The sequence below is a fragment of the Scomber japonicus genome, chromosome 16 (genome assembly GCF_027409825.1).
Source record: "Scomber japonicus isolate fScoJap1 chromosome 16, fScoJap1.pri, whole genome shotgun sequence".
Taxonomy (NCBI): Eukaryota; Metazoa; Chordata; class Actinopteri; order Scombriformes; family Scombridae; genus Scomber; species Scomber japonicus.
The window spans coordinates 7,641,587-7,712,148 of NC_070593.1; the positions used below are offsets into that span (position 1 = coordinate 7,641,587).

Consider the following 70,562-nt stretch of genomic DNA (forward strand, 5'->3'; position numbering starts at 1 on the left):
GTTTTATAGGAAAAATGCCGTTATCAGCATCAGAGGTGCAGGGAATATAACCAGAATCCCATTCTTATAGATGTTTATAGATGATGGAGGTTTTTATAATCAATTATCTTCTCAGATCAGGCAGTAAAACACAGAGTTGCTGTTTCAAAGCTAACCTGAGAAGCAGTTGTGGTAAGTGCTGCCCTGCTCCACGTGTTGGCTCATCTTGATCCCACTGTGAACATCATACATGGAGTCCAACACCTTGCTGTAAGAGGACCAGAGACAATTAGAAAGAGATATAAATATAATGACGGGTGGAACAGGATGAGGTTTAACTTGTACGTAAGAGAGGGTTTCTTTACCTCAGATTGAAGTTGTGTAACTCGGACCCAGCCGGCTCTTCTTGGCTTTCCACCTTCCCACCTGTCTGCAGTTTCTCCACTGCTGCAGTGATGTCAGCTGCCCAATCATCTCGCTCCTCCCGCGAACAAGCCTCCAGGAAATGTTCCACCAAATTCTTTGTCTGAAGCTTGAAGACCAACTGAGAAGACAAAACAGAGACGGGAACGGATGTTACAGAATCAGCAGAAAACAACTGATGGGTGATAAATCGCACATAGGTGTTGGCAGGTAACGGAGATCAGGTCCAAACAAAACAGTAACCTGAGGCAATGACTGTGAAAGGATCAAAGTGTGTCTGCTGGTGAAAACACACCTGCAGTCTGGTTTCTACCAATACAAACATAAACAAAGGAAAACACTGAATGGAAACTGTAGCACATTCATGTTATAGACAGAGCCGGCTGTGTTATTTTATAACGTCAATTCAAATCTATATCTTTGTGTCTTGTGTATATTTCAGCAAATATATTCCATATGTACTCTGTTTGATGACATAATCAAATCCAGTTATGAAAGTATGTTAATTTATGGGTTGTGTAATTATTGGGTATGTTATTCCTCCCCTTTAACATTAAAATTAATCTTCTCTTTTGGGTTTATCTGCTGAATTTGTGAGTGAAAGTACAGAAAACTATTTATTTGTATTGACATTTTTCAGATACAAGAGGACAGTTGACTTTGAATCCATATAATTTATGCGGGGAATGTTATAAATCTTAGCTGTGAATACATTGAACAGTCATCTGAAACAATTCTTTAATCATCTGTCTAACAATCTGTTGAATTAAAAACACTCACCGGCCGGTTTTCATACTCCAGGAAAGGACAAGTTATCACACAGTCCTTCAGCAGGATTTTCCCCCGCTGGCTTGAATTCCTTTTACCTCCTTCATACTTGTAATACAGCAACTTGTCTGGCATCAACACAAACCACCGTGCCTTCCAGTTGTGTACAACATGACCCTGTAAAAACAGATGATCGAAAATGAACTTGTGATATTCTCTTTTCTCTAGAAGTAGCCAAAACTCTCTTCCACAACTGGGTTACATCTTTCATTAAAGGCCAAACTGAGTCAATGAAATCAGAATTTTACAGCATTTATATTTTGACATATTTCCCCAAAAAAATAACTCACCCTCTTCACCAGGAATCCTTCTCTTAGAATCGTGTTTTTCTTGTCTGTATCCATTCTGTCTGTTCAGGGTGATTTGCCGAATGAGCTTTGCCTGTTCCTACCTGCTCAAGTTATTGAATGTACAGGGGAGTGTGTTTTATGGATCACTTAATGCGTCACCCTGTTCACACCCACACCCACACACCTTGCTCAACACTGCGTGGGCCCAGCTGATCCTGCAGTTTCTGCTAATGACCACATGAGGGCGCAGTGACTCCTTCAGAGACTCAACATGGATGAAGATGTTTTGGAAAACTCATGAATCTTTGAATGTTTTAATGATGGATTTCTGAAATGTTTGAGGTAATGTCTTGTAGTGTTAAGTCAGGATATCAAAGAAGAAAGTCGTAATTATTTCATTTCAATTAATTTATCAGTTTCATTATGTGAAGACATCAGATCTTGCAGATGAACTAGCTGTAGCAAAACGACCAAAGATTTTTTTTGTCCCATTTCAATGAGAAACCAGCAGCAAGGGGGCCTATACTGTAGTTTCTGCCCCAAATAGCAGCTGTACCCATCAGGAGGACAGCTGGGTTCAAATCTCCTTCAGATGTAAATTCCTGAAGAGTGCACATACCTGCTTTATGAGGCTGTTGCAACCACATGTGGCTTCACAGGACATTTATTTCTGCTCTATCTCCATTTCCTGCTTCCTGCTAGTAACAATAGAGATAACATTTCAGAATGAGGAAGGGATTGTCATTATTTCTAGCTATGAATGAAGGCAGACTGCTGTTATAAATCTCCAAATTCACACTTACAGTACACTGGTAAAAAAAAATGGTGTGCTTTGGAGTTCAGATTTCAATTGAAGTTCAGCTAAATAATTGCTCCTTTTTTTGCCTTTAAAGGAGCAGTTCGACATTTTTGGAAAGAACGCCTCTTTGCTTTCTTGCTGGGAGTTAATGAGTTGGTTAATTACAGGCTCAATATGAAGCTAGCAGCTGGAAGCCAGTTAGTTTAGCTAAGGCAAAAGTCTGGCTCTTTCCAAACGTAGTATTACAAAAAACTTAGTGGTACAAAAACCAAAGAATCAAATGAAGAATAGAAAATCATAGAAAAGGGTTGTATATAGTATAGTAATAGAATAATTGCAATTTGTAGTGACTTATTGAGAGGGTGACTGAGGTGGAAAGGGACTATTTCTTGGCTTGGCACTGTGACTTCCTGGAGTATTGTCTCCACCACGAGGTTGCCAGGCAACCAGCGGAAACTCCCCTTATTTATCTTGTTCCAAGACAGCAAAGTGTTTTTCCAACTATTTCTTTGAAAATATCCTCCAGACATGTTTTAAAATATTTAAAGAAGTCTGTTTTGAATTATAATTTGCTTCTGATGTCTTGCTGCAAGAAAAGTTTAATTGCAGTCCTTCTGCCTTATTAAAAATCCCCAAAGCTATGAAAATATGCAAATATTTTAATCTACAAAGTTTAACTACTAGATGCAAGACGTCTCTTTCTTCACTGTCAAGTCCATTTTCAGTGTATTTTCAGTGAGGTATAAAAGTTTCCACATCACATTTGAATACAGAACAACTCATTCATGTCACAAATCATGTCACAAATCAGATTTAAAGTGAGCACAGAGAAACTTTCCTCTTTCAACAGATCACACCTTTTGAATATCAAACTCGGTACATACATACATTATCCTTCTCAGTGAAGTTCAAACATTCAAATGAATTAACTAAGAGCAAAACACATTTTTGAGAAGGGCGGGACTTTAAGTGAAGTTCATTGTGGTTGCAAAGCATCCTGGTAGCTGAAAGGTTGCTGCACGTGCAATGTCCCTGGTTTGATCCCAGCTGGGGACCTTGGTTGCACGTTGTCTTGTTTCCTATCTGCAACTTCACTGTGACTGATAAATAATGGCAAAAATGCTACAAAGAGAGAGAGAGAGAGAGAGAGAGAGAGAGAGAGAGAGAGAGAGAGAGAGAGAGAGAGAGAGAGAGAGAGATAATGAATTATTGTCTTAATGTTATATGTGATATTAGACTTACAAATTATATTTTTTGCCATAACTGAGGTAGTTATAGATCTATTCTATGAGGGACTATCATGTAAATTCTGACTTTGGTGTGCTAATGACAAAAAGAAACTTCTAAACTGGGGATTCTAACTAATTAGCTGAAAGCAACACATCATTTTCTATCAACAACTAATTACACCAGAAGAATTTGACTGTGAAAGACAATCAAACTGAAACAGACTTAGCTTTAGTAGCTTTATTGTCTCTGTTGATCATTGTAGTCGAAATTCTTGAAAAAAAAAAGGATTTTTTCCAGTATCAGTATAAGTCCAGCATCAGCCATGCTGTACATTCTTTCACACAACTTTTTTATATAAAGAATCTCAGGGAAGCTGTTTTGATTTTGTTTCCCTTTTAGACATTTTTGATCTTCTTCCAACAAGCTTTCAGTAACTATCAATAATCTTTGAAGGGTATGTGATATCTAATTTCATGTAACCCTCCTTCTGATGAAAACCAGCAGGATATAAAGAGTGAGACATGAATCTTACAGCGCTCCTCTCTGCTGCAGGCCTCCTATAAACTCTGCATCTCCAAAGAGAAGGAACCTGCTCATACAAGCATGCAGTTATGAGACAACTGGAATGTGTACCAGACTCGGCGTCGTGGCAACCAGCCAGACACATGCCAAAGCAAAGAATCTCGTAAACACACACAGAGAGACAATAACCCAAAATCCTGCTCCTGAGAGTCAAGCACCTGTCTTGAGACATGTGCTCCTCGGACCTCAGAGCTGAGTGTTGAGTCAAGTCACAGGTTAAGGTGTGTCTAGAATGCCCTCTGTATAATATTAACTATAAATCAAACATTAATTATGTAAAAAAAAAGAGGATGGTGTTTTGGCATGCCAGGATGTGAAGGGCTCTGACGCAGGTCGGCTCACGTGGAGCACCCGGTTGTCCTGGCCACACACACTTAAAACGCAAACACTGACCGGATTCTGTTTTCTTGGTCCACAGACTTATTGTTTGCTGGGTGTGTGTTTATGTGTGCGCGTCCACAGCTGGTTACACAGAGCACGTTGATGGTCAATCTCACGCTTTTATGAGACTGAAGCAGGCTCAGGATTCCCCTTTGGGATGAGAAACTAAAGGGCTGGAGGTCTACATGGAGCACTTTAACTTGTCAAAATGTTATGTGATGTTCAAAAGTGATTATTTGAAAAGCACAGGTGGTTACAAATCCCAGAATAAGTGCTATTTTGCTGTAAGTGAAAGATTCAAGATCTCACACATTCTCTGTAACAATGAAGTCTAAAATGTACTTTTCTTGCAAGGACATTTTTTTGAAAAGTGAAGGCACTGCAGTTTTTGAAATGTGGAAACAACACTTCAACATTGGATTTAAAAAACAGTTCACATGCAGACTCTCTCACCACTCCTCGGAGTCTGGATGAGAGCAGCTCTTTCAAGGGATGGTTAAATCCTCTTTGATGCTGTTCTTCGATTCATCCAAGCAACACATAAAATGGTACAACAGATGTCTTAGAAGTGCTTCACATGTAGGAAACACAAACAGTTGATTGGCTCTACGCCGTCTACGGACCTGAAGCAGCAACCTCACGGCATTGTTGTAAGCCGCTATACGAGCCTCCACATACCACTGTACTAACACCAATGATGAGCGGTGTGGAGAAAGCTCTAAAAAATGAACATTTTGTGTTGACAGAACACGTGCTAAACTTGTGAAGCAACATATTGGCCTTAGCATGCAGTTTACAACACTGTCAATAAATATCTCTGTCATCGTTCAAATCATCAGTGAGAAACTGGCCAAGGTATTTTATTTCCTGGCGTTTCTTGAGAGGGATATTGCACAAGTGAAACATAAGAAAAACAAATTTACTATCCTCTCTATCTCAGACTATCATGACATTATTCTCTTCAGCATTATATCTATTATAATAATAATTGCTGTACTGTGAGCAAAGCTTAAGTAATTGCTGCGGCCGAGCACTGTATGAACAAATAACTAGAGATAAATGAGAGATAAAGACAACAGAGACAAGAGATAACATTTCACCTCCACCATTAGGCAGATACAGCATTTCCCCATTTAACCAGCAATATCTGATGGGCATACCAGATGACTAGTATCCTTACTACATAGTCATCATTTTTCATGATTCATTCTGTCAAAGGCCTTGGATGCAGCAATAAAACACATAAATACAGTGAAACTCTGGCGTTCACATTTACTCTCTATTTCCTTAAAAGCATAAATACACATGTTTTATTTTAAAGCCAAACTGATCAGTGGTGAGAGCAAACATTTCCAACCTTGTTAGCAGGATCCTTTCCAGCACTGCAGTAGGCAATGGTAATATAGGTACAGGCAGATAGTGAGACAATGGACCGCTGGGCATGGATGTGTAAAAATTGGTAAATATTGGTTATGTTTTTTAATGTTCTAACAATGACTCCTGTGTAAGTCTTCCTGAGTCTGACCAGAGTTTAAAAAGATCTCCAGCTGCAGCATGTCAGTCACAAATCACTCTGTCCAGGTTTAATGTTATGCACCTCATTTTTAAGTCAATGTCAGAAGGGCAGCTCGGATGTTGAAACTACAATAAGTTTAATTTATATTTATTGCATGGTTTGAATTTATTTTAGTGAGTTTTTTTAATGTATTGTGCACATTTTTGCAGTATATTAGCTTGCTAGAGGCATTAAGAGTTGCCACAATATTGTCATACATGGCACAGTGATGTGGGTTTTTACACTTCATATTAAAACACATCAGAGCATCTCTAAGCAGTTTAATATTATTTAACAGGCTGTTAGTGCCGGTGGAATATCTGTTAATATCCTCCTCAGTTAGATTTGTCCAGTCCAGCTTCCTTCTATTAACATCATTACTAATAACAGGCAGCATAGGTATGTTATCAAGATTTAAAGAAATAACTATTAGTATATGATTAGAGGTATAGTCTAGTATATAATCAATCAGCTCACTATCTTGCAGTCTTTTTAGTGTTGTATCTTCACATTGTTTTGTTGTGTCTTAACATTACATTTTATTCTTGCTGCTGTGTTGTATTGTGTTTTAAGTTATTTGTTCCTACCCAGGGACTACAGATGAAATTTAGCTAGTAGCTAATTCTGGTACGGCTGAGAGCCATGCACTGTCCCTGTTAAATAAACGAATAAAATAAAATAAAATAAAATCATTATCTGTACATGTACAGTGATCGAGCCGAGGCTTAGTGTACCAAGCAAATCTTCTCAGGTAAGAACATTTTACAGTTTCTGTCATTACAGAACGGCAACAAGTGTTTTGCAAATATGAAACTTTTATCAGACAAGTCAGAATTAAAATCCCCAATGACAAAAACAGAAGTTGAACCATTTTCCTCAGTGAAAGTGTATAGATATTTATGATTGTAATTGTCTTTTTATAATAATTGATCTCTATTCAGTCTTACCACCTTCACCAGTGGGTCATGTTTACTCTCACAAAGTATTGCCACTCTGCCAAGTATCCCACCTTGGGCTATTTCTGTCCTGATATCAGTGGTGACTCTCTAGCATCATGAAAATCCTCATGTTGTGTGTACAGTTTATCCAGGTCTTGTTTGGCAAGCAAAGTCTCTTAAAGGCATAGGACGTCACACTCTTCTAAAAGTGTGTCAACCACCAAACACCTTGTTCTTTTAAAGTTCAAATGAAACTTTTCAAAGTGCTGCTGCGGCTGAAAGGAAATTGTTTTGATTTTTTTTCCACAAACTAGAAAATGTCCTTTTCTATAGTTACTCCTCAAATCTCGAGGATGGGGCTGAAATTGCCTATATAGCGAATGTTAAATTGCCTCTGTAATAAAAATGGGAAAATGGGAAAACAGGATGTTTGTGTCCTGAGCAGGAGACAGGAGGAGAAAACAGTGAGGACATTCTCTTGCTGTTTGCTTTGAGATTTCTCAATCAGTGACCTCTTTAATAAAAAGTAACATGGTGACACAGAGGTTTTATGGCTGTTGACCTATTTTACAGGCGCTGCAGACAGACTGTGTGTAATGTGCGTAATGTATTTGCTGGAGACCTTGGCCTGCTTTCTTTTCCATGTTTCACTCTCTCCACAAATAAGACACAAAGCAGACTACATATATATATATATATATACATAAGACTACAGACTACTATTCAGATATTTAATATTCCATTCTCTCCACTTCTTTCAATAAACACACACACACTAACTTTTCCAAATGACACCTACCTTTAATCACACTAAACTTTCAACAGCAAAACATTAAATACATAAAAAATTAAAATGCTTTTATTAAAAGCGTACAGCTATGGTTTGATACAGGAGCTGCTGTATCGTACATATATCCTATGTAGTTAAATTAGAGATAAAAACCTTCTACTGTAGCTCACCTTATAGGGAATTAAGATGATATGAAGTGTTAATTTACGGTCACTCAATCTGCTTGTAAACTTTCTAGCTAGCTGAAACAGAGTGAGGTCATCACTAAAAAGCAGTCATATACAAAATGCAGCATTATATACAGCTAAGTGCTATGCTGAATTGTTGTTTCTTAAGCAAATACTCTATTGTTGTTGGTTTTTTTTAAAGAAAGATCCTTCATTTTCCCTCCATAAAACTTCTTCCAGCTCTATATATCTTTGTTCAAAACCCCTATTTACAAGCCATCACTGAGCACCTGAAGCATCTCTGTGGAAATCTGGTCTCCCAGGGCATTCAGAGCACGTTCAGCAGTTTACAGTCCAGCCCATCACAGTCGACTGCCTACCAGCATACCAGACTGAAGCCGGTCGACCGGAAAAGCAAGCAGGTGTAGCAGGACCTGCAGCACAAGATCATTACTATACGTCCTTTGTGAGTACAGAGGAAGTTTAGGAAGTGCTCAGCCTGTGCCACACTGCCACCACTTTCTCTGGGTGAGCCATCGTGTCCTTCCACTGCTCCACAGCTTCTGGGACAGGACTGTCAAATCCCAGATGAACCTGCCAGAAACATAAAGAGACAAAAGACAATCAGTTGCACTCAACATTACAACGTCTCTCATTTCAGAACAAGCTTGTGTATAGATATGAAGACTTTATTTAGGTGACATTTTAAAGGATAGTTTCACAATTAGGTTCCAATATGAAGATTGAAAACATTTTTTTCTTGCTATAATCATTCCTCCTTTCACACTGGCCATTATAAAATACCTTCATAATGCACTTAAGTCCTCTTGTGCAAAAATGTATATTAAAGTTCAACTGAAGGTAATGAAGCGTCAGTCATCCAAATAGGTTAAGTCAAGTATATCTTTCAAAGTTACTGTCTTGTCATTGCCAAATTCCCTCTTTTGGTTGTTCCACTGCAGCTGGACACAAAAAGGGAATTTTGCACTAAAAAGACTGTAACTTGGGAAGATATCTATTTTATTTAGATAACTCAGAGAGCCAATGTTTCCTATTATCTTCAGGAAAACTTGAAGAGAGTCTGCATATGAACTTTTGCTTTTTTCAATGACATTACTGATGCTGCTGGGCAGATGTGGAAAATCTAAGGAAGTCAGTCAGCTTGTTTAAGAAGTACATTACTCATAGTTATTATCTCATTCATTATTATTCATGCTTGGAAAGCCTTTGAGCTAATGGAGGTGCATTAGCGGCTCCTTACTGCTGGAAAACTAAATGGATTACGTCCTTATGATGAATTCCTTTCCCAAAAACACAATTCAGAAATTAAATTACTTTGTGAAAATGCAATAATCTCAAATTAAGGCTGACATTATGAAATATTATAACAATCAATAATAATAAATACAAAAATAAATACCTAAAGTACATCATAATTCAACAACTCACCTGTCCGAGACACTGTTTCCTCCTAACCGAGCTGCGGCTGTAGAGTTTGACAGACAGCGAGCAGGCCTGGTCTAGAGCAGCCAGGAGGAAGTGAAACGTCTCCGCCCACTTACACTGACCCCCGGAGGCCTTCAGCACACGAGTCTTCTTCTTCATCACTATCCGCCCCAACTGATGCATCTCCGCCTTGACAAAAAAAGCTTCAGAGGGGTGGAAGAAGTAGATATAAAAGAGTGGTTACTAACACAAGTCACAGTCAATTTTCTTCTTCTTTTAGTTGTAAAGCATTCAAGACTATCTCCAGATACCTTGTGTGAGTGGTGAGGAGGATGCTGGGAGATTTTGGGCAGCAAGAATTTGAAGCTGAATGCGTCCGTTGACCGCCTGAAAGCAGGTGGCAAGATGCAGCTCAGAGTGGCACACCTGAAAGTGCAATTAAGAGGGAAGTTTGGATTTTATATAAGACAAAAATGCATTTCTCTGTTCTCATAATGGATGTTATACAATAAAAAAATAAAATAATGTATTGCTTTTGCATTTTCTGCTGTTTCTGGGGGGTTATGGTGCATACTTACTTACTTCTTTATGTTAACTGTTGTATATTTCTGCTACTGTGGCACACTGCATGTTTTTTGCTATGTGTTTTTATGCTTGCTGCAGCACAAATTGCCCACTTGGGATAAATAATACATTTGAATTTTGAATATTGTTGCTCCCCCGAAGATGTATCCTAATGATCTCCTGACTTTTCAGTACTGCTACCACAAGGCTGATATTTTTGGCTTTCAGTGAAATGTCTCGACAGCTACTGGCATGACTTCTAGTACATGCCTTCATGTCCCCTCTGAGGTTGAATTATAACAACTTTGGTGATTTGGTGGACCTTTGGTGTTGAGAAGCAGCCTGTGCTGAAAGTAGCCAACAGTCTCATTTACTTTGGCATGCAGGAAGCAGGGCAGTGTTGCTTGCACTGGATTATAAGCAGCTGCAGCTATGGCCACTGAGCACCAAACATGTCAACAGCATCAAGTGAGCATGTTGATTTCCGACATTAATCATCACATTTCATCAAAGTTGGACCGGTTACTGTATGTACGTATCATCTACTGCTGGACATGACCTTTACAGCTCTCCCTTCAGCACAGTAATTATAAATTGTCAGGACGGTTGTTTGATGTCAGCTGGAGTTACATGACAGGAGGTTGTGACTTTAAACGGTACATCAATTTGACCTTTAATTACAGTCCAAAAAGGTTTTTTAAAGGCCAAAAGGATGTATGAACTTGAAGTGTATCAGCTGATCACATTTTGTCATCAAGCCAGCAGTTTGTGGCGTTTTGTATTTTGACCTTTTTTGTGTTTTTTCTAAATTCCAGATCAAAGTGAAGAAATGGAAACCATTTCCAACATAAACTGGTGATGTCTGAGATTCTGTATTTGTCTTTTAAAATGGATAATTATGCAGTAGTGACTATTTCTTGTAAATGATGTGCTTTAGTAAATGGTTCGTGCTTGAAAACAACATTTTATTGGTGACTTTTGGTTTGAAAAACTTGAGCAGGACTCAATTGATTTATCTGTATTGCTCACAGACATTATAAAGAGCAGGTTAAAGCTATGTTAATCCATTTGATATTGTTTTTCTGTCTTAGACTGCCAGCTGCTCTGCTTTTTTTCAAAATCCTGCTGATATTTTTCCTATTTGAGATGTCAACGAATTCAGCTGTCTTGGCCTTTAAGAGCCTCTACTGAGTGACAGTGATTTGGACAAAATGGGTCTTTTGTGTCCACCAGATGGGTAAAATCACTCACTGAATCACGCTGTCCCCCTGAGAACCTGAGGGTGATTCATTGTCTGATCCAGTAAGTGCAGAAACAGTTCACATTTTACTGTCACTGGGAGATATGCATCCATTTATCAACAAAACCACTCTCTGCTGTTGAAATGGTTTGAGGTTTGACCTACTTTCTATGTCTTACATTTCCAGAATCCTCACTGTGGTTTCTTTTCTCTAATAAAAGCCTGTTTCCCAATTTCCCCAAATGAATCCCCTTTCTCTTCTTGCTGTGATTATGCAACAACAGAGAAGTCTGCCTAAGTGTCACTATTGCCCTGTTAGGGCCAAGTGTACGGTACATGCCAGTGGGCTATAATGCATCATGTGGACAGTTTTATGAGGCACACACAGTGCTTTGTTCTTATTTACTGTGCACATACAAAGGAGTGATAAAAGACAGCAGCCAACAGAGGAAATGGTCGAGTATAAGTAGTAAAAGTCTAGGATATTCCCACACAGAGTTTTTCCTCTTGGCCGTAGCAGCTGTACAACGGGTTAGATAATATAAGCTAATTGCTACAACCAAGAGTATAACAGGTCCATTTGTAAATCATCCAGACACCAAACTGAACACTGATTATTTAGACTGGCTGACTCAGACTGTGAGTCAGCAAACATCATTAAATATTTATCCTTCAGCATCCTATTACATCAGTCTTCTTATTTCAAGTTGTCAAATTGCCATAATAGTTACACCTGAGTTCTCATTCTCAAATTTGATATGATGTTTGAAAGTATAATGAATAATAACGTAAAGTGCTTTGGGAGGCTTTTGTAAGTTATTTCAAGATACAATGAGTTAGACCGTAGCATGAGTATTTTTCATATCTATAGAGTCTGATTATATCTATAGTTGCCCTTTTAGTTGGGGGCCCCAAGCAGTTACCCAACTTGCCTAATGGTGATGTCTGCCCCCATTTTAAGGACTTTATGTTACATTCACGGTTCATATAGGCTGAATATTGTGTTTAAGTTTGTTTTATATCTTCTAATTGCAACAATAATGTTTCTTGGTTAGGGTGATTATTCAATTTCTTGTATTTTCTTTTTAAATGTTTCCAGAAGTTTTGGCATTTGAACCACACCTGATGGAAAAACAATGTAAAAAAAAAACAAAAAAAAGTGACATAAACACTCACAGAGGATTTGGAAGGAGGGTTGAGGTCCAGCCAGTGCTCTGTCTCCTGAGGGCCGAGCTGTCGCAGAGAGACTACACACTCCGCCACCGTGCGCTTCCTGTTGCTGTGTGTCTGCAGCCGCAGCACCAAAGCACTACAACGCAGCTGCTGGAGACGCAGCGCAAACACAAAGGTCTCCATGAAGGGTGCATCCTAAAAATCAGAGGAAGCAAAAAATAAAGGTCAGAGGGGTTCAGCAGAGTACATGAGCCAAGATACAAACAATGGATCTCTATCAGGAGCAGTAAATCAATCTGATCACAGTGTAGAGGCAAACTTGTTTTTTCACCTGTAATAAAATCCTAAAAAGTTAATCTCCCAATGAAAGTTAAATTTGAAATGCTTTAAGCTAGCTGTATCTGTGTACATATGTTGATCACACTATGCTAAATTCTCACTAGTAACAGTCTTGTCATAAAACAGCATTTTTTTATTCATAAACCTTCTGCTAAAAATGTATCTTTTAAGGAAAACTGAAAACTCTAAACATTATTTTCAAACTTAAAATCTCAACCTTCAGATATTCTCAGATGTCATTGAACATTTGTGATTTTCAGGTTTTAGTTGGTGGTCCGTCACTCTGTATGTACCTGACTGTACTCCTTGACTGAACTCTTGAACTGGATTGGTTTGGGGATGGTGATGATCCCTTTAAATCCAATCTTTGGCTGTTCTACCCCATCCAGAGGAAGGTTGAGGTCTGAACACTGATAAGAGGAACGAAAGTGTTAGTATAGTCGGGGTCAAATCTATATATAGCCTGAACAAACAAGTGCTCCTGAGAAAAAAAGGACATTCACACAAAAAACCTTGTCAAAACCTTGTATATACATCCTGTTATTAAACCATTGCGAGTTATCTCAAAGTCTGAATGAATTTAATACTCCTCTATTCATGCATTAAAACCTTGTAACTGTATGTAAATAAAGATTGAATGTACAAAACACAATATAATGTGTTGTCTTTAGAGAGAGCACACACTTCCTCAGATATGGGCTGTATTTTAACATCAATGGAGACAAGATCTGTTCGTTAAAAAACAGATTCCTTCTCAGTGTCCGAGCCAAAGTTAATAGAGCATTGAGCAGAGCTATCAGAGACCTGGATTCTACACACACAGAGGGTCCATTGAGAAACGCAGCAGAAAAGCACAATGACACCCTTTATCCCCTCATAGCGTGTAACCTTACCTGGACCAGGGTGATCCACACCTGCTCCAGAGCCTCTTGGTAGTTCAGACGGACACACACCTTCCCCAGGTCTCGCTCATCGCCTGACAGAGTGATGGAGTCTGTAACATTTGGGGAATCAGAAGAGAGAAGAAGAACAGGGAGAAATTACAATTTACAAGGTGTAATATGATTAAATTAATGTGAGCTTGTACTGTAGTTATAACGTGGTGTTAATGAGTCTTCACTGAAGATTCAAAGGGGAAATGTAAAAGTAATTTCCTCTCTTTTAGCGTTGTGAGTGAGCACAAATGTACTTATCAACACCAGATAATCAACACCTGATTTTTTTAATTGGTAAAGCCTATAATATACATTTGTTTCCACCAAAATCTTGAAAGCAAATTGCCTACACACGCTGCTAAAAACAAGATTAGCTATATCTGATTCTGCACATTATGGTAATATTATTGCTGTGTATATATAAATTAATTATATCATATGTCAACATTATTGATAATAAAGTGGCAATTGTCAAAACAGTTCTGGACCTTAAAAATGTTGAAACATGGGTTGCAATTAAAACAAAAAATTCAATTATTTATCTCTATTATAACAGAGCTGCTTTTCTTCTTGGAATGATACAGTATTTACGTAAGAAAAGCTTATCTGTGATAATGAATGGTGAATTGTAGTGAAAACATTTGGAAATGATTAGTGTGTCTGCCCTTTCACAGTTGCTCAATGAAGAGTGATCCTAATCAGACTTAGTCATGCCTCCTTGAGATGTGTGCGTAGGGGAGTTAGAGGCATTTTCTTTTCTTTTTTTTTTTTTTTTTTATCTCACAGAGGAATGGCAGCTGAGTTGATCCACACAGAGAGTTTCAAAGGGGAAAGTGTTTGGTCAAGGAGATAAATCTGTACTTACCCAGGCTGCTTTCAATGGAGTCCATCACGGAGGACGTGCTGCTGACACTGGATACAGAGTCATAGCACTGCAAGTCAAAGCAACACATACAGAGAGAGAGTCAGGACAGCATGAAAGCCTCCTTCTTCCCACAGAAACCCAAAACGTTACCATTTAACTAAACTGAGTGCTACTAACACACAGTAATGATTATAGTTAAATACATACTGACAATTCTACCATATTGATGTTTAGCAGATATAATTTTTACCACATTCAACATCTTAGGTTAGCGTGTTAGCATGGTAACATTTGCCACTTAAAACAAAACACACAGCTGAGGCAGATGAGAATGTTATGAGTCGTGTTTTATTTTTATATTTTATATTTTAAGCAAATGTCAGCACTGGATAAAATAAAAAATAACATCAAAGTTATTATAATTTATTCTTTGGGGAGCATAGAAGTGTGTAGCAAATTTTCCTAGCAATCAGTCCAACAGTTGTCGAGATAAGTCAACCAATGATAAAGTTACTAATGTTAGGCAAGCTTTGTCGCCATGGAAACATAAACACAGGAATAAAAAAATGTGCAGACTTGTGGTTGGAAACAGAGTGTAACAGCGGTCTCCTGTACATGAATCTATAGATTACATTTCATGACTAGAGGTGGAAAAATCACAGGAGCCCCCAAAATGAGATCCTCTGGGAATCTTTAACGTCTGCACCAACTTTCACAGCAGTCCATCCAATAATTGTTGAGATAGTTCAGTCTGAGACAAAGTGGTGGACCAACCAACCAACCAACCAACCAACACTGCCATAACAAAAACACTCCTCCCTAACCCTAACATCATTTCCTCTTCAAATCTATAGTTTGAGAACACCTTCTCTTCTTGGATCTTGTTCCTTTACCCTCACTTCCCATTTCACACCTTCCTTCTAGAAACCTGGCTTTATTTATTCAGATCTATTCAGTCAATTATCTCTTCCCGCTCATTACTTGCTACTGTTTGCTCATAATGTTGCCAAACTAAACACTGGATGTCACTGAGCAGTAATTGTACACCCACGGCATGATGCTCTGATAAAAACATCAGAAACAATGAGAGGTGAATGGAAATGTGTTGTTTCATAATACACAAACAGAATTAAAAAAATCCCTCCCTCTGCCATTTTATCACAGAGCGAGCCCTGACGCCCTGACGCCCTGACGCCCTGACTAAGATATTGTTTATCAAGGTTTTGGGCGAGACGTTGGATCGATTGCTTGTGACACAGCCTCAGTCATTCATATTAAGTAATAGGGAGCAGTTGACAGGCATACCACACCACATCCTTCACAGAACAAAGAAATACGCCCCAAACGTTTTCATTGTTTTCCTTACTGTATTACTGATTAAATACCACTCTATCATAGACAATCAGCAGGTACGTCCCTAATCCAAAATCCTGGAGGTGAATCATATGTGGCAAACAGAAATGCATTCAGGGACAGCCTCTAAACTGGAGGAGTGAGCTATAATTAATCTCCAGTGACATTGTGACATAATATCTTTAAAATCCAGCTCAAAATACATCACAAGTTTACCTCCTTAACTTCTCATTAGCTAAAGATTTAAAGAAATTACATGGAGCCCAAAATATCATAACAGACTTTATGATAAGTTGGCTGAATACATGTATTGACGACTGAAAGCATCAATAACTTAAATTGACTTAAAAAGAATCACTTCATCTCTCAACCTCAGATCAGTTAGTAAAAAGTAAAAAAGCTTTGTGTGTTTTTTTATTGACCCCTCATCAGTTCATGAAATCAGTTCAAGTCAAATCTAATTTATTTATTTATTTAACTTCTTTGTTTATCTTTAAAAAAAAAAAAAAAAGTTTGACATTTTGGTAAATATGCATATTTGCTTTCTTGCTGAGCAAAGAACAAAACTACTCTCATGTGTGTTCAGTTAAGTATGACGTTAAAGCCAAAAGCCAGTTAGTTTAGCTTAGTATAAAGACCAGAAACAAGGAGTGAAAAGGTACTAAAATCCACAAACTATCACCTCTAAAGCTCACCGATTAGCACTTGACAATTTGTTTAAAAAAGAGATTGAATTTGAATTTAAATGACTTTTAATCATCTCTAAACTCTTATTGATTATAATCTCAGCCCATCCAACAGCACACGTGACTCTGTTTTGACTCTCAGCCCTCTCTTCTCTTTCCCCCTTAAATCAAAATATAAACTCGTGAGACTCATTTGCAATGTTCCACTATGCCGCCGAGGACCTTGGAAACACTATATTTAGTCTTGGTTGACACAGGGTGAGAAACGCTGTGTGAATACAGATTAGATAGAGAACGCTCTCACCTGCAGGTGACTCTGAGGGTTGGACAGATCAAACATGGAGCTGCTGAGTCGCTGCTGGCCGGGCTTCAAAGTCCAACCTGGAAGTAAAATGACAGCCAATCAAAGTCATTTAATTAGCCATAAGTCAATTAGTCATAATTAGTCCTTATTATGTAACTCTGTGTCAGAGTGTAGAAAGAAGTTATGAATGCTGAGACCACAGGAAGTGTTTACAACTCTTTTCAACAGTTAATGTGAAATAACTGATGAATAGGCAAACTGTATTTAAGTGTAGGATCATGTTTATGTAAAGACCTAACCTAACCCTAACTCACTGATCTCATAATAAACATCTCAAACAATTTCATGTTATAAAAAACTATTTGAAACATTAAGAGAAAGTGCAGATGATTAAAGTCTGATTAGCATACAGTAAAAAATGAACAGTACTTCTTCCGCCCCCCGCTGAGTTAACATGTTAAACATTTGCCTCTAACTTGTTTTTGCAAGACACTATTATTTGCTCAGATTACATAACTAAATACCCTTAACCCTCAGAATTCCTCTACCACTCAACCCTGAATATATGTCTGTTGATCACCTTTTTATGTGTGTGTTTCAATTGTTTCACATGATGTCTTTTGATAGTGTGTACTGATGATCTGTGGTACCTGGACTTGGATTTTGAGGACTGGAGTCCCTGTTTCTCCGTGTCTTACGGCGGGTCGAGTCAGGGGAAACATGCTCAGGCACCTGACCCTGATGGAAACCCGCCTCTGGGCTGTAAGAGTTGTGCCTGGAGCCCAACAGCTCTGCCTTCCTCTCTGCATACGTGGACCGGGCCGAACCTGCAGACAGACAGCAGACTGTGGGGTCAGCATGCTTCAATTCTCACTAAATTATTCTCATTATTCTCGTTAATACTGAAAGACCTCAGCTATTCATGAAGAAACAGGATATCCTGGTACTGCTCCCCTGTGCAATCCAGTCTCAGGTCACACCTCGGTAATCTCTGAGCTGATTTTAATGAAACTGAGATGAGGCTTTTTGGCAGTTGGCACTTTGAGTCTTCTCTGCAGGCTTGAATTTGGCGAATTAAATGTATTAGTCACCCTAAAATTATCCGTAACCTAATCCTATGGAAGGGCGAGATTGGGTGCTGAGCTCTTGTGCTCCAGGGTGCAGGATAGTTGGATAGAGTGACTGATCTAGTGTAATTAAATATCAGATTCTTGAGCTCTGAAAGGTGATAATTCACACTGTATAGTAGATACAGAACCTGCTACACTTATCTAGCCAAGAAATGTCCTGATGGAGATGTTGGTTAAGCAAAAATATATACTACAAACATCATTTTGTGCTGTCATCAAAAAATATATAAATAAGATAAAACATCTTAAAAGAAATAGACACATTTGGCTGTTGTCATACTTCAATAAAATGACTTTTTTGTGTTTCTGCGTTACTGGTCCTTCTGCAACTAATCATCAGGTTGCATTCCAGTATCATAATGCACAGTCATCCTTCTGTCCAAAAATGTATTTAAAAGCTTATCTGAAGCTAATATGAAGCATCAGCTGTTCAAATGAGTCAAATCAATTATATATATATATAGAGATATATTTCAGGGTTACAGTCTTTTTTAGTGCCACAGTCCTCATTTTTGTTACTTTTCTATACAATCCAACAGAGAGATGTCTTTGAAACTTAAGTAAACATCTGATCATTCTGGGATTTCCCGAGGAAACAAAACCTCAACACTGTTTCTAGAAAATGAAATGTCTTACTGTAAATGATGTATGTTCATTAATAGTGTTGACAGAGACACTGCAGTGATGGGACTGGCTTTATTTACCAACCCAACCTTCATTCAACACTACTTAAAGGTTTCTATATTGTTCCTTAACACATCATTTACATAGATGGTGTAATCTAAATGAATCCACTTAGATTAAAAAGAAACTGAAGCCTTCTTAATGGCAGATGTTATATTTTTCAGTAAGTACGTACTCTGCAATCCGGACTGTAAATTGGGGTAGCGGGGGCCTCTGGGCTGGATGTAAGAAGCTTTGAAGGTCGGTAGAACAAACGGCACCTCTCTGCCATCCGGGGGCAGCTTGGATAGGAGGTAGTCTTCTGTGACCCCCCTTCTCCCTTCATCTGGATGCTGTCCTGAGGCTGCTGCCTTGTGAGGAGGCATCTTCAATGTGATCACTTGAAATCAAAGAAAATCACACAGTCAGAATAAAAAAAAAACCCAGTCTGTTCAAACTGTTTGATGTGCAGCTATGCAGGATGGAGGTTTACCTTGTGTATCCGGCTCCTTCTCCTTATTTTTGATGAAGTTCTTGCAGCAGTTTTTCAGGCACTCCATGGCTGCAACTGGAAACATTTCGGTGTTGAAACAGTAAATGGAAATTATAGATTACACAGTAAACAGTGATACCACCAGGGCCGGACTAAGTATTTCTAGGAACCTTATCAGGAATTGCTAACACTCCAAATGCCCTTATATGAAGACTGTAAACTAACCCGTAGAGTTCATTATTTGTCACAATCCCATACCCAAAACTTGTAATTTAATGTAATCTCAATTTCTGTTATAGTGCCCACCAATCTCCAAATTTAGTGCTCCATTTTTCCCTCCAAAACCAAAATGTGGAATCACAGGCTGAATATTTGTAATTTGATATAATCCCAAATTGTGCAACACCATCCCCAATTCCCCCAAATGTGATCACACGCTCCACAAAAATAATAATAATAATAATCATAATCATAAAATTTGTTATAGTGCACTCAGTTCTGCCAAATTTTGTAAACCCCCTCCATTGCCAAAATGTTTTATAGTGCAGTTAGCCCAAAGTTATTACATGGCTCTCAAAGCTGGTGTGGTGCATCCATGTTCCCAAAACCTTAAACCTCAGGGTAAGAAGATGGCACTGAAATCAATCATAAGAACTTTTAGCATGGATGGAGTGCTAAACAGTACTTAATTGCCCATTATGCTAACCTAGAGCTGCAGTGATGTCAATTGAAAACTGATTGACAGAAAATTAATTGGTAACAATTTTTAATATTTGACTTATCACTTAGGCAATATTTCTCAACTAAAATTACAAAAATTCACTGCTTCAATCTTCCCAAATTTCATTCTCATTTCAGATAATAAACTTTAAACTCTATTATCATCACAGGCTTTTGAACTGTGGTCAGACAAAACATTTTGAAGGATAAACTTTGGTTTGAAAAATTGGGATGTACATTTTTCACAATTTGTGGACTTCATGAATGATGGATTGATCATTTCCTTGATTAATCCATCATTCATGAAGTCCACAAATAGTATCAGTAGATTAATAGTTATGAAAATAATCGTTGCAGGTGCTCTGAAATCCACAAATCTACTCTATGTCATTTGTTTAGAGGATATTTTGATGCGTAAGAGCCCAATACACACTATAATAAAAAATAAAACAAAAATGAATATATTTTTTTTTTTAATGCTAGCGAGATTAAGATTACATATGATAACATGTTTGGGAGCAATTTAAGGACTGATGATAAATCAGCTCCACCCTAAAAGTGAAAAGAAAACTACCTGCAACAGTTTCCTGCTCTGTCGCCTACTGCCTGCTGCCATATGAAGGAATTTGTGTAGGTGTAACCGTGCGACAATACATAAAGTGGTAATGAATCAATTTAAAATTTAACTCTATAGTCAATGTATTCAATAATTTACAAATCTAGAAAAAGCAGATCTTACCTAGGAGGTGTTTTCATTGAAAGAGGAGAAACTTTTGCACATCCAGCAGCCCAGTTCACACTCACAGCCGAGTGGAGAGAAATACCAGTGAGCTCAGGTTTATGGTGCACTTCACTCACAGGTTTCTCTCTCTCTCTCTCTTTCTCTCTCTCTCTCTCTCCCCCTCCCTCCCTCCCTCCCTCCCTCCCTCTCTTTCTTTCTCTCTCCTTCCCTCTCTCACATTCTGACTCTCTCCTTCCCGGACTGACAATGTGTTTGAGCTTCCTTTCCCCGAACAGCAATGACAGCACAGCACTTTCTGTTTTGGTTTTCTTGTTTAATCCTCCTCTTAAGGTTGTTATCTCAACACATCATACAGATATAAATCATACATGTCCAGTATATCTTTATTTACTGACCAGGCTCACTTACAGCTTCTCATTAAGACATTAAAAAAAAAAACAACAAATCAAAGCATCACTGAGTTCAGGAGCCTGCTCATGCCGGGTACAGTTGTGTGGTGAAGACATTTATTGGTCTACAAGAAACTGGGATCATTAATTCAGTTAATGACTGGTTGTTACATCATGTTAAATACTGCTGCTACAAATGCACAATTACACTTATGTTCTGCCCTCCTCCTGTCTCATAAAAAGACATTACAATGCTCAGAAGGGACTCATGATGCAATGTCATGCAGCTCTTAACATCAAGTGCATAAAAGCCACTTTCACAGCTTATCTGAAGGGATGAAGACTAACAGACAACTGTATTGAGGATACACTGAGTTTTCAGTGGGGGTATTTTACATCATTTTTAGGTATTTTTCTAAATAGAGGATGTCAGAAATTGTACAAAATAAATATCCTTTTGTGTCAAAAGTCCATATCGCAGCCATAAAAGCTGAGTGTCCATTAAACAAGGATGGGGATTCAAGCATAGAGATGCTTTCACACCAGCTGATCTTTGCTGAGTCTTTAGCAGACATGTCTTTACAGAGGATGACATAATGATTTTTTATTTTTTAAAGGGTGATGAGCTTTCTCAAAGAAATGTTACACCAGCTGCAGATAAGTGCAGCTGCATCATGGTTGACCTTTTTTGGGAAGGGGAGGAGTGAAGTTCATTTGGGACACTCAGAACGGGTGCTCCGATACAAATATCGTCAGACGTATGATGGAGCTGCCTCGGAAGTTGATGACATTGTTGACTGTGACCATCTCCAAGTCAAGCACGACCTCCCTGGGCCCCTTGATGGGCCGTGACAAGACAAGCGTGGCGCTCACGTTGCTGGTTTGCTGCAAAGATAAAGAGGACAACAGAAGAATGTGAGGAATGATACACAGGAAATGGAGGAATCTGGCAGCTGTGGACGATGGAGGAAATCCAAAACTCAACGCCTTGTTGTATCATTTTCATCCATTAAACACAAGCACAAAGTCATGGAAAGTTAATGTGTTTTCCACAGTGCATAAGGTCAGATCAGGGCTTGTTTAAACAAAGATAACGGGGAGTGCGTCACAAGGATGATGTTAATTCTCCTTTATACATCTTATCACACCACACAGGATCTTTACACCTTTAAAAACCTTCTGAACACTTAATGCTCAGACTGAATTAAACACATTTGATTTGAGGAACAGAAACACCCTGCTCACACATATTTCACACACTTATTGCTCCATCTACTGGTTGAACACTGCACTGAAGAGACAGGTGAACATCTTTCTCCTCTTTTACAAATCAAGGCCCCCTCTGGATGTCTGTTTGAATATATATAGAGAGAGCGTTCACAGCAGATGGTTTGACTTGTCAGTGCTGGAAAAGTTCAGGTGTGAATAATAACAACAATATCACAGCTCTGGAAGTGACTCACCTAAATGTAACGCAGGCATCATTAATGTTGTTGATTATACCTGTGCTTTTCCTGCTTTGACAAGTAAAAACGTCTGTCAGGAAATAGAGTCTATAGCAGGACCCTGAAACTGAAGTTTGAATTTAACCCTGAACTTTTTGTGGGAAAAAAGGCCTGTTAGAGTGTAAAGGAATTACATTATAGCTGAATAATTTATCTTTCTGTGGTATACTATATATTCAGAATCTGTTCAGAATCACAGCCACCAACATAACAAAGTGATTCAGCTCAAAGCTTGTTTTACGATTAGACAATTCTTATATTTTATTGCAATTTTTAAGACATAAATCTACATGTTTATTTAAAAAAATTAAGGTCAGACGTTTTTTGACACACAAAGTTTCCACACCACATTGACGCTCTTCAAAATGTCTTGTTTCGTCCATATTCCAAAACTCAAAGATAATGATCAAAGAGGAGTAAGAAAAACAGAAAATAATCAATTAGGGGTGTTGAACCCATCGAGTATCAAAATTGTTACTGCTTAAGTTTCTGTCGATTCAATAATTGACTTAGTATGCATCTCTAGATTATGATAATTAACCAACTTTGAGGCTGCTAAAGCAAATATTTGGGATTTGGTAGCACTAGAGAGAGATGCTCAGTGACATTAAGACAGAGATGGATACTGACTCATCAAATATGTGATCGTAAACTGAGGCTCTAATAAATTAACTTATCCAACTCTTTGATAGATCAAAACGAAATAACAAAAAATTAAGACCATTTATCCCCATCTTTTTTCAATATTTACTTTTTGTGCCATCTTTTGCCTTTATTGACAATGTAGATGTAGACAGATCCACAGTGTGATGCAACTGAAGCATAATTGTGGACTGATTCTGATTTTAATATGCTTACTGTTATCCTCATTAATAAACTAAATGTTCACATAAGACACATAAAACCAATCCAAGGATATTTTATGATTTTGGCAACATTTTTTGTTACTAAACAGACTCAGCTGTGGCGTTTCTTCTCTGAAGTTCCCACAGATTGTTTAACAATCAAACACTTGGACTGTGATTTCCTTGGATTTGGATTCTCTCTTCCTGTTTGTTGAGTTTCTGTAGGTTTGCTCTGTTTTCTTTGTCTTTAGAGCATCTTCTGCTAACTACCCAGATCTTGCTGTCTTCATTGCAAATACACTGTAGTTGTAACCTTCCAACACTTTTCCTATCCAAGTAGATTTTTACATTTTATTTAATGTCTTTAAGGTGTCAATTTTTAGTTGTGACATTTCAGCTCCTCATCATTCATCTCTGAGGTACTCACTCTCATGTGAAACTCTCGTCCCTCGTTGCCCGACTTTATCTGGAAGATGTAGAAGGCACCGGGGTAACGCGTGGTGGCCTGCATCTGGAAGATGTCTGCAGGCACACTGCGACCCGAGGACAAGTCCATGTGTCGGTACAAAACGGTGAAGGGCCTGTCCCTGCAGGCAGGGTTCTCAGCTGAACACATGCACTGACTGTAGAGGAGGGAGACACAGAGGCAGTTTAGGTGTTAAATAATTACATTTTTAAGCATGGCAGAGTGACTGGTGAACATAAATGTAATGGAGCACACATGAAGAAGCATTTAAAGGCAAACGGAGGCTGTAAAAGTCGGGAAATAAGAGCAGAAGTACTCACTTGTCACTAACTTCGATGTAAGGCAGCTCACACTGTAAAGAATCCAGGCATTTATAGCCTCCCTGGAAATTGAAACATACTTGTGCTGTTGTACAGTTGTTGCTACCAGTGTCACATTCATTGACATCTTCAAAATCAAACACACAACAATCAAAGTCAGTTAAAACATCATCATCATCATCATCATCATCATCATCATCATCATCATCATCACAAAAACAACATGAAAGCATAAAATGGTGGAAACAAAGATTGACAGAAATATTGTGACTGAAAATGGTGCAAATGACATAAATAAGAAAATAACTAAAGTTTTATACATGAACTGATGTTAAAACTGATTAATAAACATAAAATACACATGTGCATTAATTATTTCTGTACATTTTTATGTGACACTGCAGGTGAAGATGAACCATTTTACCCCAAATAAGAAAATTAAACTTTTTAGCTAACAGAAAACATACTTGCAGCAACATGGTTAATAGTAAAACAGGATTAAATTATAATCATTAACAGCACTGACATATTTATTCAGTTTGTGACAGAGTCTATTGTCTTCTGTCATTACCTTCACAACTCCTGCCGTCCTCGTACACATAATATCCAGGTGGACAGATGCAGGAGAAAGAACCCGGGGCGTTCACACATCTGTGCTGACACAGAAACTCAGAGAAGCTGCACTCATCCAAGTCTACAGGAAATTATAAATAAATAAGATTAATGCTCATCATCGAATAAAAGAAGTCGGCAGCAGCGTCATATTTCAGGAGGAGAATTTTGGGTTCAAGCCAAACCAGGTCTTTGTGTTTGGAGTCGGTAGGAAGTGGGAACTTTAAATAGGCTAAAGGTGTGGATGTGTTTGCTTTACTGTATATGTAAAAATAGATGAATGGCTAGATATGAATGTACTAATGTATTACACAATTAAAGAAAACTATAAAAAAACTATTAACTGTACATGTTTTGATACATTTTTCACTTTTAGAGACTTTATGTCATGTTTAATGTTACAGTCAAGGTTATATTTTGTTGTCATATGAATCTATGATCCCTCTTTGAATAATTGCATCATTGCTGTCAGACAGGTGTGTGCATGTAAGATTGTATGTATATAACTGTAAGCAAACTTTTAAAGAGGGTGGAGCACTTTTGACAGTTGTGCAGCGCTGACTTTATTGCTTAAGCTGAAACTCTGTTAGTGAAATATGAGTTTAGGGAAAGAAGTTAGAGCTGAATAACTGTCAAAGGGCTGCAGTTTGTCATGATGTCTTCTATAGTATAAGTCTGCTGCAAATGTTTGAATTAGAGTTTTAAAGATCAGTGCCATGTTTGTCAGGGTAACAGGTTGGTTACTTGTAAGTTATTGTAATTTTTTTATTTATTGGTGACATTCATTACCTCATTAAAATGGGTTCTCCGTGCGTCATCCAGCAATATTAAGCTGAATCAGGTGCCATTTAGATCATGGAAAGCAATCTTCTCTTGTTGTCCTCATACACATAATACCATATAACACATTCATTCACCTTCTTAGTTAGATTTAATATGTTTATGTTGGCCTTTACCCATTCTGACTTCCTGTTTTCTTAGCAATATCTACTTCAAAACACATTGAGAATAAACACTTCAGTTGCTAAATCATATAAATGTGTTTCTGTGGCTTCTCAGGTTTAACATTTTGACAAGTTATTATAGTATCAGTTTCACAGGTTCCCATTTTAAAATGTGATATATGGAAACTTCTCTAAACACAGACTGAATCTTACATTTACATTTCAAAAGTAATAAAACGCACCTGTCTCAATCTTTAAATTATAGTTTAGACAAAACGCAGTCAGCTGTGCTTACCGATGCAAGAAGTACCGTCAGCCGCCAACTCAAATCCTTCGTCACAGTTGCACATGAAGGAGCCGTAGGTGTTTAAGCAGCCGTGAGTGCATGGTATATCTTCACACTCATCCACGTCTGGAGGACAAAAAGCGGACAATGATACATCAACAGTTGTTAGTGTAAAAGCAAAGAGAGTGAATAAACAGATTGCTTGCCTGTGTGTGTCTCTTATGTCACTTTTAGGGACACAAACCAAACTGAAGACCAGTTGATTGGGGATAGCGTGTGCAATCTGGGATAAAATCCATGACCCCAACTGGTAAAATGCTGATTTTTGGGTCAGTGGTTAAGGTTAGTGTAAAGGTTAGGGTAAGTCTCCAGGAAATTAAGGTAAATCTATATAAATACCCCAAAATTGACTTAAGTAAAGTCCAGGTATTCCTCACATAAATCACATAAATCTAAATATTTATGGGAACCTGCATTATAGTGACAAAAAGCAAGTCCATTTAACATAAATTGTTAATTTTAGGCTGAAAACTTGGTTTAAAGTTAAAGTGTATTTATTGTTATGTTAAAGTTAGCTTTAGGGTTAAGATTAGGCTGTGGTGTTCATGGTTAAGGTTGGAATAAGTCTAGGAAATTAATATAAGTCAATATAACATGTCCTATAACAGGAGTGTGTGTGTGTGTGTGTGTGTGTGTGTGTGTGTGTGTGTGTGTATGTGTGTGTATGTGTGTGTGTGTATGTGTACCTTGACAGGTCCTGCTGTCTGGGTTGAGGATGAACCCGGGGTTGCATGAGCAGGAGTAAGAGCCAGGCACGTTGGCACACAGCTGTTGGCAGTAACCATAGCGACATTCATCAATATCTGGTCAAAAAGAGAGAAACAAACTGGTTATGAACCTTTACATTGATACACTGTAGGTCTGCTTATAATAACGAACCTCGACTTAATCACCCTCCTTTCATTATCTTGACAATTCATCAGTGTGGCAAGAAATCAGTTGTTCTGCTTTACTGCACTTAACAAGAAGAGGGCGCTGTTCTTCTTCATAGTAAGTTCATTATAGCACACAATGGCAAAATCACTTACAACATCAACATGCTTATTATCCTCTAATGAAAGACACCAGAAAGGGTTGGCCTGGAAACAACATTGTCTTTGCTACATTATTCAACAGTACGAAGAATAAATGCACTGTGATTGTAGGAATCGCATGCTCCTCATTTGTCAACAGTAATTACACCAGATGTTAATGGTCCACACTGGTGATTTTGGATTTTCCATGCCATAAGTTACAAATCATTAATGTTTGGCTGTTTTTAAATTGATTGGCCTTTGAAGCTGCTGCTGGTTTCACTTCTTGTCAGTATTCAAATTAACTTGCAGAGAGAGACATAATTCATCCCAGTGAGTGTTTGTGCCATTTTCCTACTTGTTAAAGTTAGATTATTTAAGATAATGAAAAAACACTTCAGGCAATAGATGACAGCTTTTTTAATTCAAGACATTTATCCTCATTCTTTTCCAAATTGTCAGTTTTCGGGTTGGTTTTGGTTGCCCACTCTTGACTTTTGAATGTTGGCACTTCATCAAATGGTATCTTCTTTTAAAAGTCTGTGTTAGTAACTAAAATATTTTAACTCTGACAAGAAATAAACACTGATAAAATGTTCAAATTTCATATCGCAATGTTATTTCCACCTTCCATAAAGTGAAAGAAGTGACTTGGAAGAGTGCAGAGCTGCATTGGAAACCTGCCCGCTTGCAGATGTGTAGTTCATTGGCTGCACAGTTTATTTGACAGTGATGTGTTAATGTCTGAAAACGTTGCATCTCACTCACCCTGACACTGTCCACCAATGAGCCAGTATCCCTCAGTGCAGGAGCAGGTGTAGCCACCCAACGTATTGATGCAGACCTGGGTGGGGTTACAGTGATGAGAATTTGTCTCACATTCATCGATGTCTGAAATGGAGAAGAGATTTTAATTAACAAGGAGGTCAGAGGTCAAAGTTAGCAGAATAGACCATCACTGCTGATGTTAAAGTTGGGACTGGTGACAGGATACTTTCTGGCTAATAACTATGAGACCAACACAAGAATAAAACATGTATTATTGCAAAAAGTCAGTTATGTCATTCCTCAGTTGTTAATATAAAGTAAAGAAAAACTGAAAAAAAGCCATAATAGTGGTAAAACATCATAAAGTGCAGCATAACACGAAGGGAAAGCAACACAGTCATATTGCCAAACTATGATCCAAGTGTAATCACAGTATCAGAAAGTTCCTCCTACAATGTCAAACACACTACAAGCTAAGCAAATCATTGCTGCAGAAAACTGTAGTCAGAGTGACAGATCTTATAAATCTTATCAAGTTTATTTTTTGTGCAACAGTTTTTCTTTTTCTGAAGCAAAACTAAATTCATCTCAATGAGGGAAAGTCCAAAAGCATTCTTCTTTTTAGCCATTAACAAGCTAAACATCATTTTGCTTCTAAAAACATTTTTTTTCAGTTCACAGAGTATCAGAATATTTTATTATATTAGGTTGGTTATTATGTTTAAGTTTGGCAGTTAGTCAATACAAACAACTAGAAAGCTACAAAGTTGGGTGCCCAGATGTTCACTGAAACTACAGCCTCTCCTTCTGTTTACACTGATCATGCAGAGATCCCTTTCTAATGAACTTATAATGCAAGTAATTAGGGACAGAATCCACAGTCATCATTTTGTGCAAAACTGTATATAAAAGTTTATTTGGAATATAATATGAGGCTTCAACCTTCTAAATTAGTCAGATCAAATCAATATTTTTTCAATTTAGTCTTTTTTTTGTTACGATTCTTCCACTGCACACTGTCCAACGAGACAAAAAGAGAGATTTTTTTTTACTACTTACTTTATTTGTCTAACTCAGACTGTTCAAGCCTCATATTATCTTCACATAAACTTTTAAATACATTTTCGCACAAAACAATGACTGTGGATTTTATCTGGCAAGCTCAGTTGAACCTGTGTCTATGTTCATAAATGCACCTGACTGTTGTTTTAAGCCAGACTTAAAAAAAAATGTTGAACCTGTCCTTTAAGTGCCTTGCTCAAAAGCACATTTCCTGCTGGCTTTGGCGACTGTAAAAACAAACGATTATTCAAAAGTCTGTTTCTCTAGCGCTCAAGTTTTCACCACCCTGCCCGTGTTTTAAAAACTCTTAACACAACAGTTAACATTCCTATGCAGTATCAATTTACAATTGTTTTTTCACAGGATTAGAGATTGCTCAGATTACAATCTGAATTCCACCGACGCCCCTGGAGCAGCTCACACATTACAACCTAATAGCCACATTTCCTTATGAGGATATTACAAATCAAAAATTCCAACCTCTGTTTATGGTTCTCAGACCATGAAGTCACCAATCTGTAGAAAACCAGTGGGGGAAAAGGGTGGGAGCTTGGCTTTCTGTTTGGACAGGCAGCTATGATAAGCGATAACGTCTGTCAGTGGGACTGCTGCCCTTTGTGCCAACTTGGACCACCGGCCCTCCACAGGGGCGGAGGAGGTTCAGAGTGCTCGGCCACCCGCCAAGAGCTACACGGCTCCGGCACCTGCTTGCATTTATCAGTCAAAACCACTGTGAATGGCCGTCATCTGCACTCCATGTGTAACCTTACTGCAGAGCTCCAACATACACACACAAAAACCTGCAGCAGTGTTTCAGATACACTCCTTATATAGACTGTTTCATGAGCTGCTCACAAGTTTTAGGATTGCCGCTGACAATCCTGATCAGCTTCGGAGAAGACATGACAGATGGGATTTGTTTGAACTGCCTGAATGTCGGTCACAAGGAGGAAAGACACAGACACAGTTTAAGGATTTTGACACCAAATTTGTACACAAACCGATTTAAAGTAATCCTCGGTAGTATTAAATATCCTAGAGCAAGGCCCTGTTGGTTACATAGAAGATTAACGTGTCAGCTGTGCTCATCATCTACCCTCAAACCGCATGTAAAATGAACTCTACACTAAGAGTTATCATTAGTAATAGTAGTAATAGTGTACAGCACAAGTCCAAACCTTTGACTGGTAACATTAGATGTGAAAAAATGCCTCAAACATCTTTGTTTTCAGATCAACATTCAAGCATTTTTTAGTTGATCTGATGTTTTTTAAAAGCCCACAAGGTTGGAAAATGTTCTTAAGCCACAAAGGAACATGTAATCCTTCAACTGAAGTAAAACCATGCAAATCCCCAAAACTTGAGTTACGAGTGGAAATGAGAATTACAGTCACAAATGAAAAACACAAGACAGTATCTGAGGTATCTTCTGATTTGTGAAATGCAAGCTGACAGTTCATGACAGTGTGTAAAATTGTGCAATGTATAAAGGGTCCGTTCACCCAAACTATGACAGAAAACTTATTCACCACTATCAGTGTCTGGCCATGCAGGTAGTTTTGCTTTTATGAGCCCAAGTTTTGAGATATCACACATTAAACTGTACTTTAAAGCTCTAATAATGGGGGTTTGTGTTTCTCAGATAATTGAACCAGACTAAGAGTTTACAGACATGCTAACAGCTCTGCAAGACTGTACTTAGGCACAATGATGCTTTGGGCTAAAGGCTAATGTCCGCATGCTAATATGCTCATAATTACAACGTTAATATGCTGATGTATAGCAGGTATAGGCTAATATTAACCTTGTTTAGCGGGTTAGCATGCTCCGCTAGCTTGGCTGAAACTGTGAGCTACAAACCTTGCGGTGCAAAGTTTTCACTGGGACAATTTCTCCATGATTTATTGTTCAGACTTTGATTGAATAGGTTGGTTATGAAGTTTTTTATAACATTTTTCAGTGCAATTACAACCGAAATACCCTTAAATTGTGTTGACATAGCAGCATCTCAAAACCGCAGCAGACAAACCCGCAACTACGCTCTATGGGTGATTGATGCACTTATAATCTGGGTGTGTTTTTCTTTTTTTTGGCCTTAATATTGCACCCTTCAGTTATATTTTAAAGATTTTTGGGTGCATTTTCCTTTTAACCATTCAGCCAACAGGATGTCCTAACATCAAATTTGGGAAAGACCCTCGCCTGTTTCAACATGTTAATGCCCATGTGCTCTAGTTTGATGAGGAAGAACTGCCCAGCCTGGACAAAACCTTGACCTCAACCTCATCCAACACCTTTGGGATGAACTGGAGCGCAGACCTCATCACCCAACATCAGTGGCTGACCTCTCTGATGCTCTCATGGCTGAATGGGTGCAAATCCCTGCAGCCTGGTTTCAAAATCACTTGGAAAGCCTTCACAGAACAGTGGAGATAAATGGTTTTGGAAAGTTTTATGTTCAGATGTCCACATACATTTTCAAATATAATATCTGAATGGATAGGTCAAATTTGGGTGCACTGCTGCAACAACAGATTTAAAGAATCAGCTAACAGATGGACGATTCTGTGATACATCATAAACATACTGCTTGTACTGTCTGACTCTGTAAAAACAAGCCAACAAATGCATAAAGGCAAACCTGAGGGCTAATCTGTTCCATTGTTCCTCCAGACTGGTGCCATGAACGACACTGATGGAGCACAGTGCCATTAACTTAAAAACAAAGCTTTGTTTGTTACCGGTTCAGACAGGAAGTCACAGTCTGTGTAATTTCTGCCCCAGAACCGCATCAATCAACAACCCATTACATCACTATACACACCAGCCTTCAGGGGTGTGAGGACACGTTACAATTGGCCCCCACAGAGGCATGTCTGTTCTCCAGGCTCAGCTCTGGCACAGATTTGGCAACAAATGACCTCATCTTTGGCACTGTGATGGTGTAGTTTACCCAAACAAGGTTGTGGGCTGATTCTCTGACAGACTTTCTCCCCTACAACGAGAAACAGTCCGTATTTGTGCATGAGCTAAAGTTCTCTTTGGAGGGAGAATACTCTACTGTATGTGTACATTTTCCACTAATTAGAGGGTCATGGCTGATTTATCCAAAACGACAGAAAAACTCCCCAAATGGACTTTAAGTATGCCATTTTCAACTGCTTGTCGCAGCTGGACACACGGGTAATTATGTTTAAATGTATTTAAGACCACTGGGGAGGCGTTTGGTGTTTATCTGACAGCTGGAATCTCTTGTTATGGTGAAATTCAACAGAATCAATCAAATAGCTGAAATTTCCTCACTGTGAAGAGTTGAAGGCCCTTCTGCCCTGGCTGGGAGACGGCCGACAGGCCGCCGTGCCGAGCATCAAACATCTGCCCTTGTGTTATGATGGATTAATGCATTCTCCTGGAGTTTAGCCACAACTCTTCAATGATTTACGCTGAATCTCTGGCTTCTCTCCCTTTCCTCGTGTCACCTCGTTCAAGTAGTTTCACTCTAACGGTTGATAAACAGCAGGAGGTGGCAGATGTCGGGAACATACACATCTTTCAACCTCAGCCACTTCAGACATTCAGCAAAGGGGCTGAAAAAATGCAAACAGCTGCAGCAGAAGACAGACAACATCCACCCACTGCAAGTCGTCAGTAATGAGTTCTTAAAGGTGATGTGCAGAGAGTCACTTAGAAATTGGAGTTCATGACTTGAATGTGCAGAGTTAAAGGATTGCATAGGTAAATCTGAAGCCTTAAGAGATTGAAAAGGAGCAAAAATATATTTTTTCCCTACACAAAATAACTTTTTTCTGACCTTCCTTCTGCATCTTTAGACCATAAAAAGTTGTCAAATTTAACAAACTTCTCAGTCTGTGGAAAAATGACCCTTTCTTTGAACTGGCTGCCAGTCTGTCACAGATGCAAATTGTGACAGTGGGCTGTAAGTAGAGACAGCTTTGTTTTAAGGGGTCACAAGCCAAAAAAAAGGTTGGGAACTGCAGCTCAAAACCAACTTGTCCACCGCTGTGGGTGCAGAAATAGAAAACTGACTACGTTGGCTGCCTGTGATGAATAGAAGTACATGCTGAACCCACTACATGTAACCAAACAAGGCTTTTGTGCAGCTAGTGTAAGCAAACAACTGAAAACAATGAGCAGGACTTTTGGAAAAACTTTGGATGAAAAACAACACCAGACTTGGCTCAAGTGGCATTTCCTGCACATTTTTAAAGTTGGCAAGAAGACCAGTAAAAGACTAATGTTTTATCTTGAGCTACATAAATTGTCCTGAAACAATTAAGCCAGATGCTTTCAGACCTCTGAGGAAGTCCAGCAGATGTTAACCTACCATTACAGGTGCCATCCTCTGCTAGAGTATATCCCAGGGTGCAGGGTGCAGTGCTCCTCACTCTGGGGTAGCTGGGCTCCACAGATCTGGGAAGCGATGGATCGAATGTGTCTGAAAATCCAGCAGATGTGTCCGGGTAAACTGGCTCAGGCAGGGCTGGGGTGTCTGGTCTGTACGGCTGGTTGTACAAGGTCCTCGGGATGCACAGATAGCCGCCGTTCTGGTTGACACAGCGCATGTCTCCTCGGCAAGCATCTGCCAAAGTACGGCACTCATCCACATCTGGAATACAGAGCGGTGCACTGATAAGGACATTCTTGCATCCAGAACATCTGTGGTCAGGAAATCCGTTTAGTTTCCACAAATATGATGGTTTAAGAACTCATTCTTCTTCACACTTTTACTTTAGATAGGACTCTTGATTACATGCCCAAAATGTAAGTGTGTAAGACTGTAGAAGCCACTTACCTATACACTGTCTTGCCCTGCGGTCATATGCAAAACCTTCTGTGCATGTCTGAGGAGAGATGATCAAGAGGTTTCAGAGTGATGCCAAGGGTCTGGTGGTGTTGAAATTTCTGACAAAGTCTTCTGAAGCACCTAAAATTTGTTACATTCTTCCAAACATGCATTTTCAACTATTTAATCACAGTTTTATTGTGTCATTAAAGCCATTTCATGCATTAGAATGAAAAAGCACAACATCTGCAGACTATGACAGTGACTATGACAGTGACCTTGATCTAAATGAATGAAATCCCTGCAGACATCAAGAGAAGGAAGCTGTTGCGTTACCTGACCGTGTCCAGGTTGGATACAAAGCAGAATAAATACCAGAGCTGCCAACATCCTGCAAAGAGGGAATTTCAACTTCTTACACTATTCTCAGAAACAGCGTAGTTGAAAAACCAGGAACTCGGTGCAGGCATCCCGTTACATACTCATTCAAACACACAACTAAAGCAAAAACAAACTCTAACTAAAATCGGTTACGCAAAGGTAATGCCAGATTTAGAAAAAGAGTGTAGCTACTGACCTTGCAGAAGAGGAAAAATTGAAGCCACGTATTTCAAAAAGCATGATTTATGTATTTCTACTGAGCTCTCTAAAAGGAAAGATTCAGACGACCCGTAAATCCCCTCACCACTACCCAGCAGGGCTCTCACCACCCCCCAACTATGCGCCTTTACGCGAAAGCCGACACCAGGTTTTCATTAACCGCTGTCTGGTCGAGCTGAAGCTCCGGTACATTGACCAAGTGTTGCAGGAATGCCTTTTCAAAATGGACTGTTCTGTTTCTGCCCCACTCGTGTCAACTCTACAGATTATTTAGCAATGCAAATTGACGGGCCCCCTCCGAGCGCTTTCACAACAGCTGGATTCAATCAGGGAGAGCCAGCCCCCTCCAGTCAGGGCGCACAGGGAGACAGCGGCCCCACAGCGGCGCAGTCACTCCAACAACCGGCTACTCCTGTGCTGTTGGGGAGCAAAACAGCTTAAAGAATATACACTGGGTGTCTGTTTTCCAAAAGATATAAACAGCCGCCTCACCCCACCTCTCCATGGCTGCTTCTCCTACAGCTGAATGGCACTGCACATCTGGCGACAGGCAACGCAAGGTATCCACGCTGTAGTAGTCACATCTGGTTTGCATGAATGCGTGTTAGAGCAAAAACTGACAAAATGCACACCAATAAGGGGTCAGCAGTATCTTTATTTGATTTGAAATCCCAATTAAATCACTGGTACTACCCTCAGTTAAAGATCATCCGAGTTCAAGATAACCCAACACCTTTTTGACATCTCTGAGTTTCAGATTTTACATCTACAAAAAATCTTTTACAGTCAGGATTTACAGTTTATACATTTCATCATCAATACACCTGGAGCAACCCTGTAACATTCTTTCTGCAGTGGCTGATTGATGTCTATACAAAAATGTAGAGCAGCTCACGCTTGCCAGCTCTGGTCAGGTAAAACGTTTTAAATGTGCAGTTTTTACATTTTGTAAATATATATTTATATTAACCATTTACAATCCTGATTATAGAACTATCTAATTAGCAAAAATGCAGGCACTTTGCTTTCAGAACTTACTTAGTGCCTATAAATAGGAAAAATCCCACCCATTTACATATATATATAACTATATAATAGTACTTAAACATAAGAGCAGTCTAAAGCCTCTGATCAACCACAGTCAGCAGTTACAGCCATAATTACAATGCTTATTGCATATCACAGTCTGGCCGTCTGGAAAAGACAAGATTTTGCAAAATGTCTTTATGGTTCTAACAGATGTACTGAACCACATAAATCTCTACGCAGGCTACTGCTGCCACAGAGTTTTTAGGCAAGTTTTGGATCAGAAACAACTCACTGCATTGTTGAAAAGAAAAAAAATACTCAAAAGACACGAAAGTAAAAGGTGTTCAATGCAAAGAATGAAAACTGAAGGACATGAGAAAGTCTCTCTTGTAAACGGAGGCAACGATTATATTCAAACCACATGTATCGTGCTGCACACAGCGAGTCTACAAGGTCACTTGTGTTCAGAACTGTTGTGATGGGCAAAAACAAAAATGTATGAAATCATTTGTAATCAAGAAGACAGTTTCTGTGAAAATGTGCTGCAATGCTTACACTCTGAATGACCCACACTGTAAATGTCCTTCAATTCGCATTCAAATTATTTTTTAATGTGGACTTTTCACTAATGATTTCTATCTTCTATATTAAAATAAAGCTTTATGTGAAACACTTTCACTCATGTGTAAAGGGAAAGTCTGTTGCATAGAACAGTATTTGCATTAAAACTGATTCAAAAAACAAAATTTAGTTTGACTCCCCTCTCATAAAAAGGGTTCTCTGGCTTTTCATATCTCTGCCTGATTAAACAAAAAACAAAAGCAGCAATGTGCATCAGAAGTGCTCAAATATCTCAGTCTCTATGTAGTGTCAAATTCCTGTGGGATGAATTAAGACAAATGGCACTCGTTACAGGACCGATCACTGCTTCAACAAGTCTTTGAGGACAGCTCCACCACTGGCCTCAGCTGAGACCGGCACAGGTGTAAATGTAGGCAGAGCGTCTGAGATGGGCTTCATCAGCAGGTGACCTCCTGACCCGCCGGCGCCGGACCCGGCCAGCAGGGGCACCGCGGCAGAGCGAGGGGCCAGGAAAGGATTGGCCTCACCGGCTCGCTTGCTGGATCCAGCAGGTCCTGTAAGGAGAGAGGCTTAAAGTGAAATAAGGTTTGATTTGTTTTGGATGAAAAGCGAAAGAACATCCCCTCCTGTCTAACATGACTGATTGAGCACATGAGAGAAAGAAACATCCTGGTGGTGGTTATTCCCAAAGGGGCCGTTTACCTGCGGCGGTGCTGGAAGCAGCACTGCTGGTTCTTCTCGGAGGCGGGGCGCTCAGAGGTTTGATGTCATGGACTGGAAGCATTGGTGCTGGCAGCGAAGGGGTCGACTCAATCTCCAGGAACTTTACAAACATCTCTGAGAAGGACTGCAACAAAAAATGACAGTGTGTAGTGATTCATTTGTTTGATATTATAATGATCAAAGCAAAGAAATTGTCCTTAAAGCCATAAAGAGGGGGCTCAGAGCTCAGAGAGTCTTACTTATTAGCTGAACAATGGTCTCTCACCAACTACTCTGCTGCCAAGAATGTGTCTCCATACTCAAGTGGGTATAGATAATGGCTTTATGGAGTCTGTGTGTGTGCTGTAGTGTGTGTTATTACACTAACTTATAAATAGGGCAGAGTAAATTCCTGTAAAATCCTTTGTGGATTAAGTGGAGATTTTTATGGTACACATTAGCTCGTAAATGGTGCTGTATTTCCTATATTTTATTTCCTACTGTTAATATTTTTATGGGAGTAAATATATTGTAACGTAGAGTTTGTATGCCTTTACTACAAAAAGGGAAGGTTCTGTGTGTTTAGAGCTCGTTTTATTTATGTATTGTTGTAACTTCCTTTTTTTTCTGGACTTTTTCCTGGAAAGTTATGCTTTTCTTTTACCTTGCTTTTCCTTTTGCTCAGTTTACCTTCTGTTTTCACTGTGTATGTGAAGCTTTTTTACTTTAAAGTTAAAATCCGTAAAGTGAATAACTAGGGTCAAGATTTTGTTCAACAACAGCCATTCATCCTGTAATTATCTCTCTATGTTCTAGTTTTCAATGTTAGTAGTGGAGTCCACCACTTCACACCTGCATGTGAAGGCAGAAGGAGGCAACAGGAAACATATGCATGCATTACAGACGTACATGTAATCCAGTATTACTGTATGTAATTTTATCTAATTAATATCATCTTCACTGTTCACTCTCCTGACACTGAATCAGAGCTGTATTCAATTACCGCACATTAAAAGCATTTCATCTGGCAAAACATATCTGTATCTGTCACTGAGGTTAATGCTGACAGTGGTTCCTCTTCAAAAATGTGTCTACAAAACAAGACTATGGTAATTTTCTGCACTTTTATGTCAGCAGATCATGTTAATTTTTGCAATGAGAAAATGGAACAAAAGAGCGCTGCAGTGAGCTCTGCCATACTTGAAATCAGATCTTGGTTGCAATTATTTTTGACTGATTTCTATATTAAAACAATGTGCGCTCGCTTGGCTTTGCTGTAAATAGATACAGTTGCTCCTCCGTTGTATTTCTGACAAAGTAGCAGCTCAAGGAGTGTCTGCTGTAGTTGCCAAATTAACCTGGACTGAAACCTTAAAAGGGGACATATGCATATTTCCAAGTCCATATTTTTATTCTAGGGCTCCACTGGAATATCTTTATATGATTTACAGTTAAGAAAACTTCCTATTTATCTTATAGTGTCTCTTTACACAGAGACTCAGTTCAACCTCTGTCTGAAACAGGCTGTTTTAGCTCCTGTCTCTTTAAAGCGCCCCTCCCGATGAGTCTACTCTGTTGATATCAGTTAACTTCAGAAGCTGCGTCTCGGCAGACTGGCTCCAGAGACTACATAAACAAACAATAAGATTTTGCTTCTTTTCATAGCAGGAGATACATCTTAGATTTGATCATCAATAATGGTCTCAATATTTCAAAATCTACCGTCCTTTCTGATCATCTCTGCGCTTTCCTTGATTTATCGATTCCTCCTAACATCCAAAAATTTAAATGAAAATGAGATAACTCCGCTCATCTAATAAATGCAATGAATTTGTGATTGTTTCAGTAATATAATTCAGAGCATCAGACAAGCTATCACTAACGCCACGTCAAACAAACAAGAACATAGAAATACCCTGTGAAACATGACAGTTTACCACAAAACACTTGAAGAAAATGCAACATCTTAAGACGTCCACTTGTTGCCATGGTGCTCTGCCCACAGGCTTCCTAAAAACTGTTTTCAACTCCTTGGCAATGGAAATACTACAAACAGTTAACAGTTCTCTCCTTGTAGGCATTTTCCCCGAGGCTTTTAAAACCACCTTTATTAAGCCTCTATCAAAAAAGGGTAATTTCCAATTACTGACCCATAAATCTTTCCTTTATAAGCAGTATCACTGAAAAAGTTGTCTTAGTAACTACCTAACCACAAACGACTGCTTAGATTACTTCTAATGTGGGTCTTGCCCCCACCACAGCACGGAGACTGCACTTATTGAAGTTTTAACCAACATTCGGCAAAACACAAAACACTGACTCTGGCAAAATATCAATTCTAGTGCTACTGGATCACGCTGGCGACTATACAATATAGAGCTTGACAGACTGGAAAAATGGTTTGGACTTTCAAATATTCAAATCTTTGTCTCCATTAACAACTACACATCCACATACATCATCATGACTTGCGGTGTCCCCCAAGGTTCAATCCTTGGGCCTCTCCTATTCAACCTGTACATGCCCCCTGAAGGTCATAGTATGAAAATAAATTCTCTTGTCATAGTTACATGGATGACACCCACATTTACCTAGCTCTCTCACAAAGTGATTTAAGTCCACTAGATTCACTGACAGAGTTCATTGAGTATGTCAGAGAATGGATGTGCCAAAAATTCCCAAAACTGAATAAAGACAAAACTGAGATAATTGTGGAAAGGTGAAGAAATGTAGTGCTCTTCTCGATTTCCTGTCTATGAAGGCTTAAAGTCAAGTCAGAAATCTTGGTGTGACTACGGATTCAGACTTCAACTTTAATAGTCACATCAGGTCTATAACAACGTCAGCCTTCTCTCATCTCAGAAACATAGCCAGGACCAGATGATTCATGTCCAAACGAAACTCATCCATGCCTTTATCTTCTAGCAGGTTAAACTACTGTAAGAGTCTTTTTACAGGCCTCCCAAAAAAAAAAAAGACATTAGACAGCTTCAGCTCATTCAGAATACAGCTGCCAGAGTTGTGACTAACATATCACACCCATTCCCAGATCCCTACACTGGCTCCCAAGTGAGCCACAGAATTGAGTTTAAAATACTGCTTCTAGTTTTTAAGTCACTGAATGGGTTGGGGTCCAAATACATCACCAATCTGCTTTCACACTATAAACCCTCAAGAAGTCTTAAGTCTTCCGGGACTGGTCTGCTAAGCGTTCCCAGAGTCAAAACAAAACGTGGAGAGGCAGCATTTAGTTATTACACTGCTCATTGCTGGAACAAACTCCAGGAGACTCTGAGAAACATGCCAACCCTGCCCACTTTTAAATCCAGGCTAAAAACTTTAATGTTCTCTACAGCTTTCCTTTAAACTGATGAACAAAAATGGTGAAAACTGAATTCTTGATTGTAGCTGACAGAAGTTTTATGGACACTTTTATTTGATCTTTCTGGTGCATTTATATATATATATGTGTGTGTGTAAGGATATGTATTTCTTTTCTGTGTATTTTTATACCTGTTGTTAAGCACCTTACCATTTTTGCCTTGCCTTCTTTTTCCTCATTCTTTACTTGAAATGGAAACTTCTCAAAAACATCTGTACATCTTGGAGCCCAAATCCAATCCAAAATATGTGAGATGGATGACGCAAACAACCAGTGGAACAACCTGAGCAACTAAGGCTACGAAACAGATGGCCGTTTATGGGCATGTGCGAAACAATCTGACGTCAGTTCGATGGGGAAGTAGAAGTAACTTTGCAAATGGAGCATTCAAAGCAGGTTGATGTCCTGGCTTTTGACTTCTAGGGAGCGTTTTTACATATGTTACCCTCAAGTTTTAGGACTTTGTCATTTTAACTGTCATGATGTCTATGTTAAATGTGGTCAATCAAACATGATATGTCCCCTTTAAGGATTTAATGAGTGTAAAGTGAATGTATTGATATGGTCCAGGAGAGTGTGGTCCTTTTCCTCTATATAACACAAAGCAGTTAGACCCACTATGGTAGAATATATATACACAATAGGACTTAATGTGGTGTTTCTTACAGTGTTGAAACCCTGGCCACTGGTGGGCCGCTGTGGAGTGTTTGGGACACTCTGCGCTCCCCTGCCTCCAAGCCAGCCTGACATCCAGCCACTAATACCTTGCCGTCCGTCCTCCTCCAACATCTGCACAGACAAAGACGGGAGGTAAGAAGAAGTAGAGTTAGAAAAAAAGATAACTGGATACTCAGGAGGAATAAAGTGTCCAAAAATCAAATCATTACTGACATAAATATATCAGGATCATCAATTTTCTTACTTGACAAAGAAAGTGAACAATGGACAATGTCTCATTTGGAGAGTTTTCACAGTATTGGTCAAACGATTTTGAGGTTTAACTGCTCTTGGTTTCCTCTCCGCTTGCCACCGCTTTCTGGAAAACTACTTTGTGGACCCACTCACTAGTTAAACTGGTGTAGAAGCTCTGTGTTTCTTTGCTGACAGCACACACTCCTAGAAAGACTCTTGTAGCCTTATCATTCGATGTCATTCATACTCCCTAACCATCAACAACATTTGCTTGGCAGGGTGTAGCTCGATGGACTGCACTTATAGAGTGCTCTGATTACTGCGTTGGGCTAAAAAGGCACTAGAAGGCGGATAGCTGCTCCACTGAGGCTGTGACTGAAAAAAAACCCGTCTGTTTTTGTGGGCCACTTGGCTGCCGTTAACATGAGTTGAGTGGAAAATTTAAATAGCATTAACGGTAGATGAGGGAGAGATTAAAAAAAAAAAAAGTGGAACGACCTCCAAGACAATAAAAATGAGTCTTCTGAGGAGTTGTAATCGCATTTGCCCCTCACCCTGTATCTGTTTTCCTTTAAGAGTGTTGGGCAATATACTCTGGAATCATTGGATGGAGTCCCACAGGGCTCCTGCCAGAAAATCTGGATAAGGAAAGGCTTTCTTTTTCAGGGGCTGAGCTCTGACTAGATTTTCAGGGGCTGCTGGAGTTAAAAGTGACTATTAGACAACAAGTTTCAAGGTTCACTTTGTCTCACAAGGACATATTTACTATTACATTTGCATTTCAAAAGCTTAAAAAAGGTCTGGCCTATCAGAGCTATCAGAGAATGAGTAGAGTGCAAAACTCCTATTACACAAGACAGAAAGTCTACTTACTGTTTAGAGTACGTGGTAGAATTGCTCCATGCAGCTTGAAGTATTTTTAATGGTCAAAGTATCAGAAAAAAAAACTTTCCTTTTGACAGACAGCCAATGTGTCATCACTTTCATACAATAAAATCCAGCTTTGTCAAGTCAATTTAAATCTGTAGTATTTCTGACACTCTACTTTTATGACATTTTGGCAACAGAGCTGCAGACACTTGGACTCAACTCACACTTGCTCAAAGTCACACAAAAAAGGGAACGATATGAACCTTTTATATTTCAGCACATAGCCCATTTGTAAAACCACAACTGGTATAGATGTCATAATTAACTAATTAGAAAGAATTAGAGCTGCTATGAGGTGTATTTTTCACCTTTTGACAGAGACAAGCTAGCTGTTTCCTCCCGTTTACAGCCTCTATACTAAGCTCAGCTAACCCTTTGCTGGCTGTAGCTTCATATTGAACACACACACGCTATCAATCTTCTCATGTAACTCTCAGCTAAAAAAGTAAATAAGCAAATTTCCTTAAATGAATTACATCTACAATGCTGATGTAAATGGTTTTTCCCACTCGGCTGCTCATAAATGCAGCATGAAACACGAGTGCACAAACCTCCTATAGTACATTTAACCTCAAAAAACACAAGGGAGCATTTGAGAGTTACGACATATGTAGCCGATGTAGGGCAGAGGCTGTATTTCTGTATTTATTAGTCTGTCATACTCTTATTCCCAATATGGCAAAATACCACAAACGTTGCTCACTGACTGCGCTACATTAAACTGCAATGAAAAAACTATTTTAGTAACAAAATTATGCAATTTCTTAAGGTGAATACTTTGAATATGAGTCAAAACAAAATCCCTCACCTTATCAACATCTTCTCGGCTCACTCCCAGGACATTTCCCATGAGCCTCAGCACATCGTAGCGCTTGGTTTTAGGTGTGTGGAAGTACCCCACGAACAGGTTACGCATCAGGACTCTGGAAACAGAGCAGTATGTCATTCAGGTTTTTAAATCCAATTGTCCAATTGAATTAATAAAGTGTTTTAGTTCAGTTTTACATTTTTCGTTAAGTTTTGTTTCTCTGGGGGGAAACAAAACTCATTTCTACCATTTCTAGCATGTTATAGCTGTTAGTGAGGGACGGGAGAGAACATTTTCATGCCCTCCGCAGTCAAGTATTGTTAACAGACAAGATGAATTATAGCTTCTTACTTCACATTTCATTCGACATGGACACTGATGGTGTGATGAGTTGAAAATCCCCAAAACGTACAGAGGTGATCATAAACACTTCTTTTGTCATAAATGGGGGCCAAAGCGATATTTGGCCTGGCCTTCATATTTCATGGCTGGTTCTTTGAAAGTGGATATATAATAACTCAAGATTATTAAAGTGTATAATACTGTGTCAATATATGTAAGATGATCCCATGTTTTATAACTCTTTATTAATAGTGTAACAGTGTATTATCTATCTACAGTATCTATCTATCTATCTATGCATCTATCTATCTATCTATCTATCTATCTATCTATCTATCTATCTATCTATTCTTCAGATTGGTTCATTATTTGATCGAAAAATTAATAGCTAATTATTTGATAATGAATTAATCATTTCAGTCAGTTTTTTAAGCAAAAAAGCCAAATGTTCTTTAGTTCCAGCTTCTCAAATGTGATGATTTATTGTTGTTCCTCGTCATATTTTAGAGTAAATTGTTTTGGACTTTTGTTTTCAACTAATCTGAGAATTATTTTCTCAATTAATCGTCTGGTGTCTTAAACTTAAGAAAATAGTTAGAAAATGACCATCACAGTATCTGAGAGCCTGAGGTGATGTAATCAAATATCTCTTTTTGTTTGATAAACAGTCCCAAATCCCAAAATATTTAATTTATGTAAGACCAAGAGAACGTTTGAGAACCTGGAACCGATGAATGTTTTTTGCTTGGAAATAACTTCAACTATCAATCATTTATCAAACTTGTAGCCAATGCATTTCTTCCAATTGACTAATGGACTAATTGTTGCAGCTCTATTTTACATTTATGGTTTCATGTTATGACATAATTTCACATATGGAAAATGTCTCCCATTCCTGCCTTCAGTAGCGGAGTACATCTTTTTCATATATACTACATTAGTTTGCTGGTCATGGGTGAAATCCTGTGATAGTTCAATAAAAACCATATGACTTAATCCTGATCTCATGTAGCTGAAAGAAGGAATTTCAGATTTAATCCAAAAAAGGACTGAACTTACTTGTCTATTTTCCCCTCTGTGCTGTTCAGAAGGTTCATCAGTTTCTTCTGCGCCTCTTCCAACATCTCCTGTCTAACGTCAACTGCAAACAACACACACACACACACACAGACACAGTAAAATACCAAAGTTAGCTTGTCATTATGAAGATTGAATCACAATATTATTACAACTGTTAATAAACGTGAAGTGGTGATAGTTGATTGATTCCTAAAGCAAACATATGGCCTCATATCAGGTCTAGATAAGCTCAATGACTGAATCAGCCAGACAGAGGTGAAAAAAAACAACAAAAAACCAGTGAGAATTTGCTGTGGTGTAATATCCATACGTGGAAGTGATAAGAGTGAAATCAGCTTAGTGTGACACAAAAAAATAATAATTTAAATTGGACTTATTTTTCCTGTGCTCAGCTATTTAGACTGTGATAAGGCCATGTGAGCACTAGAAGTACAAATATGAGCGTGGGAGAAAGAAAAAAAAGAAAGGCTGCCTGGCCAGACACAGTCAACAAAAGGATGGCAGATGCCTTCTATAAATTCTTAAATGAAAGTAGAAACAGTGCAGTAGTTTTCAGACAGCAGCAGACATAAAACAGCTTTAAGGATATTTATTTTTTTATTACATCCTTATAAAGACACCTTTAATTTGTTGTTAAAAGGAAAGGCTGTTCGCGTTAGGTCGGATGTTCTAATTATTCCCTTGTATAACTTTTGTTGTGGAAAATAAAAACCCTCAGATGACGTGTGATGTGTGTGGAGAATAACCTCACCTTGCTTTTTCAGCTCTTCAAGTTGCTCTTCCTTCAGGTCGAGCTGATCGGTGAGGCGAGAGGCTGAATCCAGAGCCGCGTTGGCCTCGTCAAGGTTCATCTGACAGAGAGCAGAGAAGCATTTAAGTGTACTGTCAGTTATCACGGCTTTCACACAGCTGCCATATCAGCTGTCATCGAGAAATAAGAAGGAATATGAATATGTTTTCACTTTGATGCCTTGCTGTTGACAGCAAACGTTGGATATAAATAAACTGAACCGATTCTATGATGAGTTACTTATTGCTTGTTTACCTGAAGGGCAGATGCTTGGTCTTCCAACCTCTGAGCTTTCGTTTTCCATTGCTCCCTTTCCTTCTTGAGCTTGTCAAGCTCTGCTGAATACATGGCTTTCTCCTCTGAATGGGAAACAGAGAAAAACAGTGATATTAGAGATAGTTATAGAGGTAGTTCAGTGATTTTAGGAAAAATATTAAAAATACAATAAAACACAGATAATTCTACACTGAGGATGCAAGTATGGACAGCACATCTGAAGAGGAAGGAGCTGACTTGCCTTGTTGAAATTGCTCTAGCACCATCTGCAGATTGGAGAGTGAAACTGCATACTGGTTGACCTGCTCCTGGGAGGTCCGGAGCTGGATGAGCGCATCGTCCCTCTGCTTCACCACGCCGCTCAGTTGCTCCTGCAGTGACTCCACCTGCATGCTGGCCTGTTGGCTGGAGGCACCAGACAGGCAGGAAAGTAGGGGGGGAAAAAGAAGGAATGACATTGACAATTAAACAAGAGATTATTTTAAAAAACATGTACAAGGAAACTCTGAAATATTGTTACTCATGCTACACAAATGGAAATGAGAGAAAATTATTCAGCTGGAGAAACTTTCCTGAAATCTTGTACTTATTATTAGTATTAGTGACAGATGGCATAATGGAGGACACATCTGTAACGCCTTAATCTGGAGGTACATCTGAATTTCATTGTGCAACAGTGGAATTCAATATTGTGATATACCCCAAGGGTAGCATATAAACAAAGAATCTTTCAATGTGTTAACATGCACTTAAATAACCAGGTCCAGAAAGCTGATTTCTTAACTGTCAGACAAAACTGACAACAGAACAAAGAGATTTCTCTGTCATGTATGCATGTATCTGGGTTTCTAATTGGCTCATGTAGAACAATAGATTCCAGCCAGGGAAAGAAGAGCAGAGCAGCTGGATGAAAGGAGAGATGACTACATTACACGATACAGGCATTCTTGTATTTAAAACATTTCCATCCAAAGTCTGACTGATATTGATCTAATGCAAAGTAGCTTTTAGAAGTCTAAATACGGCCACTTTAACATTGAACATTTGGCTGTTTGATAAATTCATACACTTTCACGCTATCTGTCAAACACACACAAATAAAAAAAAGTCAGGAAACAGCATCTTCTACCACTAACACAGTTAAAATCAGTAAACCAAGCTTCCAAAATAAGTTTAGGGGTTGAGGAGAAATCTGGTTACTGATCTCCTGCATGAAAATGCAGATTTACGCAGCGCCAGATTATCCATGTAAGTGCATGTAAACACACTAAATGGGGGCCAAACACAGAGCTTCATTAAAATTAGAATATCAGGGGTCAAGCTAAAGAAGCCAAGAAACCAAAGTAAAGAACAAAAACTAAGATCCAACTCTCTGGATCTTGTGTGTGATCCTACAAGGTGTCTGATAAAGCGGCTATAAATTTATATTTTTATTTAGTATAATAAGAAAAGTGTGTTTTTATAAACTTGCAACCATATAATAAATGTAGTAAATAGTAAATGTGAAACCTGTTCTCCAAACCACAGTGGAGATGTGCTCTACTTGGTGCTGAACGGTCTATTTCAACATCACACCTACAGTAATTCACAGACTGTTCTACTTCCTGCTAACCTGGCATTCTCCACAGCACTAGAGGACGTGGCAAGTCTGACGTCCAGCATGGCGACCTTCCTGCGTAGCTCGGTCTCCCTGTCCTCCGAAGCGAGGGCTTCTCTCGTATATGAGTCCTCGATCTCCAAGAGGTGATTACGTAACCTCTCCAGCTCCAAGTTGAGCCGCTGTTCTTTGTCTCTCATATGCTGCAGCTGTGAAGAAGAGAGAAAAGGCTGTCATGTGTGAATCAGAAAAGATAACACAACAGGTTATGGGTTCATCATCTGTCCTTTTGGAAATTGGAAATGTGGAAATGAATTAATCCTCCATATTTTTTCTAGGCATATGTGGAAGAACCTTTTTAAAATACTTAACATTTAGTGGAAAGGTCACACAATGAAATATTGTGATTTAATGGATATCAACACATCCATTAAGTTTTTTTTTGGTAACTCCAAATTTTTAAGATTGTCTCACTTTCTTATAAACAAAAACACCAAGATACTTTGAAATATGCTATAATCACATAATTCTATAATTCTAATAATGCTATAATTATCGGTATGTAAAATAAATTATATTTTGATCAAATTGTAACGTGGTATGAAAACAGTACTGGCAAGTGCACCAGTGTGCTTTAATATACACATTTTTATATCCCTGTCTGAATCTGACTTAATGTTTAGTACTTTGAGGTTTGCAAATTAGTTACTTAACAAAAGACTTTATTTGAATCTTCCTTAAGCCTATGCTCAAGTTGTCATGCTAATTGCCATGATCAAACACAGATACCTACAAAGGTCAAACTGAGGGGTTGTAGTGAGTTTTCTTACCTCGGTCTGTAAAGCAGTGGTCTCCATCTGTTTCTGCTTGAGTGCCATCATCACCTGATCCCTCTCCTGCTGGAACGCCACAGCTTTCTCCTGCATGGACTTTAATTCATTCAGCAGCTGATTGAGCTCACCAGATTTACCCTGTAACAAATCATCAGCAGAGTAAATCACACAATATGAGTACTGAGTGTCTGCATTTCTAGCATAGATCTCCAATACTGAAGGCTTGTTGTTTGGTCTATTATTTCTCTACCAAATGCATGAAGTATATTAGGTTTTAGCTGCCAACTGACCTGCTCTTTGTCCTTAAGCATCCTCTCCACGGTTGCAGCTTTATCACTCATAGCACTCAGCTCAAACTCCTTCTCTCTGAGCAGAAGAGACACCTGCATGTTGGTTTCTTGCAGCGCTCTGAACTCGGACTCTTTCTCACGAGAGCGTGCGGCCACAAGCTCGTTCTCCTCCTTCAACTTCTTCACGTCCATTTCAAGAATAAGTGCGCGCTCTTTCAGGTTGGTCACAGCCTGCTTCAGCACCTCGTTGTCATTCTCACGGTTTCGTAGTGACTCGCTGACTTGACTTAATTGGTCTCCTTTGGCTTTGATGAGCAAGTCTTTCTCCCTCACTGATCTCTGCAGAGCGTCCAGCTTATCTTTGACCTGTTGGACCTCAGTGGCATGACTCCTCTGCTCGCTCTCTGAGGCACACGCAGAGTTGGAAAGCCTGAAGTTGTTTTCCTGAAGAGTCCTGATCATGCTTTCCTTCTCGGCTAGCTGTGTTCGCAACGATTCGACGTCTTCCTGCTGTTTATTATTATTTACAGCTGAAACCGTCTGGTGGCTCGGAGCATCTACTGTGAGAGAAGGCGCACTAGACTGAGCAACTACAACTTCAGGAGTCTGTCCAACACTGTCCAGTTTACCCAGCAGCACATCCTTGGTGGAGCTGAGCTGGGTGATGGTCTGCTGGACATGAGCGAGTTCCTGACTCAGACTTCCCAGCCTCCTCTCCTTCAGCTCGTAGCTCTGGATAAGTCGAGAGTAGTCCACTGACAGTTTGGAGCTGCAGTCGCTGTCAGCAGAGACCTGACCCTGCAGTTTGATCAGCTCCTCCTGCAGCTGCGCTGACTCGTGCTGCATGTTCTTGACTGTAGTGATCACCTGCTGCTTCCACTCCTCCATCTTCTTCACCTGCTGTTTCAGGGTATCCCGTTCCTGCAGCAGCTCTTCAAACTGGTTGCTGCTGACACCTCCAGAGCCGGCACCAGACTCCCCTCCTGAGGACTGGAGGACAGTCACTAGTGTTTGGCATTTCTGGGTCAGCGCATCAATCTCAATGTCCTTCTCTCTGATGATGCGGGACAGATTCTGGATGGTCTCCTTGAACATCTCTTGGCTTCCTGAGGGGTCGCTCATGTTTGAGAGGCGCTGGTTCTCCTGCTGAAGTTTCAACAGAGCCGCCTCCTTCCCTGACATGATATCCATGAGACGGTGATAATCGGAGCGAAGCTGGCTGTTCTCTCTGGTCTTCTCGTTAAGCACGGCTAACACTTGCTCTCTCTCCACAGCGTACGCCTGCAGCTGCTGCTGTAGGAACATGACATCCTGGCTGTGTCCACCGCCTCCACCCATGGAGACTCTTGCATGAAGTGCCTGGATCTCCAGATCTTTCTGCAGGATCATCTGGGACAGTTTGCCCACTTCATCGCGAGACACCACCAGCTGGTCCAGCTGCTTGGTCAGTGAGAGGTTCTTCTCGTTCAGCTGGCTGATCTCCGTCTCTTTCTCCTTTATGCCCTTCACCAGTTTCTCTATTTCAACCTTGGACAAGTCGTGTTTCTCGTTGCCATTTTCCTGATTTAGAGATTGAGTTTTGTCTTCCTGCAGGATTACCTCTCCGTGCACAGGTGGAGAGTCAGCAGAGCTCTGCTGGAGTTGGGCTATCTCTTCATCTCTGGCATTGATGAGTCTGTCGTAGTTGAGCGTGGTCTGCTGATGGCGAGCATGGGCCTGCTCAAGTTCAGTCTGCTGAGCCTGGAGAGAAGTCTGCTGTTCCTCCAGGGTTCTTCTCAGACTCTGGATCTCCTCTTCCAGGCCATTCCTGGAGGACTTGAGCTGGGTGATCTCTGTCTCCAGCTCAGTAATGATGTCCAGAGTCCTGGGCTCAGCCATAGGTTGAGGTCTGCTCTGCTGATCATTGATCCGGTCAATCTCTTCTTTCAAATGGCTGTTCTCCTCCTTCATAAAACCCAGCTGTTTTTCCTTTTCATCTAGCACCTGTCTGAGGGATTCAGCTTCCCTTGTGGCGACTGAAATACTGTTCTCCATCTCCATCTGCGTTTCTGCAGCATTTTGTTTTAAAGTATCCATGAAGACGTCCTTCTCTTGCAGCAAATCGGTCAGCTGCTTCTGCCCTGAAACTGTGATCGAAAGCATCTCATTAGTGTCTCTGTGGTCAGACGCCAACTGCTCAATGTCTCTCTTCAGCTGAGCTATCTCCATGTCCTTCTCCTGGTTGAGTTTAATGGCACGCTCATGGTCAGTCTGCAAAGCTGAAGCATCCATGGAGCGGGCTCGGGTCAGCTCTTCGATGGTCTGCTGGTATTGTTTTCCCTGCTCTGTTAGTGTCCTTTCAGTCTGCCTCAATTCAGTTTCAAGCTGGTTTTTCTCCAGTTTTAGAGCTTCAATTCGAGTTTCCTTTTCCAGCACTGTCCTGTTATGAGTTGTCTGGTTTTCCTTCAACTGCTTGTTAAGTTGCTCCATTTGACTCAACGCCTGCTCGCTCTGCTCCTTCAACTTCCTGTTCTCCATCTTCATCTCGTAGTCCTCCGACATCACCTTCTCCTGGGAGCTCCTCATCTCATCCAGTTCTCTCCTGAGGTCTGACAGCTCCTTCTTCTTCCCTGCTAGCTCATCTAGAGCCCCCTGTGCCTCAGTTCCTCTCTCGCCTGACTGATTCAGCTTTTCTTCTGCAAAAGAGAGATGCTCCTCTTTCTCCTGCAAAGTCTTCTTCAGTTCTGAGATTTCTCTGCGTGCCTCCCTGCTCTGCTCATGTGCATGTCCCAGTTTGTCTTTCAGCTCCTTCACTGTTCGTTCCAACTGCTGTTTACCCATATGCAGGTCGTTAAGGGTGAAAGCGCTCTGGCTCGTTTTCTCTTTTTGGGTCTCCAGCTCTTTCTCCACTGCCTTTTTCTGGTCTTTGGTTGTGTTGAGCTCTGCAGTCAGTTTTGAGAGATCTGCCTCGGCCTCCTTCAGCTGTCCAGAGAGCTGCTCCTTCACAGAGATCATATGCTAGAAAGAACAAAAAACAAAAGATAGAAAAAGGCCCAGAGTTACAATTTAAATTTTTGTACTGTAATTTTTGCTTGGGTTATGTATAATTTCTCAGTTGAATTTAAACACCCTGAAAATATGAAGTTATATGTAAGAGGGAAGATATTTCTGGCTGTATCTTTGCTGGCTCATTAGACATGCATGTAAACAATTGTGTAACAACAAAAACACGAGCCACAACAGTGAGTCAGACCTGTGTTGCTTCCTGGTTTTGTCGGTCCAGTTCCTCCAGCTCAGAGATCAGGGTGTCTCGTTCCTCTTCGGTGGCTCTCAGAGCCTTTTCTCTCCTGTCCAGCTCTGCCTGTAGATCTTCTACTAGCTCAGAGTCAGCAGGCTCAGCTGCATTATTGCCAACTGCTGATTCTTCTGCCACTTTCAGTCTCTCTTGCAGATTAAGCTGTGAGGAGAATCAAGAATTACACTTTAAATTAAAGCTTTGTTATTTACATTGTGTACTTTTCACAAACATTATTACATCGGGAGCAAGGAACTGCACATAAACTAACCAATAAAAACTAAAAGGATCTTATGTTTCCCTTTGATATGTAAAATCTATATTTTGTGGTCAAGCTGCAACACTGGCTACTCTGGAAATATATCCTCTTCATCTTTTAATGTCTTATCAATAATTTAACATGTAAATATACTTTGAAAGCACATACAGACAAATAAAAATGAGTTACCATGTTTTGTACTGCTGCTGTATATTTCATTTTTAGGAATCATATCAATAACGATACTACAGATATTCATAGCAGCTTGTGGTTAAAGCCATTTTCTGCATCAGATAAACAAACCTTTTCCTGTTCTAAGTCTTCATTTTCTTGTCTTAATGTCCCAATGATGGTGTTCAGCTCTAAGATGTCTGCATGCTCAACTTCTTCCTTTGGTTCTCCCTGGTTAAAAAAAACATTTAAAAAGTAAGAAATGTCATTAAACAAGAAGGAAAATATAAAAAATCGAAGATTACATACAGCTTAAATATTCAACTTGAAGTATGGTTCGTTATTTTGACACTTACCTCATCCAGGTTTTTCAGTCTCTCAATTTCTTTTTCTGCAGCTGAAAATAAGACATTTTATTTAATATACAGAATAATTATGAAAGAAAACAATCTACAGCTTATAAGAGGGAATTCATGTTAATATTCTATGACTCTGCACTTTGTGTTTTATTGTATTCTTCAAGTTAGAATGAGCTTAGATGAGAAACAACAATATTCAACATGAATCCAAATAAAAACAGCATACCTGCAAGATTTTGCCTCAAAGCTTGGATCTCTTGGTCTAACTGGGCTTTCTGCAGAGCCTTCCCCTCCTGCTCTTGTACTCGGGTCTGGAGCTCAGCGACCGAGGACTGCAGACGAGTGTAATTCTGCAGCAGTCCGGCGTTTTCTTCCTGGGCGTCATCTCTCTCCAGCTGCAGCGAGGCCTGTTTGCTGTGTGCGTCCTCCAGACTGGCAGACAGCTCGGACAGCTGCTTCTCCCGCTCCTCCGCAACTTCTTGCAGGGACTTCATGGATTTCTGGAGTTCAAGCAGCTTGGAGGCATCTGAGGAAGAAGTGGCTTGACCCACACCTGGAAGATAAGATTTGGAGAAGGGAGATAAGTTAGGAATTAAGGATAGTTCCTTTCCTTGCCACAAGCTTTCATTTCCAAATTTGAAATAAAAAATGCAGGCTTACCACTCTGATTCTGTTCCTCCAGCTCCTCTATCCTCTCCTCGTACTCTGCTAGCTCCTCTCTGTGCCGCCGGCTAACCTCGGCCATCTTCTGCCGCTGGGCATCCTGCAGAGCGGTCAGTTCATGCTGGTGTTCATCTACCTCGCGCCTCATTTCCTCTCGCAGATCCTGCTCCGAAGCAGAAATATTATCAAGGTTAGCGTCTCTGTGTCATTATTGTCTGGAAAAACTTGTTCTCACATAGTATTTAAGATTTTGTCTCTGCTGTCAGTTTAATTTATTCTGGCAACTATGACAAATTCAAACCTTAATAGTCCTCTGAAGCTTGAGAATTTCACCCTGGTCGCCATTACCGGCTCCTGCTGCTGTGGATGCCTGGAAGGAAATAAAATTAATAGTTTATGTTGATATAAAGACTGTACAGCTCAAGTTCAGAGAATCTGTTTTCATCTTGGTAGGTGTGCCAGAAAGATGGAGTTTAAAAAATCTAAAGAGCGTCTTCAGAGTATAACATACTACACTAAACAATATACTGAATGTAAGTAGTTTTTGTGATTTGTTTAACCTTCTGCTATCTGGCACATTGTCCTCTATTGCAACTCACATGCATCTGTCATCCAAAACAGATAAAATAGAACCAAAGCATTTATTTGCAGGTCTAAGCTTGATTTCAGGACATCAAGGAGGCCTACCGATTAAACAGACTATTCTTCACCTGGGTGCCTCACGTTCTCTCCCTGTATCACAACCCATCTGTCTCACTACAACAACAAATTCTCATTATTATTATTACCTGAGACATTCGCTTCCAGTGCGCCACCTCTGCCTCCAGACGCATGAGTTCTGTCGACAGCCGGTTGATCTCCTGCTGCGACCAGATGGCGTCGCTGAGGTCCATTTCATCGCCGTGGAAACCCTGGCTGGACCCCGAGGGGCGAGACGGGAAAGAGGAGACAGAAGAGGAGGTAGTGGTCGAGGAAGCCGTAGTGACGGGTAGCACTGCGAGGCCGGTGGAGGCAGACTGGGCTGACTGCTGCAGGTGCTGGACTTCTTCTTGGAGGAAGCTCTGTTTAGCTTTGAGGTGACTGATCTCCACCTGGGAAGACACACAATAAACATTAGGAACCTTTTATACTTGGCGGTAATATGAGTCTCACATCAATATTCTGCTTTGACAAGACTTAACTGATCATCTGAAAGTATTTCCTGTCTGACAAAACTCTGCAGTACAGCCAGTGTGCATCTGTTTGATTCGTCTTTGACTGATTTCTGTGTGCTTCCTACTTCAATGCTAAAGCTTAAATTAATCTGTATTCATGTAGGTTCGACATTGCATTATTTCTAATGTGGCCATCTGAGTTTCTAAATGTCTGTTAAGGTGCTTTATACAACTGGATATTCAGAGAGCAGTTTTGATATCTGGAATTTATTTGCTTTTTCCTCCATACATATTGACATATTGAGAGTATAACTACTATTTACACATCTCATCATAAGTAATAGCTATATGATGTCTAAAACACTACTGGGTACTGGGTTTAACAGAAAATATTGCAATAATTGAAATGCTTTAATTGTAAATATAAATGTACATACATCTTTCTGTTGCAGAAGGGTTCTGTACTCTGCAGACTGTTGTTTAATCTGGATCTCTGATGCCTCCAGCTTCTCCTCGAGCTCTGCGTGGAGCATCTTTAATCTGTCGTGCTGCAACAAAAAAGAAAGAAGAGTCGGTCAGTAATAATAATAGTAACATTTTTCTTGCCCCCTTCACAGGAAGGTCGGGGGTCGTAGTTGAGGGTTAGGGTTAGGGCCCTAGTAGCACCCTGGAGCTGGTGAGGACTTAAAGAGTTGCTTTTCAGCTGAAAGGATGCTTACCAACACAGGGATTGGCACAAAGTTTAGGATAATGTCATAATGTTTTTCTTTATTTTACTTATTAATAACAAATAAAATAAAAAGACAAAAACAAACTTAAATCAGAAAACGTTCTGATTTTACCGACCACTCAGCCCTAGATCCATTACTTCATATTGAACATATAAATCTTTAAAAAGCAGGTCATAAGTACATGTATATAGTTCTGTTTTAAAAAAAAAGTCTAACAGGGTATATGGTGTATTTACAGCAGCAGAGCGGTGCACGAGGAGGGATCCAAAAACTCCTGGGAGTCATAACTAGCAAGAGAGCGGGGTGTAGTGATTTGCTACCTGTAGCTTGGTGAGATTAAAATTGGGACTGAAAAGGAGAAGATTCACCACTGTGGAGGAAATCCAGAAAGAAACGCAGGAGGCTTTGGACATGGTGACAAAAGATGACTGATGAATGTTTCCAGGAATGAGAGAAGTGCTGTATCACTTCTCAGGGAGAGCACTTTGAAGGGGATTAGAAAGGTTTTACTGAAAGATTTATAATGACAGTTTTTTTTAATAATTCCTTTTTTTGGGTCCCCACCTCACATGTGGGGTTGATCACATACATTATTTGGTTTTAAACTGTCTTTTTCAGCCTCTTGGAAATATTTTCATTGTTAGCACTTTTAGGATGAATGAGCTCGGAGACTGTTTCCGACCCTGACGCTGAGAGCATCGCTGAGGTATACTGTGTAAAGTAATAACACTGAAAATGGCTGCTCTCTATTTCAGTGTGTCACCTTCAGGTCTGTGGTACTGTGCATTTCTGGGCCATCAATAATGTTGCTATTTTATTGCTATGACAAGTCAAAAAGCCTGGCTTGGAGTGAGAGAATTAAAAAAAAGAAAAAAGAAAACCACTAACCTCAGATTTCTGAGAGGTAAATGAAGACTCGAGTTCAGCCAACTTGGAATTGGACACCTGCAGCTCTGTAGCAGCATCTGCAAGTCACATGGAAAAAATAACATTGAGCATATCACAAACACAGACATAAATACAGTGAGAATATTACTCACACCTATAAATCTTTTTATATGAGACCGTCAGTGCAAAACTAAGCAGCATTAATAAGGTTTAAGGATATTTAACATTCAGAATTTAATGCTTTTCCACATTAAAAACAAGACACACACCTTTATCAATAGATACATACTGCATAAGTCCATGTTGTACATCTGTGTTTATGTGTGACCGTATAGATGTTCACATGATGTAGATGTGTGTCTATATGTATGGATATGAACCTGTCTTTTCTTTCTCTGGTGTGGTTTAGGAGCTGCTAGGTTGTCTCTTCACCTTGATGTTAATAATTAGTATTGATAATTATCTGTATACTTTTGATTATTATAAGGTAGTATAATGTGCTAAGAGACTACCATGCTGTGTCATCTAAACTAATGGGGGGATGACATTCCTTTCTTTTCTTTTTTCTTTTACAATCTTTTCTAAATCTGTGTGGTTTTATATTTACTTTTCCTCTTTCTAGTGTTTTTTCCCTTTTATGCTTTGAACCTATATTGCTACTTTCTTGCATGCTCTCATTTTTCTTTCATCTTTTTTGTTGTATTGTATTTTTGTATTAACATTGTAGGTTTATATAACTGTATAGGTTTTTCCTGTGTGTGTTAATTGTGGACCCCAGTGTAATAACTAATGGAGATCCTAATAAACTAAACTAAACCTTTATTATTTTTATTCACTGTCTATCATACAGCACACAGCACATTCAAGAGATACTAACATGCAACTGCTTCTTTCACCTCCTCTATCTTAACCAAACTCTCTCTCTCTCTCACATACACACTCATATCTGCTTGACTGGGCTCACATGACAAACAAAAACACACACACACACGGTTGAGCAGGCCAACATTTCTAGAGCTCTTGTCAGTCAGTCAGGGTTATGAGATCTTAACAGCTGGACACAGCTTGGCCAACACATAACGCTCATTACTACACAAACTAAACTGAGGCTACACACAAATCCAGCTCTGGTTATTATCCTCTCATTAAAGTTTACTTAAAAGATGGATTTCAGGTCTGGTATGTAGAAACACAGCAGGCCAAGTCCTCCCTGTGTGGTGATAAGAAGTCATACTTTTGGTTTTTGACTGGAGCCGTGAGTTGGAGACATACGGTCAAAGTTCCTTCTTTCATCATAACGTCATCGCTCATTGTGTGTTTACTTTCAGACTGATGCTTCTTCAAGGGTTTAATTAACACCAAATGCAATTATAATCATTTCATTTGGACTTCATGAAGTAGACCGAGAGACTTAATGATAAAAAACAATCCTTGCAAATCAGTAACTTAACTTCACTATTAAAGTCAGAATCAGGCATGAATGTTTTAAAGAAATATCAGTTTAAAACTTCAACATTAGAAACTTTTCTGTCCACAAACTGGAAGCCAAACAATGAAGGCTGTAATCTGTGTAGCCATCAGGCTGTTACCTAAAGCCCTGCTGACTGTGTGAGGGAGTGACTGCATGGACTGAGAATGTTTGCTTGAGATTTTACAACCAAATAAATTCCTACACAAAAAAAAAATACACTTTTCTATGAATGACAATGATGGACTGTCTTTAACTTGTAAAAGATAATAAAAAAAATACTCTAGGAACTCATTTTTGACATAGGAAGTTCAACTAATGCATATCTAAAAAATAAAAGCACATAGAGCTTCTGTGCACATTAACACTGTTTTCATGCTGTGTCACAACTTGCATACAAAGTGATCATCATGGCAGGGGGAAAAATCTGAGTTGGCAAAAAGAAACGTTGGATTTTAGTGGTAGTCCATCTCCTCTATAATTAACGGATAGTTTAGACACAGCTAACTGGAAATATGTGCTCTTCCTCTCTGAATATCTGTACTGTGTCCATTCAAAGCTCACACTGAAACACCGTATGTTTAAGGCAGAGGTGGTATGAGAAGGGAGGAGTGTTTAAAGGAGACTATCTACTGTAATTTAAACAGTAAAGTGTAAGTGATCCCAGCAGCGGTCTAAAGTCTTTTATAGTAAGATACTGAGGCAGTTACTTAAAGAGACACAGACATTCAAATTTGTGAGCTCAGAGCTTCACTTTCTAGTTTCTAGCTCGCTGCTGATGAAACTGTCTGGATGCAAAGCTCAACTAAACACTCTCATCATGGAAGTGGTCAGACCATCAGACGCTCCGCAGCGGTGTAACGCTTACGTACAGTCACTGATCCATATGAGAGCAACAATATCTTTAAAACGTCAGGCTGCAGACAAAGCAGCAGTGTGCACGTTAACCAATTCAGTACGTCACTAATCAGTTACGTGAAGTTAGTTTTTGTCCTGATTGTAGTCACATTGTTCTTATATAGGAAGACACAGAAGCTAAAAACATTTAACTACCAAATTACATTAATAACTTCATGGTTAATACTCTGGAACTGACAAATGTTGAGATTTTTATTGGACTAAATTAGAAATGGATGCTGATCAGTTTAACTAACCATATTACGTTATAAGTACACCTGGTTAAAATGAATGTAGTCTAACGCAACAATCCTACATTTATTATAATTATGACACTCCACTTTTGTTTAAACTGTTTTATAGGAGGTGTTGAGTCAATGTTAAAGGTATTTTTTATTGGACTGGTAAATGGACTGTACTTATATAGCGTCTTTCTAGTCTTTGCGACCACTAATACACTGATGGCAGGAGCTACCACGCAGGGTGCCAACCTGCTCATCAGGGGGAATTTAACCATTCATTCACATTCATACACCGTTGGCGCAATTTGGGGTTAAGTGTCTTGCCCAAGGACACATCGACACGTGGACTGCCAATCTTCCGATTGGCGGACGACCGCTCTACCTCCTGAGCCACAGCCGCCTGTTATAGCTGAAGCTTTGTGTTGCTGTTGAGTTGTACTGTGTTACTCTGAAAAATCATATTCACTTTACCCTCATTGTTATAAATAGGGTGGACAAAATACTGGAAACACTTTTCAGCCTAACTAGAAAGTTAAGTGAACACCTCTCTTTAACAGCCTCGACATAAACTGAACACTGTAACTTTAATGAAGGTAGGATTTGATGCATTTATTAGTTGTAGCTTGATGTACCTACTAAGCTAGCTGTGTTTTGGGCTCCGTCTCGACCTGCTTTTAACATTTACAGCTTTTGTTTGGAAGATTCTCTGCAACTCAAACTTACTTCACTCAGCGTAGTGGCTTTTTTTCTCTGCTGTGATTTACGTCCACTGATGACAGCTGAGTATCTGACAATGTTCCTATATGTATGTTTATTTTTATAACCTCCAGTAGCACAGCCAGACATTTTGGAGGTAGTTTAAATGCCTTTTGACACCGACAACAACAATTACTTTTGGAGTTACGGCAGGTTTTCCTAAGTCAGTGTAATGTCTTGTTTTGTCCCTGTTGTGAACTGACAGCTGACATTTGTCTCCTCATGATGACAGCTGAGTATTTTAAAGTGCTCCTTCATAATAAAATCTTAGTATTTCAGGCCCTGATATCCTTAAGTGCCCTTAGTGGGGTGTTTATTCCAGGCAGGTACACTGGAACAAACAACTAGCAAATATAATTATATGTAAATGAAATATTGACTTTTTAAATGTAATCGGGAAGTCTCTTTGAGATTAAGAGCTCCTTTTCAACAGAGAACATCTGAAACATCTGACAGCATTAGTGTGTTTACATAGAGGACATGTATGATTAGATAAAGTAGACATTGGATCATGTTTCTGTAGTTAGTAGACTTAAATGAGAGGAGAGATGTTTGCTTTAACCTTGTCGATGTGTCTCTTTAGTTCTCACCTATCCTCACTTTAACTAAACAGTGTTGCACAGTTACAACATCTGCACTGCATCTGTATTTTTATTTCTGGATATCAAACCTTCCTCAAATTATTTTGTTGTTTTGAAAAATAGAAAGACTATTTTTTTTAAAGCCCACCACTGCATCTTTCTAAAGATCCACTTAAGACACGTTTTTAGATGTAAAACACTCAACTTTGAATTTTTTTTTTTCAATCTAACATGGGTTTTCCACAAAAAAGATTTACATTATCCCATTAAAATCCTTGAAATTGCATCTACCCTTCATGCCTCATTATAGATTTCATTATTTATAAAAATGTAAATATATTTCATTTCAGATTTCATGTCTCCTACTTCACTGTTAAGTCCATTTTCAGTGTTCACTGGAGGCTTCAAGTTTTCACATCACACTTGTGTAAGTTGAATATCTGGACGAGGATTGGCTTTCAAACTATTTCTGATGTCACAAATCATGCTAATGAAGCTCACCCTTTAAAATTGGATATTCAACTAGGACAGAGGACCTTTCCACTTTCAGCAGACTAATGTGAAAACAGCCTTATAGTGTCAAACTCTACACATTAATTATTCTGCACAGTGAAGCTCAAACATTCAACTGTAAACCCTTTTTCGGGTTGCTCAAGCTCCACTTAATTTGATCTCAGTACCCCTAAAATATAATTAAATGATTTTATTCCTAAAAATTACTTTATACAACTTTAATTATCTTGCGAGGCTGTCTGTCAGAGATGGGACAAACACTGAACATTATTATTACACACTATAGTGGATCACTCTACTAAGTATTAATATTTTTTGTTGTAATTTACGTTATCCAGTGAAATTAGTAGTTTAGCAGGGGGTTTGAAGGCTTACATTTAATTGCATGTCATCCTCATTAGGAGCTAAGCCCCCCTAAGGGTTTGATCCTAGAATCGCCCCTGGTGTCAACTACTACAGGTGTGTAAACCAAAAAACTGGATGTGCTTTAAGATGATGTGGCTACAAAAGAGATAATAACATGAGAGAAACTAAACTTACCTCCTACTTCTTCCACTCCCTCCAGTAACATGTCTTTGGTGAAGTTTGATATCTGCCCGGTGAAAGAGGACAAGCTGCCCCCGACCTGCCCCAGGGACTGGCCGAGGCCGGAGCCAATGCCACCAAGCCACGAGGACATCTTCAACACGGGTTAAAAACAACAAAAAAACAACAACAACAAAGCAGGGCCCCGAGAAGGACGAAGAGGAGGAGGAGGGGAGTGGGATGAAGGGGGTGAAAGGAGGAGGGAGGGGGCTAGCTTAGCTTTAAATCAAAAGCTAATAAAAGTCTGTAAACTGTGAAACACACACAGGGAGCTTCACTTTTAAAATCCACGTTGTTCTCAGGCCGTAAAGTCTGGTTTGAGGCTGACAGACGCTCATTTAGCTCCAGATAATAAACAGCTGACCAGTCGGCAGCAGGAAGCTAAGCGACATTATTTATCAGTCAGACAGCGACTAGTTTAAACGTCGTCCTTACGTTTGAAGACTTTAACACCTGCGGTAAACCGGAGCGGTGTCTCCTCGCTGTTTTTTTACCCGGTTTGACCCACACAGCTCCCAGAAAGTGCCACCTCAACTGCAGCCATTATCAGCTCAGGCTGGCGGCGGCGATGGCTGTCAGGTTTGACGTGGACACAGAGCGCAGCCGAGGTGCATTGTGGGATGCTGGAGGACCAACAACTCTGAGGTGCGTTCAGGAGCTTCAGCTGAAAGTCAGACAAATGACTACTGCTTTACACAACTCGTTTTTTAATCAGACTTTTTGACTTTGTGACCATTCTCGTCTTATTTTAATTTTTACTATTATTATAATTTGTTTTATTTTTATTTTATAGTTACTTGTTTTTACTTGTGAATTCTGCACAATATAGGTAGAGGCCCTGTATAAGCCCTTTTGGGTTTACACTTGAGTGATAGCAGGAACCTGGCTCTATTGAACCTAAATGGAATGGAGTTATAATATTTAATAATTAATGTTAAATTATGTGTACATAGTTCCTGTATTTTCTGTTTGTATGATGGTGGTGGTCTAAGACTTTTGCACAGTACTGTTGTATATATATTTTTAAACAGAAAATTAGAACTCAAACTCAAAATTGAATCAGACTGTACAACACCACAGCTTCCAGTAAAAGGAAGGATATATGGGTGCATGAAGTCTGTAATTTGAGCTGCAACAATTAGTCAATGTATTGATTAGCTACTACATTTTAAATTGGAACACTGCAAAGGACACTAAAGGACACTGCAACTAAGGCATCATAGACAATCCTGTGCTATAAAAAGCAATATTCTTATTTATTCCACTATGTGTAATACATCTATCTATAAACAAGTGCAAGTATTGTGTATGTATGATTGACTTGTGTGTGTGAGATATTTTTAACTTTACTCTAACATTTATTTTGGTTTCTTTTAAGTCTCTTTCTATTTGAGCTCCACTGAGGCAGTGCAGCAGAAATGTTGTTGCATACCTATACAATGACAATAAACCATTCTATTCTAACTAAATAATACTTTTTAATCATTAAAAGGGACATTCCAGCATTAAATATTGCACACTCATAAAGTTGGGGAGACTTGTGAGAAACAGTTTAAAATGAGACTGGTATAAAGACTAAAACCAAGATATTCCTAATTTTACTGTCCAGTGTGGGTCAAGCTCCAAAACTGAATCCATTATTTTCTCAGACTTGGCAAGTCTCCTTAAGTGCTACACAAGACTAGTTAATGTGTAAATGTAATGTCTAAGTGGCCAACATAATGCCTTAAAGAGTCACAATAGAATCAGTGCCAGGTAGTGTTTCTTCTAATTTCTTTATTAAAAGAGTCTTCTTTTTTTACACAGTGTTAAATACAATCTCTCAGGAGAACAGAGGTCTGAAAGCAGGAGATAAGAACAACAGATGCAAGATTATGATTGATTTAATGTCCTTTCATGAGACTATCAGAACAGTATATCACTCCATATTTATTTTAAAACTTAATGCAGTTGTCAGTTATAATTTTTCAGTTGGAAACAATAAAGAATAAATGAGAGGAAATGTCTTTTATTCATAGCATATCTGTGCAAATCAGGGAGAGTCAGGTCCCAGAGCCCATATTCCAGCAGCTTTAACCATCCTTTCATAGAGCAAACATCTTTAAAACAGTGATCTATTAAATTAAAGTCTTCTATCTTCCATCAGGATGGCCATGGTGCATTTCTGGTGTGTAGGTAAGAAGAACAATCATGACCCACAGATGCAGTATAGCCTGTGAAAAGAAGTTGACAAGGTGTTTATTTAATTTATTAACCAGTGTTCATCTTTTGAGCAAATGCATAGATACAAAATATCTCAAATACTCACGATGTACAGTATAACGAAAACTCTGGCCATAGGGTAGCGCCTCAAGAAGATCCCCAGTCTTATGCTGAAATTACAAGATTTTTGTATTTATAGTTGTGGATCACATATAACAAAGAAAAACTGAAACTATAGGAAGGCAACACTGAGGACAAAAATACAGTCTTACCTGAAACGGTCAATGGTGCTGGCCGCCTTGCGTACTTGTCCATAAACCCCCGGACTCTCCTGATCATTAAAAAGTACTGGCGTGTTTCTTTGTCGTGCCCCTGAAAGTTTAACACCCAGAAAAAGATGTCAGTAAAGGAGTTAACAGTGGAGTCAGGATCAAATTTCATCATCTATTAAAAACTAATGAAACAGAAAATTACCAAATGTTTGTTAAAAAAAGGGAAGAAAGATAAAAAGTCCAGTTTTAAATCAATGCATTGGTATTTTATATATGAGTGAAAAACTTGTTAAAATAAAAAAATAAAAGTGAACTTTATCAACTGTAAAGGTAAATCAGCAGCTGGTGTCCTGGAAATGAAGGTTTCTACAAAAGACTGATTTCAGCACTGAATTCTCAAGAAACAATGAGTTCTGCTTTCTTGTCTTTATTTATTTATTTGCTTTGGCCTCATATAAGCATTTACATTTTTAATACTAGTTCTTCTTGAAAGTCAAACTGGGGTCTCATGACAGCTCTGTTGTGAACTTAAATGTCCAGATCTGTGCAGTGATATCTCAGATTTAGATAAAACTGCCCTATAAATACATATCACTGCTTTTTTTAGCCCTGATTTCACCCTAGCCTACCTGCTCCTTCGAGGTTTCCGATGTTGATTGCTTGGCCTCCGCTTTGACCTCCTTGGGCGTTCTTCAGCTGCTGTTCCAGTCGCTCCAGCTGGAAGACCAAGGAGCTTTTCTCCGTGCCCAGAGCCTCCAACATTGTCTGCTTCTGGATCAGCGTCTCCGTCAGCTGGTGGAGCCGATTCTCCAGCTCTGTTTGACTGTTGCTGAGATTCTTGTTGGTCAACTGGAGGAGTTAAGAAATATCAAAACATGCTTCATTAGTGATCACAGAGATGTTCCAAAGCATTGACTGAAAAATTAAAAAGCACTGTATGATTATAAAACAGCTGACCTGATTCCTGAGTTTTTGGATTTCATCTTCTCGGTCCTTGATTCGGCTCTGCAAAGTTGTTTTGGCCCGATGCTGCTCTTCCTCTAAATACTGCAGCTCCTATGATTTAAAAAGACGACATAAAAATATTTCACATCATTTAGTAGTTTGATAAGACATGTAACAATTATACATGTTTATTCATGACACAGCTGCAGTTTAAGGGTTAGGGTTAGTTTTCACCCCCTCTTACCTGTTTGTAACGCTCCACTTCAGCCTCCACCTCCTGCTTAGCTCTGTTATGTAAAGCCTGTTGCTCCTGTAACTGCACCTGCTGCTCCCGCCACGCCTCCGTCTCCGTCAGGGCTTGATTCTCCAAATCCTGAGAGAGAAAAATATGTCTGATGGTTATAACAGGAACTGAGTCCAAGTTAAACACACTTAACTAGAGAGCCAGGTGCATATTTGGTGCATAGTCATAGTGGCTTTGTTTGTTTAAAAGGTGCCTTGTGGAGTTTTCTTCTGAACAAACAGAACTTATGTTTGCATTGTGTTACTAGCCAAAACTCATTGAGTGTGTCAAAAATTGCTCCATAGCACTACTAGAGGTGAAAAACTCCACAGTGTATCATTAAATATACTACATGTTAGGTGTGATTTGACATTTACAGCATCTCACCTGTATTTCTGTTTGTAGAGTGCGCACTTGCCCCTGTAGTTTTTGCATCTCTTCCCTTTGCATCTCCTTCTCATGACGCAGTTCCTCCATCTCCAGAGCCATGGCTCCACTACCATCCAGTGTGTCCAGACCTGATCCCTCCTTCAGACTGCTGATGAGCTTCTCTTTGGACTAAAGAAACATTATAAAGACAGTTAAGTGACACAAAAAATAAAACTAATAATAAACATGAGCACCAGGAACCAAAGGGGACTCAAAAACACAATGTAAAATGTATAAAACCTCACACAATACAGATAAATGCAGATGTTACCCATGAAAAATATGTTTTCATTAAGGAGCCTGTTGCAGTGAGCCTTACTTGTAGGATTCGTGAAGCTTTGTGCTTATAGTCTTGTAACTCTTGCTTGGCTGTTTCAGCTGCAGCTTTGGCACTTTTCAGTTGCTGTTGGATGTCGTCCATCCTGAGCTTCTCCTCTGCTCCTCGCCGCTCCGCTGCAGTCACCGTCTCAGCGAGGGTCTGTCTCTCAGCCTCCAGTCTGGACAGGCGACCAGCATACTCAGTCTAAATGAGGAAAGAGGATTAGACTGGCGTTTAGTCTGGACTTGAGTTTTTCATTGTGTACATAACATTTAATTCTATGTTTACTCAGTCACAACTAACAACTAAAGGTAAAGGTGAAGACAACACGTTCTTAATGATCATGAGAGTAGTGGAGCACCTGCATCTGCCGATAGCTGTCCTGTTCCCTCCTGACACTCAGCTCTGCCTCTCGCAGCCTCTCCTGCATTGTCTCAAAAGCTTGGGACTGCATGCTGCTCCCTTCAGTGTGATTTTGCATAATTCTAAAAAAAACAAACAATAAAATTGTGTCCAAAACAATTCTTACAAAGCTGCATCTGATCTCTACTTCAAAACAACAGTCAAAGAGAGCGTACCTTGATGTTTCCTTCTGTGCCTCCTCTAGTGCAGCACTGCGAGACTTCAGCAGCTGATCAGCTTCATCAAGTCTGATTTTCAGGACTGCAAGTTGACCGTCTTTGGCAGAGAGGGCCTCTGTCAGGTCATCAACCTGAGACCGAAGCTGTCGTAACGTCCGGTCGGACTGTGACTGCTCTGAGTTCCATTTGTCTGCACGTAGTCGGGCGTGGTTTAAATCTACAGGAGGAGAAAACAACTTAATCAATACAGAGAGAGGTGTATAAATGTAGGCCATTATTGTTCCGGTTTTGTCTTTTCTCTCACCATCTTGCAAGTCTTTTGCTCTCTGGATGACTGAAGCCATCTCCTGGTTGAGGGAGGCCACCTCACTGCGCAGTAGTTGGTTCTCCAGACGCAGGCTAGACAGGACTTGGCTCTGCGGCTCCTCAACAGGAAGAGGCTCCAGCCTGCTGGACTCCTGAGGGACAGCCATGCCTGAGTCTGAACTCTCAGGCGTGTCTGTGGCAGAAAAGTTACCACACAGAGACATTAATGCCTGAAATTAATATACAGTTACTTCATTATGAAAGAAAATCTGGCTGTAGTGTTGTATAGCTTTCCATAAACAGCTGGACTACCCAATATGTAAATTAATATTGTAACTAGGGCTGCTACAATTATTTTCATTACTGACTAATCTGATTATTCATTTCTCCATTCATTGATTAGTTGTTAAAATGCCAGAGAATTGTCAAAATGTTGATCACTGTCACTCCACAACACAAAGATATTCAGTTTATTATCAAAGAGGGTGAAGAAACCAGAAAATATTCACATTTTAATAAACCGGAACAAGAGAGGTTTTGCAGTTTTTCTTAAAAAAGGATGAATCAATTTAATCTAAAGTATGTTATTATTATCAGAATACTTGCAGGTTAAATGTTGAAGATAACTTTAATACATCTTTCAAAATGATAACAGTGTATCAAAGCCACAATATATATATGAACAAGACTTGAGTGTGGCAGTGGCCAAGGGTGCTCATACCTTGGCTTGGCTCTTTAGCAGAGCTCTCCTCTGTTTTGATGCTGTGAGCAGACAGCGAGCTGAGGCTTGAGGCCCGAGATACACCTCGGGTTGAGGGGGGTGTAGACGGGGCTGAGGGGATGGTGTGAGGAGTAGTGGAGGGGGGAGGTGTTGGGTTTTGGGCCTCGGTGACTGGAGGAACTGCCACTTTTACGAGTTCTCTTCTTGAATCCCTCCTGTTACTAACCGGAGGGTCGGAGCTGTTCAGAAAGTCAAAGAGCATGTCATCGTCAACATCCTGCTCGCTCTTTTTGGGCCTCACAAACCCTGAGGAGGTCTTGGCAGAGCTGGGAAGACTGCCGGCTGACACACTGGCTGTGCTCGCCACCAGGGTTGCATTAGATCTCTTGATGTTTCCTGCTGCTGCAGAGATGAAGCTCTGTGCATTGTGAGAGGATGCATAGTCATGATGTGTCACAGCTGCATCGGTCTTGTAACCTGCAGGATTGTATTCAGGTTTGACGGTTGCATCGCCTTCGTAGAATGACTGGAAGGAAGCGGCTGCTTTCTCCTTGCTCAGGGCAGTGGCAGCTCCCTGATCCACTTTATTCAGAAAGTCTTCAGCTTTCCCAGCAAAATCAGTAAACCAAGACATTTTGCATCCTGATGGCAGAAAACAGAGAAATGGAAAAAGTAAGTAAGATGGTATGAAACCACTCAAGGGACAAAACTGGCACCAACTAGTAGTGTAATGCTGGTAAAATATGCAGGTGGCTGTAAGAGCTGCTTCTTAACTCCACCCTGTACGAGAAGGATGACTAACATTTCCTCTTTTTTCTTATTTTTCAATTGACTGACTGTACAACCTGACTTATTATGGACTACTGGATGCCTTCATTTCTTTCTGGATTAATACAGTATTTTTCTATCTATCTATAAAATAAACAATGTTAATGTGTTGAGTGGCTAAAATGAAAACATTCACTAGACATTTGGCCAGTGGACAAAAAGCTTGTTATATTATCCACTGTGTCAAATTGTCATCTAATAACAAACTAAAGCGGTCAAATAGTCAGCAGTGGAGTAATTGTATTATTATTCTGTAGTGTCTAGTGTGTATAGTAGTATTTTGTAGTAGTAGAATACAATATTTCCCTCTGAAATGTAGTGGAGCAGTAGTATGAAGTGGCATCAAATGGAAATACTCAAGTAAAGTACAAATACTTCAAAATGCTTTTTATGTACAGTATTTGAGTAAATGTATTGAATGTGCAGAAACATTGCAGCACATATTTGAGGATGAGTTGAACACCATGTTTCATTTAAGGTGAAACACAGTTAAAAGGTTAAAATAAGATAAATAATAAATAAATGCAGATCTCAACAATGGGAGACGACAACATAATAACTCAATAACTGAACAGACAGCTGACTGTCATAAAACAGTATTACATGAGGCAGCAGCAGCTCATTCATCATAAAACTACAATAAACACATTTAATTTAATAATGATAATAAACCTAATCTCTGCTAAAGCTAACAGGCTAGCCCTTTAAAGCCTCGCTGCTTATAACTCACCGTAGGAAACGACGTCCAAATGCAAAAAAACGTCTCAGGTCACCGGGCTAGAGCCGAGGTGAAGCTGGTACACATGAAAGAGGAAAGCTGTTTGTATTTTCACTGTTTAATGTCATTATCTGTCAAATAAGGATGTTTACTGACTCCCTTCAATACGTGGACCAGGAAGTAGTGCGAGGAAGGACCCCACAACAGAGTGGCTTCAGCAGAGCCTGACTGAAAATAGACCAATGGGCCGCTATCAACGGTTTAATGTAACTAAAGTACTAAAGTAAAGATTTTAGGTATTTATAGTTTATTGAATATTCCCATTTGATGCTACTTTATATTTTCTACTCCATTACATTTATTTGAAAGCTTTAGTTTACTTTTCAGATTTGACACAATGGATAATATAACAAGCTTTTAAAATACACACTGATTGATTGACATTGATAAAGATGAAACCAGTTTTTTGTCCACTGGCCAAATGTCTAGTGAATGTTTACATTTTACCAGTCTTTTTGTCTTTTGTTGTCTTACAATAAGCAGTGTGTAGTCAGGCTCACATTTCAGATGTCTATGAGTTGATAACAGCTCCACTGATTAGTGATTTTTTCCCTCTAAACTTCTCACATGGTTTCATTTCAATAAATGTTTAAATGATCCAATATTTCAAAAACAAATAAAGATTAGAGAAAAAGTTAAAAAAAAAGAAAAAAGAAAGAAAACAGATTTGTGTATCAGAACTTCGTTTTTTCTTCTTTCCTCTCCCATTAATCATCTCACGACCCCTGACATTTATCTGCTGACCCTTTGGAGGGGCCCGACCCTTACATCACTTATAATACTTATGTACTTTTACTGTAATACTTTAACTACATCAAGCATTAATACTTATGTACTTTTACTTAATAGGATTTTATTTTTCATGGAGGACTTTACTTGTCATGGATTATTTTTACATTCCTGTATTGGTGCTGAGCATGTTTTCCACCACTCACTCCTATCAACATAAACACTGGTAAACAGAGCCGCTACTAAATGTGCAGATGTGGATTTCTTGTGCAGATGTTTCAAAGACACTTACAAACCAGTTGACCCATGACTCTCAGCAGAAATGGAAGAAACCATTGGATTCTTTGGGATTGAAATATAATTTGGATTTAAGTGGACAGCAACTGTGGATAAATTACTGAATTGGGAACATTAGGGATGAATTGAGTTCATTTACCAATAACTATAATTTTATGCTATGCCTCATTTTTTCCTTTTATGGAGCAGTCCTGCAATGTTGAGTTTTGTCACTTTTAGAAAAATGTGATGCTTTAAAACAAAAACAATAATTAAGCAAGAGATGTCACTGACCTCTAAAAAATATATATATATCAGCGGAGTTTTGACCGTGTCTTTCTCAAGTGAGAGTATTATTTACCTAATTTAATTTTGAACAAAAGTAAAGTAAGTTGACAATTACAAAAGCACCCAAAGGCAGATAACGTTCCCTTTCCACTGTAAATACCTCCACACATCCATTTTCTGATGCTAAGAAAAACTAACACCATTTGTGATGTGTATGCATTTGATATGATTCGTAGTGAAGTTCAATTTTACGAGAATACACCCAAAAAATACACAAAAAAGGTAACACAGTACTGTTCTTTAATTTCTCTTCTCTCAGCTTAAACAGATAATCCTCAAGAGGAGTTTTGCCACAGTACAAACTCAACTTTACAGAAGAAAAACCACAAACAGACAGAACATTTATCAAACAGTGCCTCTTTATTTTTTCCTGCACTCACTCCAAAATGCATATTTACATGGCATGCCACATCAATACTGGAACTGACTATGGACAATTGAGAACACGTAGATTCTGCTCTGGGAGTTAAGGGCGAGGGCGTTATATCCCCTAAACAACCAAACGAGAACAGAAAATGAAGCAACACTTATAACCATCCATAGAAAATGTTTCCTCTTAAATCAGGTCGTTTCAAAGACTTAAAAAGTGAGAAATGTCCAGTTGACATGTACTAAACATTTTATTCCCAAGTTTCTGTATTTATTTATTTTTTTACATATGACATAGAGGGCTGGCGTCATGAGTCAAAGATGGTGGTCATCTACACTCTGCAAAAGACCATGAGGCTAGAGTTGGTTGTCGGGTAGATGATCACGCACTTCGGGGGGCTGGGTGGGGGGGGTGGGGGGGTTACAACAATAATTCATTGTTGGTGCCGACAAGCTGGTCAACTCCACTCGCTGTCCAGTCCGGCGATTTAAAATTCTTCAACAATGTTTTCTAAGATAGTGTCCTTATTCAAGGTAATAGTCCAAAAGTACGGAGTCCTTTGAGAAAAAAAAAAAAAAAAGTCCAGAGGATCCAAAAGAGGGGCGAGAAGTTAAATACATAAAAAAAACACAACTCAATATACAAGTTTGTGTGTGATAATGCAAAAATAATAAAAACAACATTATCTGGAAAAGTTTCTTCCGAGAGAGATCCTTTGAGAAAAAAAAAATGTAGCTCAATCAGTATTTCCTCTGTTTTCGGATAAAAAGTCTGTTGTATTAACATTCAAAC

General features: G+C 39.3%; 6 protein-coding genes across 6 annotated transcripts in view; all 6 read right to left on the reverse strand.

Annotated features, from left to right (window-relative positions):
* plek2 (pleckstrin 2) overlaps window positions 1–1,793 on the reverse strand; it is a 4,782-nt gene extending 2,989 nt beyond the window's left edge. Inside the window, exons 1-4 of the mRNA XM_053336187.1 lie at window positions 1,521–1,793; window positions 1,183–1,347; window positions 345–523; window positions 156–247 (exon numbers count right to left, since the gene is read on the reverse strand). Of these exons, the coding sequence (XP_053192162.1) occupies window positions 156–247; window positions 345–523; window positions 1,183–1,347; window positions 1,521–1,574 (490 nt within the window). The 5' untranslated portion in view covers window positions 1,575–1,793. The remainder of the gene's footprint in view (window positions 1–155; window positions 248–344; window positions 524–1,182; window positions 1,348–1,520) is intronic.
* A 6,652-nt stretch (window positions 1,794–8,445) lies between these two features.
* Window positions 8,446–19,220, reverse strand: LOC128375769 (tandem C2 domains nuclear protein). The gene is made up of 11 exons (XM_053336186.1): window positions 19,154–19,220; window positions 18,857–19,060; window positions 17,524–17,694; window positions 16,868–16,944; window positions 14,525–14,591; window positions 13,618–13,718; window positions 13,018–13,134; window positions 12,389–12,580; window positions 9,720–9,834; window positions 9,412–9,611; window positions 8,446–8,556 (listed from the first exon to the last, which is right to left on the reverse strand). The coding sequence occupies exons 1-11, from the start codon at window positions 19,218–19,220 to the stop codon at window positions 8,446–8,448; spliced, it is 1,422 nt and encodes a 473-aa protein (XP_053192161.1).
* A 2,333-nt stretch (window positions 19,221–21,553) lies between these two features.
* On the reverse strand, window positions 21,554–34,525 carry fbln5 (fibulin 5). The gene is made up of 11 exons (XM_053336185.1): window positions 34,267–34,525; window positions 34,026–34,080; window positions 33,699–33,747; window positions 33,231–33,512; window positions 27,824–27,946; window positions 26,729–26,845; window positions 25,992–26,108; window positions 24,712–24,834; window positions 24,141–24,267; window positions 23,782–23,977; window positions 21,554–21,889 (listed from the first exon to the last, which is right to left on the reverse strand). The coding sequence occupies exons 1-11, from the start codon at window positions 34,308–34,310 to the stop codon at window positions 21,728–21,730; spliced, it is 1,395 nt and encodes a 464-aa protein (XP_053192160.1). The 5' UTR covers window positions 34,311–34,525; the 3' UTR covers window positions 21,554–21,727.
* Window positions 34,526–34,871: 346 nt separating this feature from the next.
* On the reverse strand, window positions 34,872–60,499 carry trip11 (thyroid hormone receptor interactor 11). The gene is made up of 21 exons (XM_053336180.1): window positions 60,339–60,499; window positions 55,342–55,418; window positions 54,160–54,270; window positions 53,357–53,659; window positions 52,870–52,938; window positions 52,566–52,731; window positions 52,132–52,458; window positions 51,903–51,943; window positions 51,679–51,777; window positions 51,075–51,278; window positions 47,843–50,839; window positions 47,550–47,690; window positions 46,735–46,928; window positions 45,364–45,527; window positions 45,102–45,205; window positions 44,808–44,907; window positions 44,036–44,117; window positions 42,635–42,749; window positions 40,651–40,773; window positions 36,603–36,747; window positions 34,872–36,454 (listed from the first exon to the last, which is right to left on the reverse strand). The coding sequence occupies exons 1-21, from the start codon at window positions 60,475–60,477 to the stop codon at window positions 36,240–36,242; spliced, it is 5,916 nt and encodes a 1,971-aa protein (XP_053192155.1). The 5' UTR covers window positions 60,478–60,499; the 3' UTR covers window positions 34,872–36,239.
* A 1,643-nt stretch (window positions 60,500–62,142) lies between these two features.
* On the reverse strand, window positions 62,143–68,149 carry golga5 (golgin A5). Its single transcript, XM_053336181.1, has 13 exons — window positions 68,000–68,149; window positions 66,442–67,083; window positions 65,719–65,913; window positions 65,412–65,631; window positions 65,195–65,318; window positions 64,834–65,037; window positions 64,473–64,643; window positions 64,047–64,175; window positions 63,815–63,913; window positions 63,487–63,706; window positions 62,858–62,957; window positions 62,692–62,755; window positions 62,143–62,596 (listed from the first exon to the last, which is right to left on the reverse strand). The coding sequence occupies exons 2-13, from the start codon at window positions 67,073–67,075 to the stop codon at window positions 62,516–62,518; spliced, it is 2,241 nt and encodes a 746-aa protein (XP_053192156.1). The 5' UTR covers window positions 67,076–67,083; window positions 68,000–68,149; the 3' UTR covers window positions 62,143–62,515.
* Window positions 68,150–69,740: 1,591 nt separating this feature from the next.
* The window catches only part of rtf1 (RTF1 homolog, Paf1/RNA polymerase II complex component), a 9,885-nt gene continuing 9,063 nt past the window's right edge, over window positions 69,741–70,562 (reverse strand). Inside the window, exon 18 of the mRNA XM_053336182.1 lies at window positions 69,741–70,562. This exon is cut by the window's right edge and continues 254 nt beyond it. The gene's annotated coding sequence lies outside the window, so the exon portion shown is untranslated.

Excerpts from the sequence above, each read along its gene's own strand:
- trip11 (XM_053336180.1), bottom strand. The coding sequence starts at position 60,477 with ATGTCCTCGTGGCTTGGTGGCATTGGCTCCGGCCTCGGCCAGTCCCTG. Across the intron at positions 52,732-52,869 it reads AGCTTCAGAGGACTATTAAG|GATCTGCGAGAGGAAATGAG; the intron begins GTTTGAATTTGT and ends GCTTCGGAGCAG. Across the intron at positions 51,944-52,131 it reads TTTGAGGCAAAATCTTGCAG|CTGCAGAAAAAGAAATTGAG; the intron begins GTATGCTGTTTT and ends TCTTATTTTCAG.
- LOC128375769 (XM_053336186.1), bottom strand. The coding sequence starts at position 19,220 with ATGGAGTGCCTGAAAAACTGCTGCAAGAACTTCATCAAAAATAAGGAG. Across the intron at positions 14,592-16,867 it reads ACCCTCAGAGTCACCTGCAG|TGCTATGACTCTGTATCCAG; the intron begins GTGAGAGCGTTC and ends TTTGACTTGCAG. Across the intron at positions 9,612-9,719 it reads CTCCTCACCACTCACACAAG|CTTTTTTTGTCAAGGCGGAG; the intron begins GTATCTGGAGAT and ends ACCCCTCTGAAG.
- golga5 (XM_053336181.1), bottom strand. The coding sequence starts at position 67,075 with ATGTCTTGGTTTACTGATTTTGCTGGGAAAGCTGAAGACTTTCTGAAT. Across the intron at positions 65,038-65,194 it reads ACAGCTATCGGCAGATGCAG|ACTGAGTATGCTGGTCGCCT; the intron begins GTGCTCCACTAC and ends TTCCTCATTTAG. Across the intron at positions 62,756-62,857 it reads AGCACCATTGACCGTTTCAG|CATAAGACTGGGGATCTTCT; the intron begins GTAAGACTGTAT and ends TTGTAATTTCAG.
- fbln5 (XM_053336185.1), bottom strand. The coding sequence starts at position 34,310 with ATGCTTTTTGAAATACGTGGCTTCAATTTTTCCTCTTCTGCAAG. Across the intron at positions 26,846-27,823 it reads CATTGGTGGACAGTGTCAGG|ATATTGATGAATGTCGCTAT; the intron begins GTGAGTGAGATG and ends CTTTTTGACCAG. Across the intron at positions 24,835-25,991 it reads TGACGGTACTTCTTGCATCG|ACTTGGATGAGTGCAGCTTC; the intron begins GTAAGCACAGCT and ends AATTTCCTGTAG.